This window comes from Bufo gargarizans, chromosome 2 (genome assembly GCF_014858855.1).
Source record: "Bufo gargarizans isolate SCDJY-AF-19 chromosome 2, ASM1485885v1, whole genome shotgun sequence".
NCBI classification, from domain to species: Eukaryota; Metazoa; Chordata; class Amphibia; order Anura; family Bufonidae; genus Bufo; species Bufo gargarizans.
The window spans coordinates 305,564,349-305,636,437 of record NC_058081.1 but is presented as its reverse complement, the minus strand read 5'-3'; the positions used below and the strand labels follow the sequence as shown (position 1 = coordinate 305,636,437).

Sequence of the window (72,089 nt, the reverse complement as noted above, 5' to 3'; positions counted from 1 at the left end):
AAGTTGGGGAATGTGTTTTGGGGTGTCATTTTACATATACCCATGCTGGGTGAGAAAAATATCTTGGTCAAATGCCAACTTTGTATAAAAAAATGGGAAAAGTTGTCTTTTGCCAAGATATTTCTCTCACCCAGCATGGGTATATGTAAAATGACCCCCCAAAACACATTGCCCAACTTCTCCTGAGTACGGCGATACCAGATGTGTGACACTTTTTTGATGCCAAGGTGGGCAAAGGGGCACATATTCCAAAGTGCACCTTTCGGATTTTGCAGGGCATTTTTTACACATTTTGATTGCAAAGTTCTTCTCACACATTTGGGCCCCTAAATTGCCAGGGCAGTATAACTACGCCACAAGTGACCCCATTTTGGAAAGAAGACACCCCAAGGTATTCCGTGAGGGGCATGGCGAGTTCCTAGAATTTTTTATTTTTTGTCGCAAGTTAGTGGAATATGAGACTTTGTAAGGAAAAAAGAAAAAAAAAGAAAAATCATCATTTTCCGCTAACTTGTGACAAAAAAAAAAAAATTCTAGGAACTCGCCGTGCCCCTCACGGAATACCTTGGGGTGTCTTCTTTCCAAAATGGGGTCACTTGTGGGGCAGTTATACTGCCCTGGCAATTTAGGGGCCCAAATGTGTAAGAAGTACCTTGCAATCAAAATGTGTAAAAAATGGCCTGCGAAATCCGAAAGGTGCACTTTGGAATATGTGCCCCTTTGCCCACCTTGGCTGCAAAAAAGTGTCACACATCTGGTATCGCCGTACTCAGGAGAAGTTGGGCAATGTGTTTTGGGGGGTCATTTTACATATACCCATGCTGGGTGAGAGAAATATCTTGGCAAAAGACAACTTTTCCCATTTTTTTATACAAAGTTGGCATTTGACCAAGATATTTTTCTCACCCAGCATGGGTATATGTAAAATGACACCCCAAAACACATTCCCCAACTTCTCCTGAGTACGGCGATACCACATGTGTGACACTTTTTTGCAGCCTAGATGCGCAAAGGGGCCCAAATTCCTTTTAGGAGGGCATTTTTAGACATTTGGATCCCAGACTTCTTCTCACACTTTCGGGCCCCTAAAAAGCCAGGGCAGTATAAATACCCCACATGTGACCCCATTTTGGAAAGAAGACACCCCAAGGTATTCAATGAGGGGCATGGCGAGTTCCTAGAATTTTTTTTTTTTTTGCATAAGTTAGCGGATATTGATTTTTTTTTTGTTTTTTTCTCACAAAGTCTCACTTTCCGCTAACTTAGGACAAAAATTTCAATCTTTCATGGACTCAATATGCCCCTCACGGAATACCTTGGGGTGTCTTCTTTCCGAAATGGGGTCACATGTGGGGTATTTATACTGCCCTGGCTTTTTAGGGGCCCTAAAGCGTGAGAAGAAGTCTGGAATATAAATGTCTAAAAATGTTTACGCATTTGGATTCCGTGAGGGGTATGGTGAGTTCATGTGAGATTTTATTTTTTGACACAAGTTAGTGGAATATGAGACTTAGTAAGAAAAAACAAAAACAAACAAAAAATATCCGCTAACTTGTGCCAAAAAAAATGTCTAAATGGAGCCTTACCAGGGGGGGGGGGGGGGGGGGGGGGGGTGATCAATGACAGGGGGGTGATCACCCATATAGACTCCCTGATCACCCCCCTGTCACTGATCACCCCCCCTGTAAGGCTCCATTCAGACATCCGCATGATTTTTTACGGATCCATGGATACATGTATCGGATCCACAGAACGCATGCGGACGTCTGAATGGAGCCTTACAGGGGGGTTATCAATGACAGGGGGTGATCAGGGTAATCAGGGTGATCACCCCCCTGTCACTGATCACCCCCCCTGTAAGGCTCCATTCAGACATCCGCATGATTTTTTACGGATCCATGGATACATGTATCGGATCCACAGAACGCATGCGGACGTCTGAATGGAGCCTTACAGGGGGGTTATCAATGACAGGGGGTGATCAGGGTAATCAGGGTGATCACCCCCCTGTCACTGATCACCCCCCCTGTAAGGCTCCATTCAGACATCCGCATGATTTTTTACGGATCCATGGATACATGTATCGGATCCACAGAACGCATGCGGACGTCTGAATGGAGCCTTACAGGGGGGTTATCAATGACAGGGGGTGATCAGGGTAATCAGGGTGATCACCCCCCTGTCACTGATCACCCCCCCTGTAAGGCTCCATTCAGACATCCGCATGATTTTTTACGGATCCATGGATACATGTATCGGATCCACAGAACGCATGCGGACGTCTGAATGGAGCCTTACAGGGGGGTTATCAATGACAGGGGGTGATCAGGGTAATCAGGGTGATCACCCCCCTGTCACTGATCACCCCCCCTGTAAGGCTCCATTCAGACATCCGCATGATTTTTTACGGATCCATGGATACATGTATCGGATCCACAGAACGCATGCGGACGTCTGAATGGAGCCTTACAGGGGGGTTATCAATGACAGGGGGTGATCAGGGTAATCAGGGTGATCACTCCCCTGTCACTGATCACCCCCCATGTAAGGCTCCATTCAGACATCCGCATGATTTTTTACGGATCCATGGATACATGTATCGGATCCACAGAACGCATGCGGACGTCTGAATGGAGCCTTACAGGGGGGTTATCAATGACAGGGGGTGATCAGGGTAATCAGGGTGATCACCCCCCTGTCACTGATCACCCCCCCTGTAAGGCTCCATTCAGACATCCGCATGATTTTTTACGGATCCATGGATACATGTATCGGATCCACAGAACGCATGACGGACGTCTGAATGGAGCCTTACAGGGGGGTTATCAATGACAGGGGGTGATCAGGGTGATCACCCCCCTGTCACTGATCACCCCCCCTGTAAGGCTCCATTCAGACATCCGCATGATTTTTTACGGATCCATGGATACATGGATCGGATCCACAAAACGCATGCGGACGTCTGAATGGAGCCTTACAGGGGGGTTATCAATGACAGGGGGGTGATCAGGGAGTGTATATGGGTGATCACCCGCCTGTCATTGATCACCCCCTGTAAGGCTCTATTCAGACGTCCGCATGCGTTTTGCGGATCCGATCCATGTATCCATGGATCCGTAAAAATCATGCGGACGTCTGAATGGAGCCTTACAGGGGAGTGATCAATGACAGGGGGTGATCAGGGAGTGTATATGGGTGATCACCCGCCTGTCATTGATCACCCCCCTGTAAGGCTCCATTCAGACGTCCGTATGCTTTTTGCGGATCCGATCCATGTATCCGTGGATCCGTAAAAATCATACGGACGTCTGAACGGAGCCTGACAGGGGGGTGATCAATGACAGGGCGGTGATCAATGACAGGGGGGTGATCAGGGAGTTTATATGGGGTGATCATGGGTGATCAGGGGTTTATAAGGGGTTAATAAGTGACGGGGGGGGGTGTAGTGTAGTGTAGTGTGGTGTTTGGTGCGACTGTACTGACCTACCTGAGTCCTCTGGTGGTCGATCCTAACAAAAGGGACCACCAGAGGACCAGGTAGGAGGTATATTAGACGCTGTTATGAAAACAGCGTCTAATATACCTGTTAGGGGTTAAAAAATTCGGATCTCCAGCCTGCCAGCGAACGATCGCCGCTGGCAGGCTGGAGATCCACTCGCTTACCTTCCGTTCCTGTGAGCGCGCGCGCCTGTGTGCGCGCGTTCACAGGAAATCTCGCGTCTCGCGAGATGACGCATATATGCGTGACTGTGCGCCAGCCTGCCACCTCCGGAACGCACATGTGCGTTAGGCGGTCCGGAGGTGGTTAAAGGAATACTACATCTAAAGAATTAACTGATAAAAGTGCAGTAAGCATAAGATAAACCTGTGTCAGTAAGCAGAATTCTCTACAAACTCTTGAAACAAACATTCCTGGAATAATTTTACATAGATTTATGGCAGATCAGATCTCTCACATTTTTGGCTACTAAATCACTGAGCGGTGTGGCTTAACAATCACAATGGCTGTGGCTTATTGCAGAGCAGTAGGGGAGGCTCCTGCTACAGCCAGTTGTCTTAGAACCAGACATAGGACAGGAAAGAAAAAAGAGGGGGTTAATCACCTGACTCTCTGGGAGAGGATCAGGATACTTAACTCGCAGGGCGCCAAAAGGTATGGATACAACAAGAAGAGGTTTTTAAAAATATAAAATATAGAATAAATCTAAAATGAATATATGAGGTTGCAATTTACGGCGACCACCAAAATATATGCAATATAAAAGAAGGCTTGGTGGTCGCCGTAAATTGCAACCTCATATATTCATTTTAGATTTATTCTATATTTTATATTTTTAAAAACCTCTTCTTGTTGTATCCATACCTTTTGGCGCCCTGCGAGTTAAGTATCCTGATCCTCTCCCAGAGAGTCAGGTGATTAACCCCCTCTTTTTTCTTTCCTGTCCCTGATCTATTGTTCGACCGATGGGAGACCAACGGTCGACCAGGGGAGCAGTGGCTGACTTAGGTCGGACCTATCTCAAGAATGACTTACCCAGCTTGTTCAAAAGAGCTTGGAAGGAAGTACAGAGATTACCAATTTTCCATGAGTTCCCGCTACCCAATGGAACCTTAACAGACCTGCGACAAAGTAATATGAATCTACCATCAACTATGGATGAAAACAAGTCTAGAAATGGAACCACTGGAGAACCACTGGAGAACCCCCCGGTAACATTTCTGAACTGATCAAGAACTTTGTTCGCAATGAAATTGATTGGTTCTTTTTGTCCATATACAAAACCATGGGGTTGGTTCCTCGTGGACTGAGACTATCTTTAAAACCAACTTTTACGAACGATATATCTTTTACCACAGAATGGTTAAAAATCAGTGACTCATGTTCTCTCTTTCTGCTTGATCTTCTAATTCAAAAACGCATGCCTCCTTATGGGATAAAAACCTTTTTCCTCCCTAAACTACACATTATTGTGGATTAGTAGGGGAGGCTCCTGCTACAGCCAGTTGTCTTAGAACCAGACATAGGACAGTGAGGATGACGAGGGGGGAAATGGCTGTGGCTTATTGCAGAGCAGTAGGGGAGGCTCCTGCTACAGCCAGTTGTCTTAGAACCAGACATAGGACAGTGAGGATGACGAGGGGGGAAATGGCTGTGGCTTATTGCAGAGCAGTAGGGGAGGCTCCTGCTACAGCCAGTTGTCTTAGAACCAGACATAGGACAGTGAGGATGACGAGGGGGGAAATGGCTGTGGCTTATTGCAGAGCAGTAGGGGAGGCTCCTGCTACAGCCAGTTGTCTTAGAACCAGACATAGGACAGTGAGGATGACGAGGGGGGAAATGGCTGTGGCTTATTGCAGAGCAGTAGGGGAGGCTCCTGCTACAGCCAGTTGTCTTAGAACCAGACATAGGACAGTGAGGATGAAGAGGGGGGAAATGGCTGCTCACCTGGAACATATATGTAGGGAAATACTGCACAAAGAAAAGAAGAATATTAATGGTTTTCAATTAGAACAATTTTTCATCTTTGAGTAATGTTATAAATAATGCTTTACTCATCATGTACAATAACATGTATTGATTATTCGTGTACAGTAACATAACAATAAGAAACACATTGTTTCACAGAGTGTATACTGTATAGTGTCAAATCAGACTGAAATGAACCATGGGGGACATTTATCAAGACAGGCTTTTTTTTCACGCCAAAAGTCGCAAATTTCACTACAAATACAGCGTTCGATGATACTTGCGATTTTCCAATGCCAGAATTCTGTCGTAAAAAGACATAGTAAAAGCCCCCATGTTTCTATATTACTTTAGGGCTAGGTCTACACGACGACATTTGTTGCGCGACATTTTGTTGCACTAATGTCGCGCGACAATTTTTATAATGGCAGTCTATGGTGTCGCACTGCAACATACTGCGACTGCGACGCAACAGTCGCAGAAAATCCATACAAGATGGATTTTTGTGCGACTGTTGAGTCGCAGTCGCAGCATGTCGCATGTTGCAGTGCGACACCATAGACTGCCATTATACAAATTGTCGCGCGACAAATGTCGACGTGTAGACCTAGCCTTAGAGGACAAGCCAATCATTGCAGAAGCAAAACTAAAGGAATTTGACTTTCCAATGAAGAAGAAGGAAACTACTGTTTTCTATTCCATAGCCATTTATTCTCAGAAATATTTGATTAGGAATTTGGCCTTATGGATTGCAGCACAGTTTTTTACTGAGGCCTCACCAATCAGATGTCTGAACCTCACCACCTGTGGTCAGAGTCCATGACGAGATTGAAATATTGCTCAGTTTCCTTATCATTTGACTCCTGAACTCAGTATAACAATTAGATAAGCACAAAAGAAGTAAATGATGTTGCAACCAGAGATTATGAGCAACTGAAGATAGGCCTCTATGGGGAATGGGAAGGAGCACTATGGGGGCATCTACTTGGGGCTCTATATAGGGAATTTTATACTGGCACATTATGGGGAAGGAGAGAGGAGCACTATGTGGGCATTTACTGGGGGCATTATATAGGGGTATTTTATACTTGCACACATTATGGGGACACTATAGGGACATTAGTTCAACTGGGGGCACTAAGAGGGGGACTTTTTTGTACTGGCACACAGAACAAGAGCATTTTTTGTACTGGTACACATTATAAGAGACATTCTTTGTACTGGTGCTCATTTTAAGTGGCCAGTTTGCCGCTCACAGTTATATTGCTCCCCAAAGTCCCACCAATAGTAATTAGGGAGGAAAAGGACCTTTGGTGACGTCACTGCGCTCATCACATGGTCCATCACATGTGATGGACCATGTGATGGGCGCAGTGACGTCACCAAAGGTCCTTTTCCTCCCATGTCATCAAAGAAGAAGAAAGACGACGAGCCGAGCAGTGCAAACAAGTGGATGAGGTGAGTTTAATTTAATATTTTTTTTTTAACCCCTCCATCCCTAATTTACTTAGAGGTATTAAGAATGCTATTATTTTCCCTTATAACCATGTTATAAGGGAAAATAATAATAATCGGGTCCCCATCCCGATCATCACCTAGAAACCATGCTTGCGGATGCTTGCGATTTTCACTCAGCTCCATTCACTTCTATGGGGCCTGCGTTGCGTGAAAAACGCACAATATAGAGCATGCTGCGACTTTCACGCAACGCACAAGTGATGCGTGAAAATCACTGCTCATGTGCACAGCCCCATAGAAATGAATTCGGTCCGGATTCAATGCGGGTGCAATACGTTCACTTCACGCATTGCACCCGCGTGGAAAACTCGCCTGTGTGAAAGGGGCCTAAGGGAAAAAATGTTAATGAGAAATAAAAATAAGCAGGCTCTCAAGATGTATGTCAAAATGATTTTTTACTATTTGGGAGAATATTGAGAAGATAGCATCCCAGAAGAAGCCAACAGTTAAAAGTGTGGGCTAGCAACTGCCACTTCTGTCTGTATGCTATTTACTACCGCATGCATCCGTTCAGAACTGATCCGTTTGTATTATCTTTAACATAGCCAAAACGGCTATTGTGTCAGTAAAAACGGATCCGTCCCTATTGACTTACATTGTGTGTCAGGACGGATCCGTTTGGCTCAGTTTCGTCAGACAGACACCAAAACGCCGCAAGCAGCATTTTGGTGTCGGCCTCCAAAGCGGAATGGAGGCGTAACGGAGCCAAACTGATGCATTCTGACCAGATCCTTATCCATTCAAAATGCATTTAGGGCAAAACTGATCCATTTTTGGACCGCTTGTGAGATCCCTGAACGGATCTCACAAATGGAAACCAAAACGCCAGTGTGAAAGTAGCCTTACTCTTTTACATTCCTGTTCATTCTTGGCTTGGAGTCGGTCCTATCAGTGATTGACAGGCTTTCCTCTATGACTGTGTACAAACAGGTAGCTGTCAGTCACTGAAAGGACAGTTTCCTTGACTTCAAAGCGCAGAAGGAGCAGGAATTTAAATGACAAAATACAAGATTTACTGAATCTTTTCCCATAAAACTATATATCAATCTGCTCAGCTCCTCCTGCTCTATAACATGCTGCCTTCAGCTAAACCAACATGCTCAACGTGACAGGTTCCCTTTAACCTCTTCAGGACACATGACGTACCGGTACGTCATGATGCCCTGGTACTTAAGGACACATGACGTACCGGTACGTCATGTGTTGTTTCGATCACTGCCGCCCGGCTGGCAGTGATCGGAACAAGGTGCCTGCACAAATCATTGAGCAGGCACCTAGGCTAAATGCGCGGGGGGGTCCCGTGACCCCCCCATGTCGGCGATCGCAACAAACCGCAGGTCAATTCAGACCTGCGGTTTGATGCGCTTTTTGCCGTTTCTGATCCCTGCGGTCCCTGACCGCGGGGATCAGAAACTTTACAATGCCCAGAATATATATGTTATTCCTCCCCCTGCACCCCTGAATGATATTATGTGGGCGGGTGGTGCAGGGGGAGGGTTGCGGGCGGTGCGGGCGGTGCGGGAGGCGGGCGGTGCGGCAGGCGGGATCGCGATCCCCCGCCCGCCTCCCATTGCGTAATCGTTGGTGTAGAGTGGGTATACCAGGGTGCCAGCACATTGCTGGCACCCTGGTATAAACGGCTGACATCGTTGATGCGATGTCAGCCGTTTAACCCTTTCCATACAGCGGTCCGTACGGACCGCTGTATGGAAAAGGTTAACAGCGGAGGGAGCTCCCTCCCTCTCCGATCGGGGGGCTGCTGTGCCTTTGCAGCCCCCCGATGGGAGAGGGAGAGAGCCCCCAGACAGCCCCCCGACACCCCAGTCCTTACCCTTCCCCGTCTGCGAAGTTGTGGCAGACGGGGAAGGTTCCCATGGCAACAGGACGCCTGCTCAGGCGTCCTGCTGTCCATGGTGCTGAACAGATCTGTGCTGAAAGCATAGATCTGTTCAGTGTAAGTAAAATACAGTGCAGTACCCTATATAGAGTACAGTACTGTATTATATAGACATCAGACCCACTGGATCTTCAAGAACCAAGTGGGTCTGGGTAAAAAAAAAAGTTAAAAAAAGTGAAAAAAAAGTAAAAATCAAAAAACACATTTATCACTGATTAAAAATGAAAAAAATTAAATTCCCTACACATGTTTGGTATCGCCGCGTCCGTAACGACCTGATCTATAAAACGGTAATGTTACTTTACCCGAACGGTGAACGCCATAAAAATAAAAAATTAAAAACTATGATAAAATAGAAATTTTGCCCACCTTACTTCCCAAAAAAAGGTAATAAAAGTGATCAAAAAAGTCGCATGTACGCCAAAATTGTAACAATCAAACCGTCATCTCATCCCGCAAAAAATGAGACCCTACTTAAGATAATCGCCCAAAAACTGAAAAAACTATGGCTCTTAGACTATGAAAACACTAAAACATCATTTTTTTTGTTTCAAAAATGAAATCATTGTGTAAAACTTACATAAATAAAAAAAAGTATACATATTGGGTATTGCCTGCGTCCGTATGGACCGGCTCTATAAAAATATCACATGACCTAACCCCTCAGGTGACCACCGTAAAAAAATAAAAATAAAAACGGTGTAAAAAAAGCAATTTTTGGTCATCTTACATCACAAAAAGTGCAATAGCAAGCGATCAAAAAATCATATGCACCCCAAAATAGTGCCAATCAAACCGTCATCTCATCCCGCAAAAAATGAGACCCTACTCAAGATAATCGCCCAAAAACTGAAACAACTATGGCTCTTAGACTATGTAGACACTAAAACTTTTTTTGTTTTAAAAATGAAATCATTGTGTAAAACTTACATAAATAAAAAAAATTGTATACATATTAGGTATCGCCGCGTCCGTGACAACCTGCTCTATAAAATTACCACATGATCTACCCTGTCAGATAAATGTTGTAAATAACAAAAAAAAAACTGTGCCAAAAAGGTATTTCTTGTTACCTTGCCGCACAAAAAGTGTAATATAGAGCAACCAAAAATCATATGTACCCTAAACTAGTACCAACAAAACTGCCACCCTATCCCGTAGTTTCTAAAATGGGGTCACTTTTTTTGAGTTTCTACTCTAGGGGTGCATCAGGGGGGCTTCAAATGGGACATGGTGTCAAAAAACCAGTCCAGCAAAATCTGCCTTCCAAAAACCGTATGGCATTCCTTTCCTTCTGCGCCCCGCCGTGTGCCCGTACAGTGGTTTACGACCACATATGGGGTGTTTCTGTAAACTACAGAATTAGGGCCATGAATAATGAGTTTTGTTTGGCTGTTAACCCTTTCTTTGTAACTGGAAAAAAAATATTAAAATGGAAAATCTGCCAAAAAAGTGAAATTTGGAAATTGTATCTCTATTTTCCATTAAATCTTGTGCAACACCTAAAGGGTTAAAAATGTATGTAAAATCAGTTTTGAATACCTTGAGGGGTGTAGTTTCTTAGATGGGGTCACTTTTATGGAGTTTCTACTCTAGGGGTGCATCAGGGGGCTTCAAATGGGACATGGTGTCAAAAAACCAGTCCAGCAAAATCTGACTTCCAAAAACCAAACGGCGCACCTTTCACTCTACGTCCCCCTGTGTGGCCGTACAGTAGTTTACGGCCACATATGGGGTGTTTATGTAAACGGCAGAGTCAGGGCAATAAAGATACAGTCTTGTTTGACTGTTAACCCTTGCTTTGTTAGTGGAAAAAATGGGTTAAAATGGAAAATAAGGCAAAAAAATGAAATTTTCAAATTTCATCCCCATTTGCCAATAACTCTTGTGCAACACCTAAAGGGTTAACGACGTATGTAAAATCAGTTTTGAATACCTTGAGGGGTGTAGTTTCTTAGATGGGGTCACTTTTATGGAGTTTCTACTCTAGGGGTGCATCAGGGGGCTTCAAATGGGACATGGTGTAAATAAACCAGTCCATAAAAATCAGCCTTTCAAAAACCAAACGGCGCACCTTTCACTGTACGCCCCGCAGTGTGGCCGTACAGTAGTTTACGGCCACATATTGGGTGTTTCTGTAAACGGCAGAGTCAGGGCAATAAAGATACAGTCTTGTTTGGCTGTTAACCCTTGCTTTGTTAGTGGAAAAAATGGGTGAAAATGGAAAAATAAACAAAAAAATGAAATTCTCAAATTTCATCCCCATTTGCCAATAACTCTTGTGCAACACCTAAAGGGTTAACGACGTATGTAAAATCAGTTTTGAATACCTTGAGGGGTGTAGTTTCTTAGATGGGGTCATTTTTGGGAGTTTTCTATTATCTAAGCCTCACAATATGACTTCAAACCTGAACTGGTCCATAAAAAGTGGGATTTTGAAGATTTCTGAAAATTTTCAAAATTTGCTTCTAAACTTCTAAGCCTTGTAACATCCCCAAAAAATAAAATATCATTCCCAAAATGCTACAAACATGAAGTAGACATATGGGGAATGTCAAATCATCACAATTTTTGGGGGTATTACTATGTATTACAGAAGTAGAGAAACTGAAACTTTGAAATTTGCTAATTTTTGAGATTTTTTGGTAAATTAGGTATTATTTTGTGCAAAAAAAATAATTTTTTTGACTTCATTTTACCAGTGTCATGAAGTACAATATGTGACGAAAAAACAATCTCAGAACGGCCTGGATAAGTCAAAGCGTTTTAAAGTTATCAGCACTTAAAGTGACACTGGTCAGATTTGCAAAAAATGGCCTGGTCCTAAGGTGTAAAAAGGCTGTGTCCCTAAGGGGTTAATAAAAGTTTTTCAATACATTATACAGTATCTAGCCCAAAATGGGTGAAAGTGAAAAATACCTTGTCCTGCAAAATGCAAGGCAGGGTGTCATGTTTAGGGGTCTGGAAAACCCCTGAACATATCACAAGCATACACAGAACAGACAACAAGATCCAAAGAAAGCCAAAGCAAATGTTTTATTAAACCAGGCCAGGAAGGAACCACAGCTAAGAGGACAGCAGGTTTCATAGCAGAGCAAGCTGTACTGATCAGACGGATAAGTAACCGGTTTTACTTTGGGCTAAACCCTAAGGCTTCTTTCACACGGGCGAGTATTCCGCGTGGGTGCAATGCGTGAGGTGAACGCATTGCACCCGCACTGAATCCTGACCCATTCATGCATATGGGGCTGTGCACATGAGCGGTGATTTTCACGCATCACTTGTGCGTTGCGTGAAAATCGCAGCATGCTCCTCTTTGTGCGTTTTTCACGTAACGCAGGCCCCATAGAAATATATAGGGGGGCGTGAAAATCGCAAGCATCCGCAAGCGAGTGCGAATGCGGTGTGATTTTCACGCACACGGTTGCTAGGTGACGATCGGGATGGGGACCCGATCATTATTATTTTCCCCTTATAATATGGTTATAAGGGAAAATAATAGCATTCTGAATACAGAATGCATAGTAAAATAGGGCTGGAGGGGTTAAAAAAATAATAATAATAATCTAACTCATGTGATGGACCATGTGATGAACGCAGTGACGTCATCAAAGGTCCTATTGCTCACAGATGAAGACAGAAGAGAAGCCGGGCTGCGCGAACAAGTGGATTAAGGTGAGTTAAGATATTTTAATTTTTTTAACCCCTTCAGCTCTTATAACCATGTTATAAGGGGAAATAATACAATCTACACTACAACTAACCCAAACCTGAACTTCTGTGAAGAAGTTCGGGTCTGGGTACCACAGTCGGTTTTTTATCACGCGCGTGCAAAACACATTGCACCAGCGCGATTAAAAACTGAACATCAAAACTGACTGCAACTGCGTTCCTACTCGCGCGGGTTTGCCACAATGCACCGGGACGCATCTGGACCTAATCCGGACACGCCCGTGTGAAAGAGGCCTAAGGGTGTTATTCCAATGCTCCCTGGTTTTCACCCTTTAACCGCTATACAGGGATCTAGTCCTTGCCACAAGGGGGTGCCCAGACCTCTACCTCCTTGGATGATCCCTGTAAACTTGGCAGCTGACCTGCAAGGAAAGAGAACACTGTTCAGACACAAGACTAGGATACAGGATCACAAAGTCACATAGTCAGGAACCCATGCAAATCAGGATACATGGAACATGACGAATATAGACAGATAAGAACATAATCAGAGAAATAGACGCATGTCTGGAACCCATGCGGAACAGAGAGCATAACAATCTCACACAGACATAGAAACATACCTGGAACCCATGCAGAACTTGAAGCATGGTGTTCACAGACAGGACATGAAGACATTACAACATAGAAACATGGTTACATAGCCTGGAACCCACATGGATTAGGGTACAGGGAGCATGTTGTTTACTGACAAACAGGCAAACATGCCTGGAACCCATATGGAACTGAATGCATGGCTTTCACAGACAGACCTACAAACATGCCTGGAACCAATGCTGAACAAGGAGCCTGGTGTTCACAGACAGACATACAAACATGCCTGGAACCCACAAGGAACACAGAGCATGACGTTCACAGACATACATAAAAAATAGCCTGGAACCTATGTAGAACAGGCAGCATGGTGTTCACAGACAAACTAGGAAAGAAGACACTAATGAATAATCAGACTGACCACACAAGTCAGGGTAGAGTAACAAAGACACTGGTCAGGAGAGCAAGCACCCTGCACTCAAAATTCCTGAAGACAGACTGAACTCCCAGAAATGTTGCATACAGGTCTAAATAGCAGGATGATTAAGACACCTGACCACCTGATACTCAAACAAGCTCATGGAAGCATCAACCCTAAATAGACATAGGGAGCACATTATTCACAGAGCACAGTTCACACACTGTAGAAGGCTGCAGCTAGCATGCACCACCCAAGCAACCAGCATGTATAGGAGCGTCAACCAGAACCAGTACGCAAGAGCGCATGCAGCCAGCCTACATGACAACAAGTGTCACAGCGAGTCGCACTGCGATACAAAGACAATGAGCAGAATATCCACAGGACTCAGTTCACAGATTAATAAGGCTGCCGCCAGCACGCACCACTCAAGCAACCAGTATACAGGGTAACGTCAACTGCAGCCAGTACGCAAGAGCGCATGCACCCAGCGAGTGTCACAGTGAACTGCACTGTGACACAGGGATTTAAAAAAAAATAACTGCATCATGAAAGCCCAAACTGGATGTTCTGGTAAAGAAATATGGTGAAAAGCTAATTCATGCAATATGCCCTTTAGAAGACATGAGAGCACTGCATATCCAGAGGCTTCAAGGTTTTTCACCATAAAAACTGTGAATCTGTGGAAAAGTCTACCTCAGGACGTGGTCACAGCAGGTGGTTGATGTTTTTGTAAAAGGCTTAGATGAATTCTTAGAGCTAAGTAAAATGAATGCTTATGTAAATGTGTAGAATTCTTACTTGATGCAGTCTGATCCCCACATGGAAAGACAAGGGAAATTTCTCACCATTGGGGCAGATTATTTTGCCTTCTTCTGGATTAATAAGTAAAAACAAAGGGGAAGATCTATAAAAACTGGTGTAAAGGAAAACTGGCTTAGTTGCCCGTAGCAACCAATCAGATTTCACTTTCCTTTTCCTAAGGAGCTCTGAAAAATGAGAGGTGGAATCTGATTGGTTGTTATGGGCAACTGAGACACTTTTCCTTTACACCAGTTTTGATAAATCTCTCCCACAGTTCTAAAATTTACTCCCACTTCCCTGTATCCATATCCTCATCCTTTCCATGGTTAAACTTGATGGACTTTTTTTGCAAATCACTACATGTAGGTGTTCAAGAATGAAAATAAAATCTAATTGCCTTTTTGATAACACAAGGAGGTTAGGCCACAGGTACAGTTGGGATTACATTCAGCTCTACATGTGCAGGTATTTTTTGTCACACTGTAACACCACTGTGTATTATAGTCATTGTACAAATACACAGCACACAGTATTTTGTTTTAGGCAACCCATATGAAGCCACAAGATTTTTATAGGAAACAATTGTCATGGTTCTCATTTATTTGTTTAGTTACAGTATATCTTTCAATTACATTAAAACATTGGATATAAAAAGTAAGGCCTTTTAATTAGACTGCATACATTTCAGTAGTTTATACATAACCATTTATATCAGAAATATAATGTATATAAAGCATTGCATGCAAGCACCAAAAGAAGTAATTCATTTATTTAAAAAAAAAAACTGATAATGGGTTAGTAATGTCATAATAAGCCAATAAACACAATCTAAAAAAAATATATACACAACTGAACTTCAAGAACATAAAAATATTATGGATTCAAGTTTTCTAGGTTGTTCTACTTAAAGGTTATGAACACCTTCAGGGGCATTTTTTATAATTGCATTCTACTCATTTGGGTCTAAAACTTTTTTATTGGTCTTTATTTTAAAATTTCAACAGCTTTTGTCCTACAGCGTTGAGTATCTTACTTTTAGTTTCATACTAAGTCATCATGCTGCTGTTCTGACGGCTGGACGTATAGCCTTATCTCTGAACTCCTGACAGCTCATAAACACTCAATATAGATACATTCTTATCAAACTGATAAGAATATGATTTAAATGAGTGCTTATGAACTGTCAGGAGTTCAAAGATACGTCCAGCCATCAGAACGGCTCAGTGTGAAACTGAAAGTAAGAAACTGAAACTTTTTTCATTGAAAAAATAGTTTTTTAGCCCATTATGAGTAAAATGCAATCATAAAAAATGCACCTGAAGGTGTTTATAGTCTTTAAAAAATGTATTACTTATTACAATAAAGAAATCATAGGGGCAAGAAATGTTATAAAATAAAACAAACTGCGCTACATGAATCGATGTCTAGAAATTATTGCATCTGCACAGATAGAGTGTATAGTGACTGTCTACTGAAAAGATATTGCATTACATTAGACTGTATATATCCACTTTATTGTATATTACATTAAACAGCTATGGGGAGAAAAAGAAGTGATTGTGCCTAGAGCAATTGCTGCACATTGAGGTGAACCAGTGCCTTGTATTAATTGATGTAATCCAGGACTCCTTATTTCTTCCCTATTTGACAATACAAGGTCATGGAAAAACCAAGGCCAAAGAGCTGTAAAAACAGAAAAATATACAAATTGTACAAAAATATAAATGTCAAATTTGTTATTAAAATGACAACTTAATACAAATTGGGTTCTTAAAACTGGTAATATAATTCTGCCTATTTCATGAGGGTTGTATATATATCATCATACAGCTGGTGAGGTGTATTATAATACAGCACATTGATGTCATCGAACTGTTATGGAATGGCTCAATCATAGTAAGGGTGGGTTCACATCACCGTTATGTATTCCGTTATGGCTTTCCGTTATAACATGGTTATAACGAAAATAATGGAATCCATAAGACGGAAATCAAAACGGAAACCTTTACAGGCATTCCGTTTTGATCCGTCATAATTGAAGTATATGGACAAGCATAACGGGAACTGTCGACAGGACTTTGTTTTCTGTCCAGCATAACAGAAACCAGACGGATCCGTTATGCTTGCCCATATACAGTACTTCTATTATGATGGATCAAAACGTAATACCTTTAGAGGTTTCCATTTTGATTTCCGTCTTATGGATTCTGTTATTTTCCGTTATAACCATGTTATAACAGAAAGAAGTAACGGAATACATAACAGTGATGTGAACAAGCCCTATTATAAAAAATGTGCAATACAATGCAGATGCGAAACAATGTCCAATAAAACAGAACTATAATGTGTGGTATAGTGTACGAGGGGATGCTGAGAAGTTCCTGGTTTTGCCCCCTTTCAGTTGGAATTGAAAAATGAATTTGGTACCATATGAAAGTTTGATACCGTATCATGTTATGTAACTGGGCAGATGTTTACGATTATTAAAACTTTTTAATTTCAAAAGACAAACAGAAACGTATGGCATCCCACCATTACCCATGCAAACAATAGAACTAAGAATTAGGGATTATTCTGGATTAAAGTGGTACTATACCTACTATACATAAAAAATGGAAGCTCTTTGCGCACATTTTTGATCAAACGTGTGTCGGGCCCATCTACCGGCATCAAGGTGGCTTCTGCAAATGGGTACCTAACACTAACAGAACTGCCTCTCCTGGGCTTGACCTAAGCCTACAATGTTCAGGGCGGTGTAGGAACCTGTTATATTTATACTCTGCTCAGAAGCCCTGGGCAGATGGATGGGAAGTGCTCAATCTAAATGAGGGAGCTACCCTCCAAACATAAGAAAGAAAATTTAGCCTAGCACATCCATAGTCACAGGTGTACATCCATAAAGCTAGCATGCAGACATGTCTGCATGCTAGCTTTATGGATGTGCACCTGTGACTATGGATGTGCTATTCCAGTGTTCCTCAACTCCAGTCCCCAGGGCCCACCTGCCGGTCATGTTTTCAGGATTTCCTTAGTATTAGGCAGCTGAGATAATTAGTGCCCATCTATCAGGATTTACCACAGGTATTCATTCTAAATCTAAGTCAAGTTTGCCTTGCAAATGATAGGAAATAAACGGACATTGACACGCGGACGCAGATGACAATCTTGTGTGCCTCCGTGTTTTTTCCTGGACCCATTGACTTGAATGGGTCTGCGAACCTTTGTCCGTTAAAAAAATAGGACAGGTTATATTTTTTTGACGGACTGGAAAAACAGATCACGGACGCTGATGACAAACGGTGCATTATCCGAGTTTTCAACGGACCCATAGAAAGTCAATGGGTCCGCAGAAAATCACGGAAAACGGAACAACAGACACAACAACGGTCGTGTGCATGAGGCTCGAGTCTGTGTTGGTTTACTTTAAGCTACATTTATCATGTATGCTACATTTTTGTCTAGAAAAGCTACTTCAGTTTTCCTACTCCACTCTCCTGCTGGAGTGAGATTGTGACTTTTTTTGGCGAATTTTCTTAAAAAGTCAATGTGATAAATCTGGAGTGAAAATTATTAACATGGTTAACCACGCTCACTTTCCCACCTAGATTTTAAAACTAGAGTGAGTTGTGTAAAAATATCAATATTTTTGCGCAAGTGAGCATAAAAAGTTACAAAAGCCCTGTTTTGTGACTTTTTGAAGCCAGACTTCTGGAATGGCCAATAACTTTACTTATGTTAACTTTATGTTAACTATATATATATCTATATATATATATATATATATATATATATATATATATAGTGATGTATGTAATTCTAATCCTGCCTTTCATAATAAGCAGATAACTGCAGAAAAGTGGTATGTACTGACCAAAACGTGGTCCTAGTGGCCAGTGCAAAAACTGCAATATTTTATGTTTTTTTTTTTTAAATTTTTTTTAGATTTTGACATGAAAGATTAAAAATAATCACCAAATTTTTTTTTAAAATATGTTTAAAGGGCTTCTGTCACCCCCAAAACTCATTTTTCATTTTTGGGCATATTAAAATCCTTATTGGACGACTATTCCCTATATAGGGCTCTTACCTTGTTCTGTGGCTTGGTTTCACAAAAAATCGATCTTTTAAAATATGAAAATGACTTCACTACCAGCAAGTAGGGAGTCTACTTGCTGGTAGCCGCCGCATCCTCCTTTAAAAAAAAAAAACCCTCCTCCTGTTGATTGACAGGGCCAGCGAACGCTCTCCTCCTCCGGCTGGCCCTGTCTGCAATTCAAATCCCGCGCCTGCACCTCATTCGGCGCAGGCGCTCTGAGAGAAGGACGCTCGCTTTCTCAGTACTCCCTCAGTGCGCCTGCGCCGATGACGTCACCTCTGGATTTAATATGCCCAAAAATGAAAAATTAGTTTTGGGGGGTGACAGAAGTCCTTTAACATAAGAACATGATTTAAACAATAGGTGATTTTCTGATTACACATTCCCTTTAAATTTATGGTTAGGGTTGGGATTCATTTTAGGGTTTGGTTTGGGGTGTGAATTGGTCAGGAGAAGTCATAGTGGTCTGGGCTGGATATTTAATTTAAAAGAAAGGTAGGAATGGTAACACACACTTGTCAACGTATTCATACATTTTAAACAGGAATAACAGAAGAAAAGCACAATATACAGAATTGTTTTCTTTTGTTTTTTATGTTTTGGTTCCATGTCTGTTTGATCGCTATCACTAGGTCATGTTTTGTTGCCTAATTTCAAAAATACTGTTAGCTCTCCTAAAACGCATCAAATGAAAAACTGAAAGCAAACATAACAAGCCAAGCTCTGCTCCATCAATACACTCAAACCTGTTTAACACTTTGCACAGAAGACAAATTACCCAATTTGTGACATTTAGACAACTGTATATCCTTAAACATTACCTCCACTGCGGCCAGCCCAAACGCAATTCCAATTATGATTATAAGATTTTTTTGGTAGTAGTCAACCAATACTGAAGAACATGTCTGTTTGAAAAATCAAAAATCCATACAAGGTTAATAATGATAGCAATGTATACACTTTTTCTTACCATGTGTGATAATTTGCCATACAGTTCAGCAAAGTATTAATATATTAATAACCTCTTAAACCTCTTTTTTTTTGTATCTTTGTTAGAATGTCACTTATATGCCTGTTATTAACCAACTTTTTAATAATAATAATTATTATTACTACTACCATTAACCCCTTAAGGACCTTGCCATTTTTCACCTTAACCTCTTTAGGACACATGACGTAACGGTACGGCATGTTGTCCCGGTACTTAAGGACACATGACGTACCGGTACGTCATGTGTATTTCCGATCACCGCTGCCCAGCGGGCGGTGATCGGAACAAGGTGCCTGCTCAAACCGTTCTTATTTTATATTTTTTTACGGTGTTCAGCTGAGGGGTGACAAGGCGATACCTAATATGTCTACTTTTTTTGTTTATTTAAGTTTTACACAATAACATCATAAAAAAAAAAATAATAATCATGTTTTAGTGTTTTAGACTCCATATTCTGAGAGCCATAGATAGTTTATTTGTATTTTTTGGGCTATTGTCTTAGGTAGCATCTCATTTTTTGCGGGATGAGATGCCGATTTGATTGGTATGATTTTGGGATGCGTATGACTTTTTGATTGCTTGCTATTACACTTTTTGTGATGGAAGGTGACAGAAAATTGCTTTTATTAGCACAGTTTTTATTAATGTTGTTTACGGTATTGACCAGACGGGATCATGTGATATCTTTATAGAGCAGGTTGTTACGCACGCGGTGATACCTAATATGTCTGTTTATTTATTTTCTTTCCTAATTTTATTTGTCTCTTTTTATGGGAAAGGGTTTTTTTTTTTTTTTTTTGAAACTTAAAAAAAAAATTATTGTTAAAAACACTTTTTTCACTTTTATTATTATTATTTTTTTGTCCCATTATGGGAATTCAACATTACAGGGTCAGATTCTTGTTTCAATGCAGCACAATACATCTGTATTGTACTGCATTGACTATTAGTGTATAACACAGTGTAACACACTGATAGTTTGCCTATGAGACCCAGCCTGGGGGCTGGTCCTCATAGGCCTCCGTACATGCCAGCCCCAAGGCCTTGGAATGGCTTGGGGCTGCCATGGCAACCATTGGGTCCCCGGGGACCTGATGGCTAAGGAGAGGGAGCGCAAACCTACCATATGCCGTGGTAAGCACTGACCGCCCCATATGAGGGGTGAATCTACCGGCATTGGCGTTATCACCGATGCTAGTGGATGCAGCAGGGATCCGGCTGTTAGTAACAGCCGGATTCCTGCTGCTGATCGCGGCACCGCACATGGGGGAACAGAAGGGCCGCAAGACGAGAATGCTCATCCTGGGCCCAAAGTACCGGCCATCTAGGACGAGCATTCTCGCCCTGGGTCGTTAAGGCGTTAAAAGGAATTCTCTGGGAGTATAATATATATGAAATATGTTGAACCACTGTAAAACATACTAACCAAGGGGCTAGAGTACTTCTGAAGTAAAGGGGAACATGCCCTGCTCTACTGTGGCGTGCCCAGTGTTTAGGAGGGGTACTGTGTTGGACAGCTCTGCCCTTATTTTAACATGTGTTCCAGGTCCCTGTTAGGATTTCACACATTTTTTCACATGGAATATAAATGAAATAGAAAAGATGCTCTAGCATATCGTAATTTACATGCAAATTGTGTTGTAGATTTCACCCTATGCATTGCAGTGAAATCAGCACTGAAAACCCATTAAGAGTTGTCCAAGACTAGAAAAACATGGCTGCTTTCTTCCAAAAACAGTGCCACACCTCTCCACTCATTTCAGTTGAGCTGAGCTGCAATACCAGACACAACCCAAGGACATGTGTGGAGCTGTATTTTGAATAAAGCAGTCATGTTTTTCTAATCCTGGACAACTGCTTTAATTTGCATGCTGCAGATATAAAATCAACGCAGCATGTCAACTTACAAGTGATTTTTTATTTCCTGCAGCATGGAAATAGGATGTGTAAAAATGTTATCCACTTTGCTATTACCGTAATACTGTAATACTTTCTGCAAGCAAATCCAGCAAATCCTGGATCAGCAGGGAATAAAGTCACCAATAAGATAAAGCATCCACAGTCTGCCCTTCTATATCTAAGGCAATTTCTTTTTTTTACCTGTGGGGGGCTGTCCCCAAAGAGGAAGAAGCACCCACCTGCCACAAGATTGATAGGGCCGGACATTTAGCCTAGCCCTGGCAATTTCCTGGCTGCCCCGCTGCTCCGATTAGCAGAGCAAGGGCACAGACTGCTTCAGCTTCTACAATGTTTTCCGAACCAGGGTTCTCTAGAACCCTGGGGTTTTACTGAACTTGATTGGGAAAGGGGGGCAGGGGGAGTTCCCTATAACAAAACAGCAAACAGCAGAGATAGCAATCTGTTTTTATCTGGGCGAATGGTGAATATAGTGCTAGTCAAGAATGCTCTACTGCCTATACCAAGCTTTTTTTTAAAGGGGGAACAGAACATTATTGTATTAATACCAGCCAGTGAGATATTTTCATCAAATCCTTTTTTACTTTGTTATAAAAATGTTATCCTGTTTTCTGTACATGATTATGGGGCAGCCATCTTGACTAATCTGCTACTCTGCTCCATTAGCAGCGATTCAGAGATATGCTTTACAGCAGTCACATAAACACTGGAAACTAGTGCCAGATGTATTCACCTCCAGTAGGGATGAGCGAACCCGGTGAATTTCGGGTTCGCCGGGTTCGGACGAACTTCAGGTCAAAGTTCGGGTTCGGGACCTAAACTTGACCCGAACACCGAACTCAAACCCGGACCCCATTAAAGTCAATGGGGACCTGAACTTCACTTTATTATTTTCTATTATAACATGGTTATAATGGAAAATAATAGCATTTTTAATATAGAATACTAAATAAAATGGCCATTGAGGGGTCAAAAATAATAATAAAAAACTCACCTCATCCACTTGATCACTCAGCCGGTATCCTTTTCTTTCTTCAGGACCTGCAATGACGTCACCGCCCTCACCACGTGGTGAGCGTGGTGACGTCATCGCAGGTCCTGAAGAATGAAGAGGAGACCGGCTGCGCGATCAAGTGAATAAGGTGAGTTTTTGTTATTATTTTTAACCCCTCAATGGCAATTTTGTTTAGCATTTTATATTAAGAATGCTATTATTTTCTGTTATAACCATGCTATAATGGAAAATAATAAAATCACCCGAACACCAAACCCGAACTTTGGTGAAAAAGTCTGGGTTCGGGTCCGGGTACCCGAACTCGCAAAGTTCTTTGCAGTTCAGGTTCACTCAACCCTAATCTCAAGTATTTCACTTCTATGGTAGACTCTTGTGTGCATGATCTGTGACCTGAACATTGGTCACTATACAGGGAGGGGGAGGAGGAGAGCTGTGACCATCACCTAATGTCAGTGGTGAATCTTGTGTTTTATGCTTCCAGATTTATAATAGAGATGTTGCCTTTCATTGTAATCTGCCTGTGATGATAATAAGATGACTGTTGAAAAGTGATCAGAACAGAAAGTGGCAGTCTATTGTAAATCTTAATGGCCTTTGTAAAAATTGCATTTATATAAATAGCAACATAGGTAAAAAAAAAAAGTGCATATTATATCATAAAATTATTACATTTGGATGTAGATGTACATTTAGATGTAATAGTGAATAATGTAATAAAATAAGGTATAAGGGGTAGGGTAGGATATGGAAGGGAGTCCAAGCGAACTATGTTGTAGAAGTGGCGGTAAACACTGGTGAATGAATCTGATAGGTTAGATCCAAGTGATATCTGTAATTCCACATGGGCTGCTGGAGAAGGAAGAAGAAGGCAAGAAGTGTGGCATCTAATTGCGCATGGAAATGGTAGCGCGGATGGCGTCTCCACACACTAGCGTGAGTAATGTCATCACACGTGGCTCATGTGAAGTCTACACTTATGTGTCTAAACTCCATCGACCGTAGGGAACTTGTGACATCAGGGAAGTTCACACTGTCTGTGTCTATGCAGCCCAGTACCAACTGATCAACAGCACGGTACCGGTCCGTGGCCCGTTAATTGGTGACCTGTGATTTACAGGATTGTACTCCTTCTCTATACACAGATACACTCATTTATCTAGGATTCCCTAGACTCCTGTGCATCTAGGTCATGGGGCATGTTGCATGCCAAGCAATATCAGACATAGACTTGAAACAAATGTACTTACTTCCTTATAGATTGCAGAAGCACATGTGTTTGTTGGAGGGCATTTACATGAATTTGGAATAGTATTTCCCCAGTCGGTAAAGCCATTAACAATACCACAGCACTTGCTCTACGAAATATAAAAGATGGAAACAATTGCACTCAATATCATATCATAACTGTAAATTAGTAAAACAATCTGGACGCTTGCTCCCAAAAACCGTTATGGCACCATAACTGTCTACAGGTTGGTTGTGGCATTTACGCTTAGCCCTTTTCACTTGTAGCCAAACTGCAATGTCAGACTCAACCCATGGACACTTGTGGCACTGTTTCTTTCTGAAAAAGAACAATGGCCCAGATTCACAATTGACCCTGCACCTTCATTTTGTCTAAAGGTTTGTTCCATTTTGGTGCAGTTCAGCACAAAGGTTGCATCTAGTGTTTCATGCAACGCTTGACAATTGGACGTGCCTTTTCTTCGTAGGGCATGTTGTAACGGAGCGTTGCCTTAAAGTGACTTTTTGCACCAAAAGGCACCACAATTTCTGTCTTTTTCACTAAATTTGTCCTACAAACTGAGCCACTATGATAATTCTGTGGCATTTAAATATTTCAACCCTGTCTAACTAATAGTAAATCTGGGAGAATGTTTTTTTTCTAATCCTGGACAATCCTTTTAACAACAGGCAATCGTCTTGCAGCCACTTAGTAAAATGGCACTACATTCTGTCGATACCAATGGCACCCAGTGGATCCCATTGACCCAGCTTGACATTCATTGGCACTCTGTACTATTTTTCCCATCATATATAACAGTATATGATGAAGGCACAAAGTGGACCCTTCGATGTGAACATAACTTTATAAAACACAGTAATAAAAAAATCATTTATGGGAATGTTATAGAAGGTATACCACTATTTATAATGAGGCTTTCTGCAAGAAAAGAAATGTATAAATAGCCTAATATGTTCCTCGTGGTGTAATGGGTTCATTGTATAGGTAAATTATGAAATATATATATTTAACAATGTTTTGAACTTTTGACTTTCAGGCTCTATATCTCACCATCCACTACAGCTTTGAACATAGGACTTCCATCATTTTATAAACAATCATCTTGGCATATGGTGAAATTGGAGAATATATGGTTCAATGACAATGAAGTAAAGGTTCTGGATTGGCCCCCGCAGTCCCCAGACCTCAACCCAGTCAAACACTTGTGGGTATAGTTGAAGAAAAAGCTGTATTTGTATCCAAGTAAGTAGACCAGTAGGCACCAACATTGGGAATGTGTATACGAGACCTGGGAACAGATTTCTGTCTAAACATGTTTGAATCTGATCGAAGGCATACCCAGAAGGATTCAGGCATTTTTGAAAGCCAAAGGTGGATTTACAAAATACTGACAAAATAATAGAAATACAATTTTATAATTGTAGGAGCAAAACAATGCAGTTACATGAGAAGAATCTGCATAACTAATCATATGCAAAATAGTTGAAAGTCCAATTTATGTATGTGATAGTCAAGACGATTGTCTATAAAATGATGGTAGTCTCACATTCAAACTCCAGTGTTAATAAATTAGGATACTATGACAAGTGATATTTTATAGAAAAATGTTTCCTAGATAATGTGAAGGTGAATGGCAATGTGTTTGGTGACCAGTTTCTTTAAAGGGTTTCTACCATCAGAATTACTGTTATGTAGCTGACTGACATTAGCGATGCGCTAATGTCAGCACTACATAACAGTATGTTTGTTACATTTCTCCCTGCAGCCGTTCTGATAAAACAAGCACTTTTATTATATGCTAATGAGCCTCTAGGTGCAATGTGAGCGTAGAATCAGCACCTGGAGGCTCCGTCTACTCACCCTTTATCCTGCCCCGCTCCTCTGTTCTGCCCGCCCCGCTCCTCTTGATTGATGTCACGGTTCGCAGCATCGCTGACGAAATCCAGCACCTGCGCCGTTCACTTCTGTATACGGCACAGGCACAGTGAGTGAAGGCCGCTCTCCTGATGCCGGCTTCCTCACTGTGAGGTAGTTGGCGCAGGCGCAGTGAGGAATCTGGCACCAGGAGCGAATCATTCACTCACTGCGCCTGCGCCGAATACAGAAGTGAACGGCGCAGGCGCGGGATTTCGTCAGCGATGCTGCGAACCGTGAGATCAATCAAGAGGAGGCGGGTGGGCAGAATGGAGGACCTGGGCGGGATAAAGGGTGAGTAGACGGAACCTCTAGGTGCTGAATCTACGCCCACATAGCACCTAGAGGCTCATTAGCATATAATAAAAGTGCTTGTTTTATCAGAACGGCTGCAGGGAGAAATGTAACAAACATACTGTTATGTAGTGCTGACATTAGCGCATCGCTAATGTCAGTCAGCTACATAACAGTAATTCTGGCGGTAGAAACCTTTTAATTCCTCTTATAACACATCTGAACATGCACAATAAATCTTTCTCTGCATATTATTATTGCATTAATAAATCTACCTATTACCAGAATGGTTCATATTTTTACTTACATATTGTAGCTACCTAATTTGAAAGAAAATACTTTTTCATTAAGTCGTACATTTCTTAGACCTAGCTGTTTGATACAGAAGAAGTATAAACAGAACCTCCGTCACAGCAGCGGCCAGTGGCTGCCCCTGTTCTGCTCACCTGCTTCAGCCCAACTTGCCTCCTGCTCCCCTGTTCTTCCTGGTGTGCCGGGTTGCCAAGGTAGCTCTGCCCCTGGTAACCTTGGAGTTTTTTAGTCACCTGTGGGAAGGTGCCCGAGCAATAGGTTCCTAGTCCGCTAGTATCCTGCTGTATTCATTTGTCTGCCCGGGTACCAACTTCTGCCCATGTCCTGGATATTGACCCTTCACTGCCTGACCTGACCTGTGCTCGATCTCCATACAAATCCTTCACTGCCCGCCCTAATCTTGTTTTCTGTGGAGACCACGGACAGCACATGTACATGAATCAAAAAAGTCACCTCTCTGTCACTGCTTTATACTGCCTTCCCTTCAACTACAGATTGTCTTCTATCCTGTTTTCTTTTGGTTTCTGGGTATTAAAAAAACACTAAGTGCAAACTGGTGGGGGAAATAATGTCATTGGCTCTTACTGGGAGTCTACACTTAGAGATAGTCCGCATATGGTGATTGATGCTGTGATTGTGCATTGTGAATATTTTACACATCTTTACAAGTATTACACATTTTTACATTACATTATTATACATAAAAGACAGCAAGTGTGTGTGTGGGCCTACCTCTTGTCCCGACTAAATGTGATGTTTGGCCCCATAATGAGACAGGCTAACCTTGATACATACTCAGCTCATACATGAAAGCTGACACGAACAGTTAGTATAGCCACCATTATATTACATGTATAACATCAGACTACTGTGCCTTTACAATGAACACAAATACAATACATAAAGGCAGTTCAGTATCAAAGTTCATGTGTATACAAGGAAAGGCTCCTCTGGCTTACCTCTTCTTGGATTTTTTCTAATGCTTGTTTTAAGTCTTCAGATTGCTGATTTAATGGTATAAGTTCGTGCAAAGTTTGGTTAATTTTCGCTTCCAACTTGCAAAGTAAAACAAAGAAAATATTGTGTGAAAATAATGTTGCTTTAAATCGGAAATGGCAGCCACCAGTCAATATACGTATTTAACCTACCTGTGGTTTATATACTACCCCCAAAATTCCTGCTGTTATTTGAAGTGCCAGGATCAAAAATAATCCAATGAAGAACTACATGTAGAAACAAAGTAAAGAGCTGGTAAATGAAAGTGCTGAAAACATCAATATTACATATATGTTGCTAAAATATTCTGAAAAGCTGTACATAAATTGCAATCATTCTCACTAACCCCAATGTCAAGATTAATTGTAGACAGGTCATAGGGTCTACTTCAAAGTTAGGCAGTAAATATATCAGCATGTATGTGGGGTTTCCATTCTAATGTACCAAGAAAAAAATAATCTAACAGCGGCACCTCATGAATGTGCAGACCAAGAGTACAACCACACAGCATGGTCGTGGGGCATTTGGGGATCAGCAGTGCTGCGGTCAAGTACAGAGTGGCCAAAATCTAACCTCTTATTTAACTAATGAAGATCACACTATATAGCTGGCCTCTTCTTAATGGGACACCCCATGATCATGCCGTGTGGTTGTACGCATAGGGTACAGCCACACGGTCAGTTATCCAGATACAATTTTGGAAGAGAAATATAAAGGACAGGCACAACTTCTCCTTTTTCAATCCATTCCTGGTTTTGGCTTCCAAAACAAATTCCAAATCAACTATAGCCACACGCAGGACAATCTTCAGCCAGGGGCATAGCTATAGGGGAAACAAGGTAAGCGGCTGCATTGGGGCTTGAACTCAGAAGGGGCCCACCCAGGAGGAGAACTAAAAGATTTTATTGTCAGGGCCCCCTCAACAGTATTATGAAATTACATTGTATACAGTAACACTGTAGGAAATGGACAGAGTGGCTGTCGGGCTTTGTCTGAAAGACCGATTTTGACTTGCCACAGGAGTAGGAGTTGCACAGGAGGAGGGGGTTGTGAAGAAGTTGCTTGGGGGGGCTGTCAGGGACATTCTCATGGCAGGTACCAGGAGATCGGAGAGACTGGCAACTCATGGGTTAAATTGACAAGTTCACTGTGGATCTTATTGTGTCTGTTTCAGGTGTTGCTTGTTGGTAAACTAACTTTCCCATAAGTAGCTGCTTCTCACTCTTGGAGGTGCAGTTTATAGATTTTCTTCCTGCCTTCTAAATAGCTAGACCGTTGTAATCTGTGGTGCTTCTGAAGTTGCCAGTTTTCTACTTTCAGCTAAGTCTTGTCTTTTCTTATTGTTTTGTGTTTGTTATATTCCCTGTTTGTATCTGGGCCTGAGACAAAGACTTCCATTCGTCCATCTGGGGAGGAATGGGTTGTCTCTGGTCCTAACCTCATTCTAGGGCCTTATAGGGATATAAGTGCCTAGGTATACAGCATATGAATATTCCTACCTTCAAGGTCTATTCATATTGATAGGTAGTTAGGGCCCGGATTAGGGTTGTTTAGGAGGTGACCTGTTTCTTCCCTAGTTTCCAGGCCCAGTTACTGTTCCCTTCCCTCCTGTGTTTAGTGTGGACTTTTTTCCCCACACTGATCGTGAAAGGGGCCCATTCAAAAATTTGCTGTTGGGCCCAGTCATTTCCAGTTACACCACAATCTTCAGCTGTTTCCTGCAGGGCATCACTAAGCCCTTGCTTTTGGCTTCCAAGACTACATCAGGAAACCTGACTGTGTGGCCGTGCCCTAACCTAGAAGAAGATGGGAAGAGGCTGATCAGAACTCCACCTAAATTATGAGCATACTTCCAGTGTATTAAAGGGTTACTGGCACAATATGTTCTGTGCCGTTTGTCCATGTAACTCTTCAGACTTACACTGACAGGTTTAGATTAGATACCTTTATTTTGCAGAAACACTTATATTCATACTACGTACATCAATTTATATGTGCATTGTGGACTTTGGAAGTGCCCTTTTGTTATTATTCTCTGGGAGTTTTTCTTGGAATGTGATTTCAGCTGGAAATGTTCAAGGTGAACCTAGTAAAAACATTGCTTTCATGTCTAGTCTATAAACATTTTAAGAACAGTACTTTATAGCATATTTTATGTCTTATTACTCTGTGATATGACGTTTTCCAGATTTATTTATGTGTATTTTAATTTATTGAAGTGAGTGTTGGAACAATATTACATGAGTCATACTCGTACATTTGAATATTTTTAATACCCATGCATTTATACTTTTCTGAAGAGCTCTCTATATGCGTTGCTTGGAAAAACTAGTCTATTGAAAGTACAGGACAACTCTTAAAGGGTCGTATGGTTTTAAAATTTACTGTGTATTAAACCCTTAAGATGCTTGCACATGTGGCTTAAATGCTGAGGATTTTTCACAGCAGAATTGCATGCAGAAAATCTGCAGCATTTACAGTAGCAACAAAGTGGATGAGATTTTCACAAATCTTGCAGTGGAAATTTACTAAGAAAAATACATAACTTGAGGTGCAGATTTGAAATCCACAGCATGTCCATTTATGTTACAGATTTCTGCTGTGGATTTCACCCTTTGTAGAGGGTTAAGTCTGCAGCAAATCTGCAGCATTTCTGCTCCAAGGTCTTCAGCAGAATTGGCACTGCGGATTTCAGCCAGATATGTGTGGCAATACCATTAATGTTGAAAAGCTGGATAGGTAAAAATATACAGTTTGAGATTTAAGACAAATTTAGTTTGTCAAATGTGTCATGTGATACTGGACAGCCAATGAGAAAAGGTTTTGTCATTTGGGAAAAAACAACTAAAGTCCTGTTCACACCATGGTCCTGATCTGCAGTACATTTTTCGGAACCTTATTTTATCTACAGAAAGTTATAGAACATTCCAATAGGTTTCTATGGGTTGAACATATGCCAAAAGCAAAGCCCTTTAAACCAGGTAGAGGCATTATATCCTGGCACCGCAGAGTGGATCTGTCCACACTATAGATTCTGTACTACTCTGTTCCTTTGTTTTTCCAGAAAAAATACATTTTACAGTTGACAGTCCCATTTTTTTCTAATGGAAAATAGCCTCAGCTGGTATCAGTAAACTTATATTTTCTAAGTAAAATATTATATTTATACACCTAAAAAAAAATACTGAAACCTGGCTTTTTTTTTACGATTTAAATGATTTTTTCCCCAGGACTTAGATATTGATGACCCTATCCTCAGGATAGGTTATTAAATAGGTAGGGGTCTGTCACCTGGCACCCTCACCGATCAGCACCAGCAGTAGAAACCATACAGTGCACGGAAGGGTCCACACTGGCATACTGCAGTTCAGCTCCCATATACTTGTATGGGGCGCAGAGCTGCAGTACCCTGGCATGAGCACTACACAATATTCTATGCTGTCTGCCTCCAGCTCCATATACTCTATAGTTTCCGCTGCTGCCAGATGCCTGAAACAGCTGATCAGTGGGGGTGCTGGGTGTTGGACCCAAAACAATCTAATATTGTCTAAGTCCTCAAAAGAAATATAAGTAAGTGAAAAAAACTGTTCCTACAGTTCATATACCTAAAGAGCAGTAATAATAAGTGGCTTCTTTATTTGTATGTAATTATTATGGAAGTAGCATGATGGTGTGTTTTGGTAACACTCATACATGTGTGTATATATATATATATATATATATAGATAGCAAAAGGATGAGGCAGCACTCCAACTTCAGGTGAAAACCGTGGATCCTTTATTCCCTTGTGCACGGATCCACGGTTTTCACCTGAAGTTGGAGTGCTGCCTCATCCTTTTGCTATCTATACTTATCTATAGCCGTTTGAGCCTGCGGCTTTGAGGATATTTTGCACCCACATCATTTTTTGGTCTTGTGCTGCTGGTTTTGCTTTTTTGTTTTTTTATATATATATATATATATATATATATATATATATATATAGCCAGGGATTAAAGGGGTTTTATGACAGTTTTTTAACTGAGGACCTATCCTCTGGAGTGACAGTGCCTTCTCAAACAGCTGATCGTCGGGGTCCCAGATGATGGACCCTCAATGATCTGATACTGATGACCTATCCAGAGGATACAGTAGGTCATCAGTAAAAAACTGTTGGAAAACCCTTATAAATATGTAAATTGCTAGGCACAAATACATACCAGAAGAAGAAGGCAACGACTTTCCCTTATAGCACCACAGCATCCAAAAAATCCAAGCACCATAATTATGGATCCTACTGCTATCATAACATCAATTGCTGAGAGCAGACCACTTCCTTGAATATTAAATTTCTACAGAAAAAAATTTGGAAAATTAACTGAATAAATGCAAACTTCAAATGAATACAGTAGTAACACAGAGGCTAAAAAGGGTTGTCATCAGCAGATCCTTTCCATATGCCCAGTTATGAACGTCATAGAAGAGGTATCCACATTTAATAGCCAGAGTAGAGAGCCATTGTAAATAGCATGGAAAGGGCAGCATATAATACTGCATTTTTCCCGCAACAACGTTGGGCTCCTGCTTCCCCCCAGCATTGTTCACTGGCAAAGGAGGCAGCAGCTGGACTCCGACTCCAAGCAGTTATCAGCAGGTAGAATGATTTGCTGCAAGTTCAATAATTTACTAGTAGATTCAAAGAGCCACTAATTTGATGAGAAATGATAATCTAAGGCTAGTTTCACATAGCGGCAGCCTTCATGTCGTAGTTTTATTCCGGACGCCTCTCGGCATGTTTGCCGTACTGCCACCGGAACTCCGGCCCGACCCCCATTGTAGTCAACGGGGCAGGAGTGGACCTCCAGCGGCTCACGTGCACTAACGGCAGCATGGATCTGGCAGGCTGTTCACCCACTGGAACACTCTGCCGGAGAAGGCTGCCGCTGGTGTGAAACTAGCCTTATCCGTCATCGTCATTTGGTTCAGATTCCAATTAGTGGTATGTATATAGGCTGTGGTAGAAATGTCTGTCAATACAAAGGGGGAATTTATCAAGCCCTGCATGCCAGATTTCAGGATTGAAATAGGACCTTTGCAACTTTTTGGGGTCACTTGCACAAAAATGTTGCGACTTTTGGGGCACTGCACCATCCAGAGTTGGAGTGAAAATTTTGACAGAATTTCAGAGTAGATCACTTTTGTGTGAAATTTATGAAGATTGACTTTTTAATTAGTCACAGAAGAGTCGTAACTCCACACCAGGCAGACGTACTTTCACTGAATTATTGGCGACTTCATTGCACTTGTACCAAAAATATTACAGTGTGCTTTTTTCATATATTTGGTGCAAGTGTGCACAGCAACTCCAATCTAAAAACTAACCTCAAATACACGACAATGATAAATTCCTTCCAAAGTGTATTATATACTGTGTTGTAAGCTCCATTATATAATGGCGTGATTACAGTATATTACATATTTCAACATATATTGCAACAGTCTTACTTACTTGCTGAGCATCTGAACTGACACGAAGCCATATGGAGACTCCCAAAATAACACAACCACATACCTATGAAACAGAACATACGTAATTCTTGTGTTAAATCAATAACATTGTGGTTACATTAGTAAAGCTGAACATCAAAATACCACAACTGACAAATGGGAATGAAAAATTGCCAAATATATCATACATTATCACTGTATTTAGAGCTTGAGGGTTGTCTGCCTTAGAGTGCCATGATTCTGTGCACATTACACAGACCCTGTACATATGCTCTGGTAGAACATATACTATATGGCCAAAATTATATGGATAACCCTCCTAATTAAATATAATCAACATGTTCACCCAACAGTCTAATGTGTATGGAGAGCTCCCATCGATCCCTAACAGATAATGTCGGGGAAGGGGGGGGGGGGGAATCGGGTAAAATAATTTAAATGTTCATTATATCCTTTTGTTCTCCCAGTAGATAAGTTGCCATCAGAGGTGTCTTATAACGGCTTTCTTCTCTCTTTCTCCATTGAAAACACATACACACTTGGCAGAACCGAACATGTACTATATGAGTATAAGGGAGTTGCAAGGGAGTCGGGAGAGATATCTCAGGGCCGTATAATCATTTGGCTGATAGCAATTGACTGTGTATGGCCTGCTTTAATATGGGGCTTATTGAAGTCTTAAGTGTCTTTACGTATTGTCTTGTCCTGTTTTAAATGTGTAAAATGGCTGTTATTGCTATGTAGAAACAAAGAAACAGTTCAACTAGAAAGTGGTAGGCTACAAAAATGGCAGAGCAGGGCCACTAAGTTCTGAAAAGTGTGGCATGTAACGATCACCTATACTTTGTTATTTGACTCACCAAAGAGTTTGCAGCCTCCAGAAGTGACTTCAGCACAAGAATTATGCTTTAAGAGCTTCATGACATGGTTTTCCATGCTCCAGCAGCCTCACACAAGCCTATACTCTTTACTAGAATGGTGTACAGCCCTAAGCCACTGGGATCTGGAGAGTGGAAGCTTGATCTCTGGAGAGATGCCTATCTGGAAGTCTGATGGATAAATCTGGATTTGGCAGGCTCTACCTATCAGAATGCATAGTGCTAAAGATTTTATGGAGGAGACATAATGGTTTGTGACTCTTTTCAGGGTTTGGGCTTGGCCTCTTATTTCCAGAGAAAGATAAAGCTAATGCTGCAGCATACCAAGACATTCACACAGTTAAGACTTAAAGTTTTGTGGAAAAAATTTAAGGAAGGTCCTTTTCCGTTCCAGCATGATTAAGCCCCAGTGCAGAAGGCAAGGTCCATAAAAACATGGTGTGATGAGTTTAGTGTGGAGGAACTTGAGTATCTGCATAGAGGCCTGACCTCCACCCCATCAAACACACAATGTAATGCCAGCTGTGAGCCAGACCTTCTGATGCAAAATCAATGCCTTGCCTTACAGTTGCCTTTTTGGCTAAATTGGCAGAAATTCCCCCAAACTCTAAAAGACTGGAGACTGTTGTGGTCTTAGAAAAAGGCCTAAGTCACATAGTGACATCACACACATAGAGAAATATGGTGGGTTCTTTAAGGAATAATATACAGTAGGCACCATAGTCCTATATGTAGACGCGATATGCATATTTTGCAGTGTTTACCTGTGTTTATATGTTGCATGGATACCTCAGCTCATAAAAAAACCTTATTCATAAAAGTAAACTGATCTTTGTGCATTTTATCATGTCACTGATATCACCTGTATTGTAAACGTGTCTGAAATATCTTGCCTGCAGTATATTGCATGTCCACGCCTATTCTCAACTGATACTCACCTCATACTAATCTACCCTACCCTTAGTCCTAAGCCATACAAAATTTGTTTTCCATTTTTAGTCTAAAGTATAGGCTAGTGATGGCTAACCTTGGCACTCCAGCTGTGGTGAAACTACGACTCCCAGCATGCTCCATTTATTTCTATAGAGTTCTGGGAGCAGCCAAGCAAGGGGGGCATTTTGGGAGTTGTAGTTTTACCACAGCTGGAGTGCCAAGGTTAGCCATTACTGGTATAGGCGTTCAGAAGGAATGGATGAGTAAAGAATGTAAAGGATGGAGGTTACAGTCAAATCACTAAGGAAACAATCAGTATGGACACTGAACATATACTGAAAAGGGTGTGTTTGGGGTACAAGGTTCCCCCTAGCAAAATATGAATTTTTATTTGTGTGAAGGGGGAGCTTTTGTAAAAACCTGGGTTTCACTTTTGAAATGCTGTCAAATAAAAAACACATGGCAATAAACATGCCAACAATGAGATCACGGCAGGAATCTTACAAGTTATTGATTTATTTGTTTTATAATTCATAATAAAACCAAAGTGTTTGCCAAGTCGTATGCATCTGTCTTTTACAATGGAAAGTATAGAAAGCTTGTTTTCAGTGGAATTGGCTTAGATCACCAGCTTGTCGTTAGTATTTATTGCAAATTATGAGAAATAAGAACAGGCATTTCCTTGAAATAGTATGTCAAAGCTGACCACATCATCCACACCGCTCATCTTACAATATGCACATGTTCATTTTGACAACATAAGTCATCTAAGGGTATGGCTACATGGTCAGGTTTCCTGATGCAGATTTGGAAGCCAAAACCAGGAGTAAATTTAAAAAAGAGGTGGAGATGTATCTGTCCTTTATACTTTCACTCCTTTTATGATCCACTCCTGATTTTGGCCTCTAAAACGACAAGGAGAAACCTGACCATGTGGTTGTACCCTAAAATGATTTGTTGCAATGAATAAGGCTGTGGTTGAAAAATTCAATAACCAATTACCGTCATGGTTAAGGGTTCATGCACATAATTCTATTTGGCATCTATGTTGAATGCACAGTAGATAATATGAGCCTCTGCTGTCCGTGGGTGATATTTATAAAGAGCCATGCCTCTTTATTTCGGTGCCTCTTGGGAGGTCTGTGTGCCAGAAACTGAAGTTTACACCAGCTAGGAGCTGGTAAAGATAATTATCAGGTGTAATTTACCAGTTTTCCTGCACAAATTGAGTAAGGTAAACTCTGTCCCCTGCCACCCACACCCTGCCCATCTTTTTAGAAAAGTGGTGAGCATGTGGTAAATCAACATTTTTTTTAATTTATGTTAGAAAAATTTGTAGCAGGCTTAAGCATCATATTCTGGTGGAATAGAGGTAAACACACTGGCACCACAAAGAGTCCCACCATCCACAATACTGGTTCATACTGACTTGCAATCCATGTGTCTGTACCTCATGTTATGAAATCGAAATATTATACCTACAGTGACCTTTTAAAAGGATTTGGAGGAAAGTTATGTCCATTATACATTTATTCCATACAGAATATTTAAAGATTTGTGACTAAACTAACATGAATACCCTCTGCCTTAAGAAGACAATGACATGCATAATTATTAGGGGTACAGATAGGGCAATCTGTCACAAAGACCGGGATCATCGAACGGTGTGTTGTCTTCCTGGCGCTCGAGTTCGACACATCGCGGATTGGGTTGACAGATTACTGGGAGGGGCTGGAGGAGATCCAGCGGTCATGGTCCATATCGGAACCAATGGCAGGCTGTCACGGCTGAGCTCCTCCTCCCAGAGCTCATCCGTCTCTTGTTATAATACTGAGAAGACGGACTGCACATGGCAACGCTGTGAGATGAGAGCTGCTAAATAGGAAAGTAGCATGCATTTGTGGGAGTTATTAGCAGGTAAAACTGAAAATGATCAAATTTTAAAGCACAAAAGCACTAATACAGCAGGGTGTACTATACCATTAGGGAATAAAAAATTAAACGGCAGTTACACTTTAACAAGTGGCTCAATAACTGGTGTAGGAAGGAGGGGTTTGGGTTCCTGGAGAACTGGCCCGACTTCTCTCTTGGCTACAGGCCCTATCGTAGGGATGGGCTGCACCTCAATGGGCAAGGTAATGGGACTGGGGGAGAAATGGAAGTAGGGACCAAAACAGTTCAGAAGGAAAGGTGTAGGGTAAAAAATATACATAAACCTCTTAAATGTATGTATACTAATGCCAGAAGCCTGACTAATAAAACTGGGGAACTGGAATTACTGATGTGTAAGGAGGACTATGACATAGTGGGAATAACTGAGACATGGCTGGATGATAACTATGACTGGGCGGTTAATGTACAGGGTTACAGTCTGTTTAGAAAGGATCGCCAAATCCGGAGGGGGGGGGGGGGTCCTGTCTAAAGCCCACAGTCCGAGAAGATATAAATGAGGGACATAAACATGTGGAGTAACTGTGGGTAGAAATACATGGAGGCAAAAACAATAATAAATTACTAATAGGAGTTTATTATAAACCACCTAATATACCAGAGTCCACAGAAAATCTGCTACTAAACGAGAAAGACAAGGCGGCAAATCATAATGAGGTGGTTATTATGGGGGACTTCAACTACCCAGATATAGACTGGGAAACTGAAACCTGTACATCTTATAAAGGAAACAGGTTCTTGGCAATAACCAAAGACAATTACCTTTCCCAATTGGTTCAGGATCCGACTAGAGGGACGGCCATACTGGACTTACAGTAGTATTAACCAATAGACCTGACAGAACAACAGATGTGCAGGTTGGGGGACACCTGGGAAATAGTGACCATAACTTTCCAATTATGATTCAATAGAGTGTTTCTTCAGGGAGGAACAAAAATACCAAACTTCAATAAAGCGAAATTTTGCCAACTAAGATAGGCCATAGGCCTAACTAACTGGGATAAAGTCCTCAAAATTAAAAATACAGCCACAAAAAGGGATATTTTTAAAAGCATCCTAAAATCTCATTGTGAGAGGTACATACCATATGGGAATAAAATATTAAGGAACAATTAGAAACCAATGTGGATAAATAGAACTGTAAAGAAAGCAATAAATGACAAAAAGAAAGCATTTAAATTACTAAAACAGGAGGTTATCTAGGAAGCACTGAAAAACTATAAGGAAAAAGATATAATGTGTAAAAAACTAATAAAAGCTGCCATACTAGAGACCGAGAGATTAATTTCCAACGAGAGCAAAACTAACCCTAAAATGTTCTTCAATTATATAAATGGTAAAAAGTATAAATCTGAAGGTGTCGGTCCTCTACAGAGTGATGAGGGGGGAGTTGCAGAGAGCGATGAGGAGAAAGCAAAGCTATTAAATATTTTTTTCTTCACTGTATTCACTGAGGAAAATAAACTATCAGATAAAATGCAGAATGTAAAAGTAAATTCCCCATAAAAGTGTCCTGTCTGACCCAGGAAGAAGTACAGCGGCGTCTTAAAAAGATTAAAATAGACAAATCGCTAGGACCAGATGGCATACACTCCCATATCCTAAGAGAAGTAAGTAATGTCATAGCCAGACCCTTATTTCTGATATTTAAGGACTTTATACTGACAGGGAGTGTTCTACAGGATTGGCGCATAGCGAATGTGGTGCCAATTAGAGATGAGCAAATCGAAGCTGACGAAGTTGAATTCGTTCCGAATTTTAGGAAAAATTTGATTCTGAACAAATGCGAATTTCCTCGCGCTTCTTGGTAACAAATCACCATTTTTCCTAATATGGCGGCTAGCCAGGTACAATGGCGGCTAAAATGGCGGCTACACGTGTGAGGACGTGGGGCAAGGAACTCTGGGAAGGCGGGATGACCCAGAATACCATGCATGCAGCCAATCAGCAGCCACATGGAGTACTGTGTACAGTTCTGGGCTCCTGTGAACAAGGCAGACATAGCAGACCTGGAGAGGGTCCAGAGGAGGGCAACTAAAGTAATAACTGGAATGGGGCAACTACAGTACCCTGAAAGATTATCAAAATTAGGGTTATTCACTTTAGAAAAAAGACGACTGAGGGGAGATCTAATTACTATGTATAAATATATCAGGGGACAGTACTGAGATCTCTCCCATCATCTATTCATTCCAAAGACTGTGACTGTGACGAGGGGACATCCTCTGCGTCTGGAGGAAAGAAGGTTTGTACACAAACATAGAAGAGGATTCTTTACGGTAAGAGCAGTGAGACTATGGGACTCTCTGCCTGAGGAGGTGGTGATGGTGAGTACAATAAAGGAATTCAAGAGGGGCCTGGATGTATTTCTGGAGCGTAATAATAATATTACAGGCTATAACTACTTGAGAGGGGTCGTTGGTCCAGGGAGTTATTCTGATTGCCTGATTGGAGTCAGGAAGGAAATGTTTTCCCCTTAAGTGGGGAAAATTGGCTTCTACCTCACAGGGGTATTGTTTGCCTTCCTCTGGATCAACTTGCAGGATAACAGGCCGAACTGGATGGACAAATGTCTTTTTTCGGCCTTATATACTATGTTACTATATTTGTAAGTTTTGCTTCCTCTCATGATATCACTCATATTCTCTGCAACTTCCTTAATCTCCACAATATGAAGCATAAACGAATAAGAGTTAATAATTAGTTTAACCAGTATCATTTATATGAACCACTGTGTCTGAATGCAAGTTCCAATACACAGCCAGCTCACATGTATCCATCGAGGGATACAATACGTGTAGGGCAGTACTTGCATACTGAAAAAGAAGACAAACTGCTGCATACTTATATATTAAAACTATATGCTTTATTGCAAACTCCATTAAAATCTATTGTAAAACAAAAAGTCACACCTACGCGTTTCAGGTCATGACTGTCTGAATGTTGCCACAAGAGCACAGCGAAATAAAACTTGTGCACTTTTCTTTGTTCCATGGACAATGATGTTGACTGACAGTCCAACTATCTTTGTTTGACCAGCAAAATATGATTAAATCAATGCTGCAGAACTTGTATATATCAAATCAGAAGCATAACTTAAAGCTCTTGGGCTGCAAGCAGATTCTGTAACAGGGCCCCCAGTTTTCACACATCATTTTTAGTAGTGTTGAGCACGAATATTCGAATTGCGAATTTTTTTCTCGAATATTGCACATGTAACTTCGAGATTTCACGAATATTTAGAATATAGTTCTATATATTTGCAAAATCGAATATTCTGGGTTTTTTTGCATTTTTTTGTAATTGTTATATTTTTTTCTTTCCCACTTCCCTAAAGTTGTTCTTACCTGTCCTTAGGATTCCTGGCTGCTCCAGTCAGTGCCCGTTGCCGCTTCTGCCGACTTCCGTGCTCATGGAGCGTCCCCATGACCATGGGAACGTCTCCATATACTAGAATGTACTGTCGGATTTGAGAATTACGTTGAAATCGCAATTCGATTAATTCAAGTTATAATAATCGAATTGCGATTTCAACTTGGACCTGGTTTACTATGGTTGGCTTGGTAGAATTAGCGAATATGACGAATGTATTCGTCATATTCCACAAAACGAAGATAACAAAGTATTCTCCATCTTCGTTTTAGCTACCTATTCATCAACTTCGCTAATTCTAGAAGTCATATAGGAAAGTTTACTATAGAGACAGCTAAGTTTAATTCGCTATGCAATTTTATTACTTTGCTTTTTTTTTTTATAAATAGAATCATTATAATAATTTAGTATTTAACTATTCAGTTTTTTAAAAAAGCAAAGTAATATAATCGCATAGCAAATTAAACGTAGCTGTCTCTATAGTCAACTTTCCTATTTGATTGCTAGAATTAGCGAAGTTGATGAATAGGTAGCTAAAAACGAAGATGGAGAATACTTTGTTATCTTCGTTTTGAGGAATATGACGAATACATTCGTCATCTTCCCTAATTCTAGATATCAAACTAATAGGAAAGTACTAGCCTTAAGTTAAAAATTGCAATACGCGATTATTTAAATCGCATATTTTTCGTGATAAATGAAATAATTACGAATATTCGATTTTGACGAATATAATACGAATATTCAATCGAATAGCCGCGAAATCGAATATGGAACCTCCCGCTCATCACTCATTTTTGGTGCTGACCATCTCATACGGAGCAGAGACCTTTTAGGCCTCCTTAGATAATAAAGCCCAGGTATGACCAAAACCTCTACACCCCATATAGTTTAAGTAGTTTGCACTGTTGAAACACTGCTGTTTGTTAGCAGAATATATACTCTATTATGTCAGTAACTACCAAAAAGCAACATTCTCACAGCATACATTCTGATTGCATAAACTTACCAAATTTTATGAATTGCGTTTTCATACAAAATATAATAAGTAATTGTATGTCCTGCTTCTCTTTTCTGTCCTCATGCCCCTAGCTGCCAGCTTCATGTATATACATTTTTATTGATACATATGTAGTGCCCTGGAGCAGGGGTACTTTGAAGTCTTGACATTTGTGGACATTTGCCCCTGTTTCTCCTATGCAAAGTTAAAAATGTCTTAGTTTATTTCACTTTAAAGGGTTAACTTGCATTTACTTATACTGTTTAATACTGTGTAACCACATTTTATATGTTTGCTGTGATATATATCCTGTTCATTTTCACTGCCTTTGCAAGGCTCTGTGGAAAGGATTAATGAACACTGAGAGACTTTTGAGACTTTGAATGAGAAGCTGGTAATTGAGCATGTTTTGGAGGAAAAAAACTCTGACTTTTTACCACCAAAACCAGACAGATTGACCTTTTGAATGTCTGCTATGTTGTTATGTCTGGAAACTTGTTTGTGTCTGGATAAACTGCTGTGTCATTGCCATTGAGTATCTTTGAAGCTCTTATGCAAGTCTATGAGAGACGGGAGTTGAAACATTGCAACTGTTTGTGCTGAGATTCTTTACTCCACCCCTCCCACTAGAAGGTTCTAGTTTAGCCATAAACTGTATATAAGGAGAGCAGTCAGAGCCCCTAGTGTGCTGCAGTTAGGGAACAGTGCTTGGAGGGGAAGACTCTGCCAGTCTGCATGACTGACCAGGAGAAGACACTGAGATGGGGATGCTGAGCCACAGACCATGGGTCACCAGCCCGGTGACCAAGGAGCCACCCAGACTACTGAGCTACAGACCATTGGCCTCCAGACTTTTACCAGGGTACCAGCCTTTTGAGACATAGGGACAGCTAATTTAGGCTTTTTCTCAGCATCAAACCCTTCTTCTTCTGCTAGGGACGAGACTGGAGAAGCCAGCCCTATGCCTCGCCTGTATTGTTTTGCACCTGAATTTGTCCAGTAAAGGATCAAACTGGTTTACTGCACACCTCTGGACTTATTTCCCATTGGGGTGCATCACGCCTTACCATCCCTTCTGGAGAGCAGCAACGCGTGGTGACACCTTGACGGTGTCCGAGGGACCCAGCGTAGCTTTGGGGCCACCCCAAACCTGGCCAATGTACATAAGTGGATGCCAATAATTTTTTCCATGTAATGATATTTCTTGATTTAAAGAAATTATGCAATGACAGTAAAGGGAGTAGGAGATTTTTTCAATGTGATGGAAACCTGAGAGATATGGTAGGAATGGATATATACTGTAGGTGACAATGCAAACTGTCATACAGCTACTATAAGTCTCAGAAATAAATGGAAAATCAGGAGCACAAACTGCTAAAATTACAGTTAGTGCATGGTAAAGTTATATATTTTTTTATATTGGACTGGTGCACAATCTAATGGGGAAGTAACTGGAATGTCCCCCAAAAATGACACACAGCCTACTGTAGTCAATGGGATGTACATGTAGTTCACAGGCACAAGCTCTGCGGTTCAACATAGGAAAAAATATGAATTCTCAGCTTCTCATAAAGTCATTTGAAGAGTTATATTACTAAACAAATAAAGTGTTGCAAAGCCTTCCACTCCTTGTAAGAGCAAAGTGCACTGTTCATTCTGATTTTCTAATAATATTCAGTTTGTAACTTTTTGTACTTTGTATTGTGTTCGTTAATAATTGGCAATTAAAAGGGCTGGGCTACTAATATCCCACCCAGTCTAAATTTTAGGGCCCTGGGAGTTCTGTGTATGGTCCTTCCTATAAGTTCTTCAAATCATAAAGATTCTGGGTGTCACCATTCAGGGTCTTGTACATAGTAATATAGGGGGTCATTTACGACTCATTCATCATTTTCTATGCTTGGTTTAGTTCCAGAAAATGTTCTAAATGTAAGACAGCTCGGAAGCTGTCTTACATTTAGAAGCAGCGGTGGAGCCGCCAAAGTTATGTATAGGGCTTATTAAGACCGGCGTCTAAAACGCCAGTCTTAATCAATGTGCCCCGTAGTTTCTAAGGCTATAAAAAGACATATGCCCATCCAGTTCAGTCTGTTTTTTTTAAATATAGAAACCGGTTTAATGAAGGATATTTACTAATAGTAGGTCATGAGTGTCCAATGTCATTGTAAGAAGCAGTCATGTAAAATAACATGCCACATTGTTATAAGGCAATGAAGTGATGAGCCTTAAATTAAAAAAACTATTTAATATAAGGACACCAGTCTGATGTCATTGTTAGGGCTAGACCCGACTGTCCATACTTGTTACGTGGTTTTCAACAAGAATCATAAGGCTACGTCCACACCTGTGGTTATATTTCTGATATTCTGTTCCAGCATAGTAAGAGAATACTGGGATTGCTGTAACCAGCATATTACAGACACTGCCGGCGCCTAACAGATTCTATTCTCTATAATGGGGTTCACCGGGTTTCTGGTATGAATACTGGGTTTCTGCTGGAAAAATACTGCTGTGGAATTATAAATGCAGATGTGAATGTAGCCTAAAGTATTATCACAAGAGTAAGTGCCCTGATTCATTGTCCAGAGGTACAGTGCAGACAACTCGGACTGAGATGAAGGTATTGCCCTGCCAAAACACATGCCAACCTTATCTTCTTATATAGAAATGAACTGATATATGTGTGTGTAATGAACAGGGTGTAAGCTCTATACATATCTCTGTTCAGTTTTGTCCACGGATATGTATTAATCTTTATCCCCTTTCCTCAACTGAATTTCTTCAAACTGTTCTCAGCAGAAACAGGTACTGTGTCAAGGTCAAGTTTATTGCCATATAATATAATACAGACCGCCGTTAAGTATGCAGTAAACTTGGAGAACTTGGTTATAAAGCTAGGTATCCAGCATAATAAAAAAAAGTGCAATGTATAAATTATGAGACAGGTAATATAGAGATACTATAATGGCAGTAAGAAGATATACTGAAACAATACTCTACAATCAGAGGTAAACTTACAGATAAGGGGCCTAACTACCATCAGTAACTCCCTGTCACCTGAGAACTTGTGGGTACCAATCACGAGAATGGGGGCCCATGTTCCTGCTTGTATAGAGCAGAAGACTCAACAACTCTATGGGGCTACTGGAGATAGCTGAGAGCTTGTACTCTGCTATCTCCTGCAGTCCCACAGAGCTAAGTGGAGCACCAGACGTGCATCCATGTCTTTTGCTCCATTCAAATAGGGGAACATGGCCCCCATTCCCACGAAAACCACACTAATTAGACACATCCCCTAGCCTGTGGATAGGAGATAAGCTTCTGTAACGGGACAATCCCTTTAACTCCCCAGACCCTTGCTTGTTAAGATGTACGGATAGGAATCCAATTACAGATTCACCAGATAAAATAAATGATGTAGAAAACCTGTGTGGAACCATTTCTGTCCTGTGTAGTGTGCCTACTACAGCAAGATCCCTTTACATGTGGCACAGCAAATATCAACGGTATAATTCTAAATAGAACATTTACACTACAAAAAATATTCTATTGTAGAAATAGAATGGGGATAGAATAATGAAATACAGATGTAACAGAACTGACTTTTGAATGTTTCCATTCTGCACAGATAACGGAGGTGTTGCATGTAATCATACTTGTTGATCAACACAGATCTGTTACTCTGTAAATTGTGTACATATTTGTATAAAGAAAGAATCATAAGTCTGCTAAATAATAACTTACCCAGAATAAAAAGTTAAATACGAACATAGAGTACTTCAAACATTTGTTCACTCCGGCCATTTTCAGTGGCTGTGATGAAGCTGAGCCTTACAGTGGATTAGGGTATATGACTCCGCTGCTCTATAAAAAGGTAGTTATGCAAATATAGCACTGAGTTAAATATTAACCATGATATTTAAAGCATGCCACTCTGTACCGTCTCCGTCTGCCTCAGCATACTCACTAATAAAGTATTACAGGCTAAGTTTACATTCGTTCACTGTTTAGAAGACATTTTATCTTATTAATGTGAAGGCACAAGCACTTTAAATCAATCAGGTTTCACAAGAGTTAAAGTGACTCTCGAGGCTAAACATTAACTAAGGCTCATTTCCTTGATGGCCATTGTTTGTATTTTATACTCATTTTGTCCTTTCTGTCATAGAAATCCCTTCTTCCGGTCCTACCATCCTTGTGAGCCTGTACTAGACTTGTGTTTATACATAGCCAATCAATGGATTTAGAGCTGCAGAGGGAAAGAGAGAGCACAGACTGAACCAATAGTCACATTGTGGATGCGCAGTTTCAGACTGAGGTTCCTTAGGCCCACCAGAGGAAAGTCTTCTTAAGGGCCAAACCCTATATCATCAATAAAGTCTAATAGGTTTTGAATCCAAGAAACAGACCCTAGTGGGAAGAGATTGACTCCAGAGGCAACCAAATGTTTTTTTTTTCTCCTGGACCTTTGGCACCCACTATTGTATTAGAGCTTAGGCCCACCGGAGGATACTCTGGTGCTCTGGTGGGCCAGTCCGACCATAGGTGTGTCTCAGTCTACTGTACCTGCCCTAACAATTAAACTCTTCCTTTAGGTAGTAGTTATATATTAACTTCAAGGCCATGACTGGATAGTCACTTTTACAAGTTTTATAAGAAACTCAAAAAACATAAGATAGACGTAAATGGAGGAGTCATCTAAATGTATTAATATTGACACAATGGGGAAAATAATTTTTAATATTTATGTATATATCATATATATTTATACACACAGTATGTATTCATATATATTATTTGTTAAGAGTGAAATCCCATCTCAGTGTCTATTCTGGTTCTGTGATTTCCTTCTTTGTGAAATTTCCTATTTTCCAAGACTATTATGTTACACCTTATAACCCTTACAACTATTTATAACTATTCCAGCACACCTTAAAATGACTCCTAAGAACTCTGTGTCTGCATGGTTTTGAAGCAAACGGATGTTTTTCATTACCATTGGTTACTCATGCTACGGTATGACCATTAGCTTTGGGTGTGGTTGGATCAATAAAACAAAATGACTAAATATTACTCACTTCCACACCCTTTCTGACTATTAAAACCAGATACTGATGCATTTTCTTTTTTATTATCAGTTTTTATTTTCTGATTGACAATTTTTGTTTATTTTCTGTAGCTTATTATGGGGACAGCCATCCTTCATGAGCTGGTAGTTGTAGACCAAGTGAGTGTTCAGATGATAGCTATTTTATGCGTATGACTACCAACGAAGCTAAAATTCTGGTACACAGTGTCCATGATCCTATGCCATTGCTGATGGTCATAAAGATATGGTAATACGGTTTGTACATCAGTTTTTGGCTTTAAAAAAATCACAAGTCATGTCGATTGAGGCATGTTTTTCAACATTTGGTCAAAATTTGCAACATTTGGTGAGCCTTGCCACTTTTCACTATTGCCTATTAGCAAACATAACACAAAAGTCATATCTCCATGCCAGGCAACCCCCTGGTGTACTTTTAGACATGTAGGTGGAAACCAAATTGCATTTGTGCCAAATATATTATTAAGGTGCGCCATTTTATAAATTTGGCACAGACACACAAAGAAAAGACAGACTTAAAATGAGATAAAAACAACCACAAATTATAAATGCCCCCTTTGTACATTAGAATCTATGAACGATTTTTTGTGTTGTTCAAACAAATAAATGTCAGCTGAAAACAATAGTTTAATGTATGTCTCATGACCCTAAAGGATCAGCATCAGCAGTTTTACCCTAAAGGATCAGCAATGTTATATTGTATTTCATGGCCAGTGTCTGCAGCTATTCTCTCTCTACCTATTAATGTAAACATGCATGCTCTGCCAGTCTGAGTCTGACTTATTGTATGTGTGTGGTTGACCAAACAATCTTCAAAACTGATGTACACAGCTAAGAAAGACCAATCTAGTTTCATGTGAAACTGTACATATTATATATCCAGCTCAGTATATCCAACATAATTAACACTAAAAAGTCTTATTTAAAGGGCTTCTGTCACCCCACTAAAGTGATTATTTTTTTTTGGGCTAGTGAAATTAGTTATATTGCGATATATGACAATATAATTGTGTTACTTACTTTGATCCAGCAGTTTCTGCAAAAATCGAAGTTTTATAATATGTAAATTCGGTCTCTACCAGCAAGTAGGGCGGCTACTTGCTGGTAGCTGCTGCAGAAATCCGCCCCCTCGTCGTGTTGATTGACAGGGCCAGCCGGGATCTCCTCCTCCGGCCAGGCCTGTCGGCATTTCGAAAATCGCGCGCCTGTGTTGATTCGGCGCAGGCGCTCTGAGATGAGGAGGCTCGTCTCCTCAGAACTCCCTCAGAACTCCCTCAGTGCGCCTGCGCCGATGACATCACCGAAATAGAAGACGTCATCGGCGCAGGCGCACTGAGGGAGTGCTGAGGAGACGAGCCTCCTCATCTCAGAGCGCCTGCGCCGAATCAACACAGGCGCGCGATTTTTGAAATGCCGACAGGGCTGGCCGGAGGAGGAGATCCCGGCTGGCCCTGTCAATCAACACGACGAGGGGGCGGATTTCTGCAGCAGCTAGCAGCAAGTAGCCGCCCTACTTGCTGGTAGAGACCGAATTTACATATATTAAAACTTAGTTTTTTGCAGAAACTGCTGGATCAAAGTAAGTAACACAATTATATTGTCATATATCGCAATATAAAAAATTTCACTAGCCCAAAAAAAAAAAATCACTTTAGTGGGGTGACAGAAGCCCTTTAACCTCATAGCGTGCCCATGATAAGCTTTATTTTCTAACACAATGAGAATTTTAGGACAGAATTGGTACTTACTACTTGTGTGCCAGTTACGTAGCATTACCTCTAAAATAAACCTCTAATATATCCTCTTATGAAAAATATCATAAATATCTGTTGAGTAATATTCCTTTTAAACAGGATTAGGATAAAACAGAGGTCTAATAGGGTACTTTGTTGCAGATGCAGTAGAAAAAATAGTATTTTGGCTGATGTTCTCCAGCAATGCGATCCCCATATGCTGTGCAATGACCAGAAAGCACTTATTGTGTACCCAATAAAAGTACAGAAAATTCTGGGTTATTTTTATAACTGAAGAGAGCAGTAACCTGTTACTAATTGAAGCTTTGTATTTCTTGTTATGTTGGAGGTGCATAAACCAAGCACTTTTAGGAAGTCGTTGATATATAACCACAAACAAGTTTTTCATTTTACAGGTTTTCAACTCTGCAGACCGATTAAGTTATTGGTGACTGGAAAGCCAGATGTTGGATACTGTGTTTCAAATCCAGGCTTAAATAATACCAATAGGAATGTGTGAAGCAGTGAATTCAATAAATGTTCACTGTAAAGAGATAAAAATCAGGTTTCTGGTGCTAAACTAATTAAATTTAAAGAGAACTATACTCTGTAAATTACCAGGTTTAATTTTCCCTTAATTGGGCAATCTAACATATGGGCATCATTCTTAGAAAGATTGAATACAATGTAAGGGGGAAAACATCTGATTTGCAAGCACATAAAATGGTTTCTATAGAGTATTCTAGTAGCAGCAGAGCCACCATCAGAGAGGCATAACAAGTATACCAGCAATAGTCTTCCAAAACTAGTATTGGCACTCAAGCAGTTGTATTGTTTTGTCCAATAACTAGGTTTATGCTCAAAAATAACCTTCATATTTTCCTATATTACCTTGTTTGTATGACTATACGGCCCTTTATACACAACTACACCTTTTATGGTGAGTAGTAATAGAGTAAAAGCATTCCTTTTTGACTTGTCTCACGTGTATATTCTATATGTGGTACCACAAATAGCAAAAAGACTATACAAACAGGCCACGCATCCAATAGTAATTAAAATATAACATTTATGTGAGGGCATATACAAGTCCCACATAAGGTACTTTAATGTTGTGGCGCTGAATAAAGATTTATTTATATTTTAATTACTATTGAATGCGCGGCCTGTTTGTATAGTCTTTCTGATATTTGTGGTACTACATGGACTATTGACCGGTACTCCAGGTCATTTTAGTTTGCCCCCTTACTTTTGTATTTACTATATTCTATATGTAAATATCAGTATCTAGAAACCAACAGGATCAATATTAAAGGGATTGTCCCACAAAAAATATTCTATATTTTTCAAACCAGCACCCAGATTTTAGGCTAGTTTGTTATCAGTTTCACAGCTCTCTGGCAGGCTGTTCCGGAAGAGAATGCCAGGAATCAGCCAGACATTTGGGGGATTGGCTTTCCCTAATAGATCTAGCTGGATTCTACATTGGCTTGAATTTTGTAGGCCCAAGAAAGTCAAGACTGTTAGTGTAGGTCCCGTCTGTTAGAAGCTACCTGGTCGCTGGTAGATGGGCCCGATATATTCTTGATCAAAAATATGCACAAAGAGTTTCTAATTTGTATATAGTAAGTATGGCAGTAATTCAGTTTATATTTATTCATGTTTTCAATGTTTGCATGTGTCTTTGTGCATGCAGCAGTGTGCTGATACTTGTAGTCCTTGTTTGCTTTTGCATTGCAGCCATGGTAGCGTGCACCGGAAATCCCTTTATACATAGTTTGGAGGTGCTGGTCTAACTCTCTTTTGCATTAAAAGTTTATTAAACCAAAACTGGACTCAGAACAGCTTAGTTTGAACAAGTACAAAAAACTTTTATTGAACTTACAATGATAAAAATTGTTACATATCCACACATATAAATGAGCAGCACAATGCCACACAGGATAACGTTATATCGGTCTGTTGTAAAACAAATGACAAAGATAATCCCAAACCGTGCAGAGTATATTCTTACACGGCTAACAGTCAATACAATGTAAAGTGCATAGTGCAAATTGTAAACACTGACTACGGGAAATACAAAAATCAATACAGACCAAGTCCTCCTGGATCCCTACACGTGTTTCGCGTTTTGCTTCCTCAGGGGATACTGATGGTGTGTGTTGCCTGTTCATATATAGTCTGCATGTTGATTAGAACATAGATCACCTGAATTCCTCGTGTATGCCGAAAACCGAAAACCGGAAGTCCGGACACTCAATGTAGCCCTGCATAGTCATTCCACCTTGGACCAAACTTATCCCCACAAGAATCCAGGTAAAACTAACCATTTACGTGCCCAGTATGGAGAGGGTGGAAAGAGGTAGCAGACGAAGGTGTGGAGAAGGCCGCTCCACATACCGGAACCGGAAGTATGGCATGCGGTCCACGGTTTTTAATACGGTTTTTTTCTGCTTTGATAGGACTATATATTTATTCTTGCTGGTCATTATTCCGTGAGGCTGCTTACTATATATCTACATGGGTATGGTTGACATGAACATCTGGGGAGGCGTTGACTACGCGGATCATTGAGAGATGGTCCAATGGGAAATATCAACATGAGTACTCTTTATGTGGAGCATAACGACTTGGACATTCACGTAAATTAAACAAATCGGCTAATGATTCCAGGATACTTAATGAGAGGTCCTGATGGATCTCATTGTAATAATAGTGTTCACATTTGTGCTACATATTATAAATGGAAGTGATCCCAATTTTATATGTATGTTATAATATATTTATAAAAATAAATACTTTTTTCTTTTTCACCATTCTTTTTCTGCACATTGCTTCACTAAGCACTTTATCACTTTTTAGTTCTGCATGTGTCACCACTCATCCATTATTATTTCTTTCTTTTCTTTCTTCACTTTCTCACTTTATTCATCACATATTACTATTCTGGCCATTGTTAGAGCTTCCCAAGTGGTTAATGTCTGGAATTTATATCCAGTTTATATATTTTTGATATCTTTGTAATATGTTTTATATTCCCCCATTTTTCCTAAGGGCGCCCCCTGGAGGTATATATAGAACCCTGGCTTGTATGTATATAGAGTTCCAAGATTAAATCTAACTAATTGGTCATGTAATCGATCTTTCAGTGTTCCAGGAAGTGTGTGCCCCGCTTGCGTTCCACGGTGGAACGCATTGCAAGCTGGAGATTTGCATGCGAGTGACATCATTTGAGGCGGAGTTATGGGAGGAGGCTACTTTGGCTTAATGTGGCCGATGCGTTCCACCGTGGACCGCATGCCATACTTCCGGCCTTCTCCACACCTTCGTCTGCTACCTCTTTCCACCCTCTCCATACTGGGCACGTAAATGGTTAGTTTTACCTGGATTCTTGTGGGGATAAGTTTGGTCCAAGGTGGAATGACTATGCAGGGCTACATTGAGTGTCCGGACACTGACTGAGCCGGAAGTGGGTGTGCGTTCCAGCGTGGAACGCACCGCACTTCCGGTTTTCGGCATACACGAGGAATTCAGGTGATCTATGTTCTAATCAACATGCAGACTATATATGAACAGGCAACACACACCATCAGTATCCCCTGAGGAAGCAAAACGCGAAACACGTGTAGGGATCCAGGAGGACTTGGTCTGTATTGATTTTTGTATTTCCCGTAGTCAGTGTTTACAATTTGCACTATGCACTTTACATTGTATTGACTGTTAGCCGTGTAAGAATATACTCTGCACGGTTTGGGATTATCTTTTGTCATTTGTTTTACAACAGACCGATATAACGTTATCCTGTGTGGCATTGTGCTGCTCATTTATATGTGTGGATATGTAACAATTTTTATCATTGTAAGTTCAATAAAAGTTTTTTGTACTTGTTCAAACTAAGCTGTTCTGAGTCCAGTTTTGGTTTAAAATACGTAATTGCTCGAGAACAGCGTATGTACCGGGCGTTTTTTCGCTCTGCGTATATTTGGAATTGCATTAAAAGTTTAGTAAAGCCACTGAGCTATTCATTACAATGTGTCTCTGTAGCACCACCTGCTGTTTGTTGTTTTACTTCCCAGACAACCTCAGTAACACATACTCAGTTCCATATTTCTACCAGATGGATCTTCTTTTAGAACTTGTGACAGTTAAAGCGAAACAACTGGTGCAGAAAGGACACTCTCCTGAGAAAGGACCCACCCCTTGATCTGCCTTGATCTGCCAGCCTAAAGAACATCTAGCAGAGCAATTGGAGCAATGGAAGGGGGTAGCTCTGGATCAATGGGAGGCAGAAGTGTAGCAAGGCTTTCTAGCACCCGGGGCAAGGATTCAGTATGAGCCCCTCCCCCCACACTTGACACCCAACTCTTTTAGATCAGAAAGGGTGGCGATATCAGCCGCGTGGCAAATTCTTTTATACTAAGCCACACCTCTAACTCTGCTCAATGTATAACTATACTCAACCAATTCAACCCAGTGGGTTATGGGTGAATAACTTCAAATGTTATTTTTAATAATATCCTTACAAATATTTTTACGCCAGTTTTAGGAGTAAAAACTACTTACCCTTTTGCAACTATTTGGAAGTGGTAAGTGCACAATGGGGGCTAGAATTACTGGTGTAAAAGAGGAGTAAAAGCTACTCCAGTTAGGGACCTGAATAGTTTTTACTCCAGGCACACAGACTGCCAGTGGTGCACCTAATTCTCCTTCAGTGCAAAGGGGGAACAAAGATTGGTGTAAAAAGTTAGTCTTTGCAAATGACCCCCAATATGTACACCCTATAAAATCTATTATAGGGTACACAGCGGTACCAATACTCCCTGCAATAAATGAAAGAACCAACTGATCGTACATCGGCATCGGCATGTCGACATCGGCATGTCGGCGTGATGTCGACTGGAACCAGAAAATAACCACATAAACAGGGGATAGTGACTATCACTGAGAAATCCTCAGCATGTGGTGCTGCGCATGCCCTGTAAGATCAAGCCATCCCGATTGTATAACAGGGTAATCTAGGGCACTGCTTTCCTCTTAGTGCTACCACAGTACTTATGCCCACACCGTGCCCCCTCACAGTACTTATGCCCACACTGTGCCCCCACACAGTACTAATGCCCACATTGTGCCCCTTCACAATACTAATGCCCACATTGTGCCACCTCACAGTACTAATGCCCTCATTGTGCCCCCTCACTGTAGCAATATCCACATTGCTACTCACAGTAGTTATTCCTACAATGTGCCCCCTCAAAGTAGAAATGCCAATATTGTGCCCCCTCCCAGTAGGAATGCCCACTTTGTGCCCCACCCATGTTGTGTCCCCCTCACAGTAGAAATGCCCACATTGTGACTCACAGTAGAAATGCCCACATTGTGCCTCCCTCACAGTAAAAATGCCCATATTGTGCCCCCTCACAGTAGAAATGCCCACATTGTGCCCCCTTAAAGTAGAAATGCCCACATTGTGCCCCCTCCCAGTAGGAATGCCCACTTTGTGCCCCCTCACTGTAGTCAGCCCACAATGTGCCCCCTCACTGTAGTCAGCCCACACTGTGCCCCCTCACTGTAGTTAGCCCATATTGCGCCCCCTCACAGTTGTTATGCCCACATTTTGTAAAAAAAAAAAATCGAACACAAATACTCACCTGATTCTCTGATGATCGTGCACATTCAGCTTTCCCCAGCAGCACAACGTGGTCACACACATCACTCTGCTGGGCTGTGTAGGAGGAAGCTGATGCCCGAACCTGCACCGTTCCGCCCACACAGCCGAGCATCGTGATGTGCGGCTGCTGGGAAGTGGCACAGCTCAGCGGAACAGTGAAGCAGGGAGCAGAAGATTCCCTGCCTCACCATGTAAATCAATTGCCCGGTCGCACCCTCGACCCTCTGCACCTGGGGCATGTGCCCCTCTTACCCTGTCCCCTTCCCACATCCCTGATGGGAGGTACAGGGCTCTTTCTAGCTGTGTACATGAGATTTCCATGTACTATATGATGTCTGATTTTCATTTTTTACATTAGTCATGGTATACCCCTTATTAAAATATTGAAATGTTCTCTATACACATCCCAATGAAAGGTGTATTATGCACCATTTAGGTAAAAGAATATATAAATCTCATGTTGGGTCACAGCCTAGATTCACATATATCATAACATCGGACCACAATGATTCTACATAGTCCTAATATATAGTATATACAGAGGCAGGTTAGCACTGGGCCACATGGCAACAGGTGAATTCCCCAGTGGGCCCCTGAGCAGAGGTTGATCCCCAGTCCTCCACCCCTTACATAAGTGGCACATGCCACAGTAGACTGACTGCAGTGCATACAAATAGACAGTTACAGAATGTGAACCAGCCTATTCATCCATATACAAATCTGGGTAGATTATTCAAGAGACTACCCAGGTTATTATTATAGATGCATCGGTGGGCAGAGAAGACTTTTAGTCATAGAGGCAGGCCAGCCAGTTACCTCTTCCCGAGGGACATGCCTTCCCAAGGTCTCTGCAGGGACCCCATGATCAAGCATATTGAACATCTTGCTGGTGCCTGCCACGGGCTGTGCAGCATATACTGCAGCTACATGCAGGGGTGGGATTCTAATTTTTAACAACAGGTTGCATACACCATATGCATGGTACACATACATAAATACACCATGTATACACTACACATACATACCAAAAAACTTTTAAAAAGCCTAAGGAGCTAAACTATCAGTGTTGCACAAAGTTGTTTTTACAGCCCTGGCCCACACATCTAACTCCTCCCAATGGCTATCTGTACATATCCCAACCCTGCTTAGTCTCCATTGTGCCCCCCACACAGTAGTTATGCCAGATCTGGGATGGTTGGGAGGTACGCATACATAAACAGACTATATAGACACTACACTCACATAATCACATATACAATATACACCATACAGTATATAAATGACACCTAGGCTACATTTACAGTAGAGTTACCTACACCATATGCATTTTATACCCATTTGTACCTAGCACTAAATACATATTTGCATACCTATTATATTCTGTGCTATCCAGAATACAGCACCACATACCTCTTACATCAAATGACTTCTCCTCTGATGCAGACCTTCTTTTTCTTCATCTTCTCCTTTGAGACCAGACCGCCATGATGAAATTTCACGCAATAGTAACATAGTAACATAGTACATAAGGCCGAAAAAAGACATTTGTCCATCCAGTTCGGCCTGTCATCCTGAAAGTTGATCCAGAGGAAGGCAAAAAAAAAACTGTGAGGTAGAAGCCAATTTTCCTCACTTTAGGGGAATAAAAATTCCTTCCCGACTCCAATCAGGCAATCAGAATAAATCCTTGGATCAACAATCCCTCTCTAGTAGCTATAGCCTGTAATATTATTACGCTCCAGAAATACATCCAGGCCCCTCTTGAATTCCTTTATTGTACTCACCATCACCACCTCCTCAGGCAGAGAGTTCCATAGTCTCACTGCTCTTACCGTAAAGAATCCTCTTCTATGTTTGTGTACAAACCTTCTTTCCTCCAGACCAGGCATGGCCAACCTGAGGCTCTCCAGCTGTTGCAAAACTACAATTCCCATCATGCCCTGCTGTAGGCTGATAGCTGTTGGCAGTCTGGGCATGCTGGGAGTTGTAGTTTTGCAACATCTGGAGAGCCTCAGGTTGGCCATCCCTGCTCCAGACGCAGAGGATGTCCCCTCGTCACAGTCCTGGGGATAAATAGATGACGGGATAGATCTCTGTACTGACCCCTGATATATTTATACATATTAATTAGATCTCCTCTCAGTCGTCTTTTTTCTAAAGTGAATAACCCTAATTTTGATAATCTTTCAGGGTACTGTAGTTGCCCCATTCCAGTTATTACTTTAGTTGCCCTCCTCTGGACCCTCTCCAGCTCTGCTATGTCTGCCTTGTTTACAGGACCCCAGAACTGTACACAGTACTCCATGTGTGGTCTGACTAGCGATTTGTAAAGTGGTAGGACTATGTTCTCATCACGGGCATCTATGCCACTTTTGATGCAACCCATTATCTTATTTGCCTTGGCAGCAGCTGCCTGGCACTGGTTTTTGCAGCATAGTTTGCTGTTTATTAAAATTCCTAGATCTTTTTCCATGTCAGTGTTACCGAGTGTTTTACCATTTAATAAGTACAGGTGACTTGCATTATTCCTTCCCATGTGCATAACCTTACATTTATCAGTGTTAAACCTCATCTGCCACTTACCTGCCCAAGCCTGCAATCTATCCAGATCCATCTGTAGTAGTATACTGTCCTCTTCAGTGTTAATTACTTTACACAGTTTAGTGTCATCTGCAAAAATTGATATTTTACTGTACAAGCCTTCTACAAGATCATTAATAAATATATTGAAGAGAATAGGGCCCAATACTGACCCCTGAGGTACCCTACTAGTGACAGTGACCCAATCTGAGTGTGTACCGTTAATAACCACCCTCTGTTTTCTATTATTGAGCCAGTTACTTACCAACTTACAAACGTTTTCTCCCAGTCCGAGCATTCTCATTTCAATAGAGTAATATGGCATTAAATGAAAACCATAAGTCATGGGACAAGACTGTCTAAAATCTTAGATTTCACTATGAAATCAAATAATATATTGATGTCCTTGCATAAGTGCAGTAGTGGATCCTGGGTAATGAAAGACAAAAGGAGAACATTCAATGACACAACTGCAAACTACAATAAACAGTAATATACCGTTTTTTTTCGCTTTACAATATGCAGTTTTTCCCACCATAAATGAGGGGAAAATGTCAGTGTGTCTTGTTAAGCAAATGCTAATAAGCTCTTTCATTATTGTAATAAAGTAATGAGCGACACTTTATTACTACACTTTACTTCATTACTTCATTACTTTATTACTACATTTGCCTTTTAAGAGAGGGTGGGGTGATTCCCTCTATATGAGCTTGCAGCACCATACCTTAACTACTTGCTAGTGAGCCACCACAACCTACCACTATCTTTCATTATTGAAGTACTCATTAGTATACAGGAGGTATAGGAGGGGCAAGTGTATTGCTGCTAGCACTTGCTGTACTCACCGCACCTTGATTTTCTTCCGGGCCCTGCACTGCACTGTCCTGACTGCATAAAGCGCCAAGACAGAGTGCATTTAGGCGTGCACTATGACTTGATGCTATGCATTTTCAGGTCACAGGGCAATTTAGGGCCCAGAAGAAGCCCAAGGAGCTGTGAGTGCAGGAAGAGCATGTGTTCCGAAGCAGGAGAGGTAAGTTCATGTATTTATTTTATGTCTGATCTGAGGTCTGATGAAGATTGGGGGTCTGATTGGGGGGTCTAAAAGTTTGGGAGTCTTTAATACAGATTCAGAGTTTGTACTAAAGGTCTAATTAAGATTGTGGGATCTGATTTGAGGTCTGATAAAGATTGTGGGGTCTGATCTAAGGTCTAATAAATATTGGGAGTCTGATTGGGGGGGGTCTGATACAGACAGGGGGTCTGATCGGAGGTCTGATAAAAAATGTTTTTTAAATTTTCCTCCTCTAAAACCTGGGTGCATTCTTATAATTAGGTGCATCTTATAAGTCGAAAATATGGTAGTCAAAGTCCTGTGATTTGAAGGTCTTGAGGCCTGTAGAACACAAGAGTAGGGAACTCTTTACACGTTTACAAAACCAGACCTTTCTTTGCTTAAGCAGGATACTGGATCTCCTTAAAGAAACCAGCCCTGTATAGAGACTTAAGCCTCATTCACACATCCGTGTCAAATCCGTGAGCAGGTGGTCAGTGATGTATCCGTGAAGCTGTCACCTGCTGGTAAGTGGAGATAATCTGGTGAAATCTGAGGTTTCTAGATATTTCCTGCATTCTGGGGAGGAGATCAATCACTTCTTTATTTGTGTGTAAGTCACTCAATCATGGATCTGAAGCTACTCAACTTATTCAGAAGAAATTCTTCAAACACCTTCTCACCTTCCTGGATCCTCCTTTTCAATCCATAGATTGATATGAGCTTGTTGACTTCATGTTCTTTGTGCCATAGAAACTTGAGGTAGCTCCTATTGTCTTGCTTGACAATGAAAGAATGGAACAGTTGCTGGATGTCTGCCTTCTACAAAGTATTGACTGAAGTAGATTAGTTCTCCCACGAGGCTATTGTTTAAATTGAGCCCAGTTTTTCCTTTTCTGGTTACCTCTGTATGGTACATTTTAAAAATAAGAATCTAGCAACTGCTTGCTGAAGATTATTTCAGAATTATGATCTTGAAGAGTGGAAGAGTAAAGGTGCTACCCAACTGTTGGTATTCACTTGGTCAAACTCCTATTCCATAACCTTGAGAAATGTTTAATCATCTTTTGCAGGTGCCATCTTGTTGTCTTTGCTTGTCAAATTGAACACTGTTGATCCAAGGCTATCACCCTGGGACAGGGACAAGTGGGTTTAGCCCAAGAACAGTGGTTAACTGGGGCCTGAGTGTCTGCCTTGGCCAGCTGGAGCTCTAAGAGTAGGTCAGTGAAGTCTTGGAATTTCTCATAGTCCTTGCTGGATACAGTATTTTTGGAAAACATTGAAAACATTTGAATAGAGTATTCTCTATGACATCAGAACTACAGTAGCTCTAATCTAGTCTCTCCCAAGCAACAATAAGGCCTGCTGCTGTACAATAATACGTCTCTTAATACATTGTGTGTACTGTGGGCTGAGCCATCTGACCAGCATATCTAGTTATTCAGTAACTGAAATGCTATGTCACTAATTGCTGTTCTGTAGCCATATTTCTGGCCAGTTCTCAGTCTGGTCCTCAAACCAGGTGAGGCCAGTCTTATTTAGATTGTGGACAACTCGGTCCCTTGCAAACATAGACTTGTCTGTTTTCTCTGACTTTTGGCAGGGAACTGCTGGATGATTAGGTTGATCATATTGTTTGTGGTGTTATCGCTAAAAGACTTAGAAAGATATGGGGCTGAATATCTTTTAAATAACTATAGGACCAGACTAGGGCAAGGTTAATTATACACTTTATTTACAGATGCCTAAGCAGGCAAAGAAACCTATCTTGGCCCAAGTCAAATTAATATATCACTTTTATTCGATATACATTAAAACCTGAATAGGTGCATAGAACGCAATGGTACCGACCATTGAAACAGAAAAGTATATAGGATATTAAAAACACAGCCACCAACCCACTGCTGTTGACATTGGCTTAATGACATAGGAGAAAAAACGAAGAAAAGGGAAGAAAAACGAGGGGAGGGGGGACATACACTATCCCTGCCCCTGAATGTGAGAAGGAAAATTGATTACCCTACCACGTCTGTACTTAATGGCTACAGTAACATCTAATTGCCTTGCTTTCACAACTGCTGCATGTGTACTGGTGTACGATTTGTGTCATCAGAACACCCAGGCAAATATAGATACTACCTATCTCCTGCCTATTAGTCAAGACGTGGATAACACTATTGATTCTCCTATAAATGCCAGCTACTGTCAGTGATAAGGCTGCAATCCATCCGGACTACTCATGAAAACACACAGTAGGAAGGTGACCGCACATTAAAACCTAACACTGCCCCCCGACATGTTTCGCCAGTAACACTGGCTTCCTCAGGGGTAATGGGCAGCAATGGATGACATCAAAAACCGGAGCCTGAAATAGTGAAAATTCTGATTGGCAGGTGTTAACTACCTATCCATCATAGGGCGGGGGGGTAAAGTCCACAGCCAATCCGCATCAGACACAGAGATCACCGTGTCATAGGGAGTCCGCCGTCACCACAGGGAGGCCGCGTCATTATTGGTGCGCAGACCCTGCGGCGCATACAGCGTATCATGGGGAGGCCGCCGTCGCCACCTAGTTACGTCATTGTTAGTGCGCAGTCACTACGGCGCATGCGCAGACGAGCCGGCGACCGCAATATGCCGCACGCTCGACTGCGCATGAGTTGCGCAGCACCGGGCTGCGCACCAACTCCGAACCCTCCAATTCACAAGAGAGGGCTAGAGGGTACACCAGCAACAAGGGGTAAATTATTGGCATAAGATAGATGGCAAAAACCAATCGCCTGACAAGAATCCCAGGCTGTACCTAATAAAATGCCTGCATAGTGTTGGCAACAAAACGGGTCACACTATTAACAAAAATATACTACATAACTGTAATTAGGCATATGATGATTACAGACAGTTTATTAATTACAGACAGTCTATTAATGAGCCAGTTATCTTATTGAATACAACTGGCAATGGTGTATTATAGTATGCAAACTTATAAAGCCTACTTGAACCTGCTAATACCCCAACAATTGCTCACCTACATATTCCTTATGTCAATTGTAGAGTACCATGACTGTACTATCCACCCCAATGATGTCAGACCTATTGCTGATATTAGATGATTATTTGAAAATAGATATTATAGCTATTATTTAAAATATTGAATCCATAAAAATATATAAATCCAATATTGATGTCATAAATACTGGTCTGTCTCAACGTCTGAATCAGACCTCAATGTGAGCTTACATTCCTACCCACTACAAGTGGGTGGATTTACATGTGAAATATCCACAAATTAATAAGAACTTTCCTCTCATATTTATAAGAAGGCAGTAAATGCAAAGCCTTCATTAAGCCCCTTTGGGCTACGACTGTCAAGGCGATATATCCACCTGGTTTCTTCTTGTAGAAGAAGCACGTCCAGGTCTCCTTTCCTTGCACCCAAGGATTTTTTACAGATCCCCCAGAATTTGAGTGTCCTATAATTACCACCATGATGGGTTCTCACATGTCTGGAGATTGAGGTATCTGCCGAGGTATTAATGCTGCTAATGTGTTGACAGATCCTTCTCCTAAACTGTTGGGATGTTTTGCCAACGTAAATCTTGCAGCAAGGGCATTCAATGGCATAGACAATACCTGTGGTCTTACAGTTGATGTATTGTCTGATCTGATATTCTCTTTTATCCACAGGATTGACAAAGGTGCGGCACCTCCTGACAAGCGGACAGAAGTCTCCACACGGGTAAGTACCTACTAGATTTGATTTCAGCCAGGTGGTCTTAGGTGGAACCGGACGAAAGAAGCTATGCACTAAATCGTCTTTTATATTTCTGCCACGCCGATAGGTGACACTTGGATGCTGAGTAATCACTGCCTTCAGGTCGTTGTCTGCCCACAGGACATGCCAGTGCTTCCTAAGGATGCCACATACTCTTTTATTTTGGGCATCATAGGTGCCAATGCACCTGACTATCTGTTTACTGGAGTCCTTAGGTGGAGTACTCAGGAGCTCTGTCCTACTGGTATTGCTTGCCCTGGCATATGCATGATGTAACACCTTTTTGGGATAGCCCCTAGCACGAAACCGATCATATAGGATCTTACTTTCTTTTTGAAAGGATGCTTCATCCGAACAGTTCCTGCGGGCCCTGATGTATTGGCCGACAGGTATGCCCTTTCTAAGGGGCCTAGGGTGGAAACTGCTCCATGCTAATAGACTATTCGTCGCTGTGGGCTTGCGATGAACTTCTGAGCGGATGTGGCCATCAGGATCCAGGACCAATTTCAGATCCAAAAAATTAATAGTGCTTTTGTGTATTTCTGACGTAAATGCCATACCTATGGCATTAGAATTAAGTGCTGCAACAAAACAGTGAAATTTCTCAATAGTGCCTTCCCAAAGTACCAGTACATCATCGATGTACCTACCCCAAAATAACATGTGTTGGGTGAAATCAGATAAGTCAGATGTGAAAACTATAGTGTCCTCCCACCACCCTAAAAATAAATTAGCATAATTTGGTGCACATTTACTTCCCATCGCGGTCCCAACAGATTGTAAATAATAGTGTCCGTTAAACAGAAAGTAATTGTGTGTGAGTAAGAATCGAAGGAGAGTTAGAAGAAACTCATTATGTGCACAAAACTGAATACTCTTAGTTGAAAGATAAGTGGATACTGCCTTAATCCCCAGATCGTGCCTAATATTTGAGTAAAGGGCCTCGACATCGAGGCTGGCCAATTTTGTTTCTGGGGTGACCTGAATGTCCTGGAGCCTGGTGACCACATCCTTAGTGTCCCTAATATATGAGGGCAGGCTGGGCACAAAAGGAGCAATAAATCCATCCACATATTGGCTGATGTTCTCTGTTAGACTGTTATTACCGGACACTATTGGTCTGCCCGGCACTGGTCGCCTCTGTTTGTGCACCTTTGGAGTAGCATATATGGTGGCAGTCGTTGGATGTGTTTTCAAGAGGTATTGATATTCCTCTTTTGAGATCAGTTTGTTCACCTTTGCTGTGGTTAGAATGACCTTCAATTCTCCTAAAAACCTCTCAGTGGGATTGCAATGCAACTTTTGATATGTATCATTCTGCTCAACTAGATCTTCCACCATCTTTTTATAGTACTGTTTGTCCATTAGGACAATGTTCCCCCCCTTATCTGAGGGTTTGATTACCAATTCTTCATTCTGGCTAAGTTCTTCTAAGGCCCGTTGTTCATCCACCACAAGATTAGCATATGTGGTGGGTATTTTGGTACTCAAAGTTTTTAAATCCCTTGTTACTAATTGTACAAAGGTATCTATGTTACCATACTGACTGAACGGGGGGGGGGGGGGGGGGGGTGTACTTAGATTGAGGTTTTAATGTTGAGAGGGCTGTGTTTTTAATATCCTATATACTTTTCTGTTTCAATGGTCGGTACCATTGCGTTCTATGCACCTATTCAGGTTTTAATGTATATCGAATAAAAGTGATATATTAATTTGACTTGGGCCAAGATAGGTTTCTTTGCCTGCTTAGGCATCTGTAAATAAAGTGAATATCTTTTAACACAAGAGCTGTTAAAAAGGTCATAGGTCTAGCCCAGGGATGGCCAATCTGAGGCTCTCCAGCTGTTGCAAAACTACAACTCCCAGAATCCCCAGACTGCCAACAGCTATCAGCCTACAGCAGGGCATGGTGGGAGTTGTAGTTTTACAACATCTGGAGAGCCGCAGGTTGGCCATCCCTGGTCTAGCCAAACATGGACTAGTGAGGATGCAACAGGTTTGGTGATCTGCTGGCATGTTGTATTGAGCTTGCTGAAGTGCAGGGCCTAGGTATACTGTGGTGTGTGAAGAAATGTCAGGATGTCAGATGGGTACTACATTGTATTTACCTTGGATGTAGGATGCTGCAGAAGAATATGTTCACTGTTGCTCTTTAGAAATGTCTGCACTGTCAGGAACATTTTCTGCAATCAGAGGTTCCTCTTTTTGGCTTAGCACACAGCCTTGTTTGCAGTTAAAAGGGCTGTCCGCTTTTTACTATTAATGACCTCTCCTCAGGATAGGTCATCAATATCAGATCGGCGGGGGGCTGACTCCTGGCAACACCGCCTATCAGCTGTTTGAAGAGAAAGCAGCGCTGCCATTTCTACTCTGTTTACCTGCTCGCTGCAGCAATTGCAGTGGTGAGCGGGTGTAATTACAGGTATGCCTTCCCAATTCACTTCTATTGGACAACTCCATCCGATGCACTTGTTTTTAAAGGAACAGTTTTTGCGTGGTCGTAGGATCTGCTCATCTGACGATCTGTTTGAATTGCAGGCGGAAGATTTGAGAAGTAGATTTGAACAGAGGGGTTATGGAAAGCGTTGTATTGAAAGAGCTTACAAAAGAGCGAAGACAGCAAAGAGAAGAGATCTTCTTCATATGAAAATGGGGAAACACAGAAGACAAGATACACAACCAATAAGATTTATCACCGGCTTCAATAACAAGTGGAAAGAGGTAAATTGTGCATTATCTAAATATTGGGACATTTTATTGCAGGATCCCAAATTGCATGATGTTATCCCCTCACATCCTTCAATAACATTTCGGAGAGCAAAAAACCTACGAGACAATTTGGTTGGGAGCTATTATGCCCCAAAGGTGCCGAGCCCCTTTGAAACTAGAGGGACCCATTGGGGGAGTAAGGCATGTGAAAAATGCGTTGCCTGTACCAACATGGAGAAAGCAACTCCTTTTCATAATTCCAACAATAAGGTTTTTAAGATCACACATACCATCATTTGCGCGACAGTTGGAGTCATTTATTGGGCAATCTGTCCGTGTGGCCTCATATATGTGGGGATGACCTCACGTCAACTAAGAAGAAGAATAAGAGAACACGTCTTATGGATTAATGCAGCAGGAGAGGAGGAGGATGTCACACAATTAAAAACCCTAGCAAGGCACTTTAAAGAAAAGCATGACTCAAATGGGTCATTCCTGAAGGTCAGGGGATTGATCGAGTCATCATCTCAGCCAGAGGTGGTAATTGGAAAAAATGTTGGCTCAGCGGCGACGAAATTGATTTTTCTCCTCGATACCAACTCACCTCTTGGCTTAAATGAGGGCATAAGTTATGCCCCATTTTTATAGTGTGAGCCCTGATTTCCCTTTTTTTCATCCTTTTTTTCATCTGTGTGGTGCCTCTGTCTGTGTTCCTGGTTCACGTACGTGCTCTCCTGCGGCCGGTTTGTCTTCGCAGGCATTATAATTATGTTGTTTTTAACTGTTGTTTTTATGTTATATCCATAAATATATTTTTTAACAGTGTATACACATATTTACATATCACCTCTGCCTAATTATATAAATTATATATAGATTTCAGATCTTCGAGTAATTTTGGATTTGATGGGGGACACAGAGACAGGGACGAAGATGGTCTTCATGGAATACTGACTGGGATGGGGGTCATTTGGTTTTGAATAATACAATTGAAGACGGAATTCTGACCCTTTCCCTATTGACAAAATATGTTTGTCATATTGCATACAACTAAATTCGCCGTTGACATTGTATTACAAATGTTAGTAATAGTAATAATGAAGATGTCGAAGGTCATCTAGTGATAATAATTGGTTTTTAACACCGGTCTTCACACTCAATTTTTTTATTTATTCACTGCATGTCACTTGGTCACAGAGCACTCGTCACTTTAGCACTGTTTCTCACTATTATTTTTTCATTTTTCTTTTCTTTTATTATCTTCTATTTATTGCACTGATTGCACTTTATCAATAGAATTATGTTTATGAATTATTGTTCATTGTATCAATGTATCAATTATTGTACATTTATCATGTATTTTAGGATGATATTGTATGTATATTTTATCATAATAATTGGTCACTGGATGAAGATTTATTTATGTATTGTAGGATGATGTTATAGGGTTAGCTCATTATAATAACTATTTATCACAATCTTGGATCTTGATATCTAATGACTATTGTGTAGCATGTGTTCTAGTCAGTGTGGTTTTAGTCATTTATATATTCAGTACACAATCTGATTCACTGTTATTTAATATTATTTATCTATCATGTTGCAGATATAAAACTGCTTTTATATGGATGAATTGTTTGCTGCTTTATGTATTCAGACTCAATAACATTGCCACTGTGTTCCCCCGTCTTCCTGTATTTAGACTAGCCATTTTCTTATCTTAACATAAAAACCTGATTGCACCCGTGTATTATGCAGGCTGAGATAAGGATTTCTTTATACTGGGTACGCTATGTTGCGCTAGGATCGCGACGAGGGTGCGGTCACATGACTACTATCATGTGACCCCTTACGTGGGTACTCTGGCGAGACTTGCGCGTCATTCATGACGTCACGGTTGACACACTCTCGCGAGACTACGCCTAGGCTAAGGTGAATACAGCGGCATATACCCATTGGTTCCTGCACAGGTGTCTCCCCTTGCTTTAATTAATGCTTGAGGTATATATGATGGTGGGGTGATGTGGTCAGACAGACCCCTTGAGAAAGCGGTAGCGAAACGTGCGTCGGAGTGTGCTCCCTGCTGTCCAGAGATCGGATCCCTTTGTCTGTTTATCAAGGTATTTTTTCATTATAATACTTTTTCCCTAATTTATTTATTTACTTAGTCCACTGTTTGGACTCATTGACTAGTGTCATAGTGGAATTTAATATTAGGATTTTTGGGTGAAAGTTTTAATTGACCTTGCGATATTACAGCTACTAGTGCCCCTTCATTTACTATTGAAGTGAGCATTCTAGAAACATAGAAACATAGAATGTGTCGGCAGATAAGAACCATTTGGCCCATCTAGTCTGCCCAATATATCTGAATCCTATGAATAGTCCCTGGCCCTATCTTATATGAAGGATAGCCTTATGCCTATCCCATGCATGCTTAAACTCCTTCACTGTATTTGCAGCTACCACTTCTGCAGGAAGGCTATTCCATGCATCCACTACACTCTCAGTAAAGTAATACTTCCTTATATTACTTTTAACCCTTTGCCCCTCTAATTTAAAACTGTGTCCTCTTGTGGTAGTTTTTCTTCTTTTAAATATGCTCTCCTCCTTTACCGAGTTGATTCCCTTTATGTATTTAAAAGTTTCTATCATATCCCCTCGGTCTCTTCTTTCTTCCAAGCTATACATATTAAGGTCTTTTAACCTTTCCTGGTAAGTTTTATCCTGCAATCCATGTACTAGTTTAGTAGCTGTTCTCTGAACTCTCTCTAGAGTATCTATATCCTTCTGGAGATATGGCCTCCAGTACTGAGCACAATACTCCAAGTGAGGTCTCACCAGTGATCTGTACAGCGGCATAAGCACTTCACTCTTTCTACTGCTTATACCTCTCCCTATACATCCAAGCATTCTGCTTGCATTTCGTGCTGCTTTATTACATTGTCTTCCCACCTTTAAGTCTTCTGAAATAATTACTCCTAAATACCTTTCCTCAGATATTGAGGTCAGGACTGTGTCAAATATTCTATATTCTGCCCTTGGGTTTTTACGCCCCAGGTGCATTATCTTGCACTTATCCACATTAAATTTCAGTTGCCAGAGTTCTGACCATTCTTCTAGTTTTCCTAAATCCTTTTCCATTTGGTGTTTCCCTCCAGGAACATCAACCCTGTTACATATCTTTGTGTCATCAGCAAAAAGACAAACCTTACCATCGAGGCCTTTTGCAATATCACTTATGAAGATATTAAACAAAATTGGTCCCAGTACAGATCCCTGTGGAATCCCACTGGTAACATGACCTTGTTTTGAATGTTCTCCATTGACTACAACCCTCTGTTGTCTGTCACTCAGCCACTGCCTAATCCACTCAACAATATGGGAGTCCATGCTCAATGACTGCAGTTTATTGATAAGTCTTCTATGTGGGACAGTGTCAAATAAGTCTTCTATGTCGGACAGTGTCAAAAGCCTTACTAAAATCTAGATATGCGATGTCTACTGCACCTCCACCGTCTATTATTTAGTCACCCAGTCAAAAAAATCTATAAGATTTGTTTGACATGATCTCCCTGAAGTAAACCCTATAAGATCTATAAGATTTGTTTGACATGATCTCCCTGAAGTAAACCCATGCTGTTTTTCATCTTGCAATCCATGGGATTTTAGATGTTCCACAATCCTATCCTTTAATAGGGTTTCCATTAATTTGCCTACTATTGATGTCAGACTCACTGGTCTATAGTTGCTCGATTCCTCCCTACTACCTTTCTTGTGAATGGGCACGACATTTGCCAATTTCCAATCTTCCGGGACGACTCCTGTTACTAATGATTGGTTAAATAAATCTGTTAACGGTTTTGCCAGCTCACCACTAAGCTCTTTTAATAATTTTGGGTGTATCTCATCAGGCCCCTGTGACTTATTTGTCTTCACTTTAGACAGCAAACTTAGAACATCTTCCTCTGTAAAGACACATGCATCAAACGATTTAATAGTCATCCTTTCTAGTGGAGGTCCTTCTCCTTCTTTTTCTTTTCTAGATTCTGGTGACCATTCTAGATGGTGGTGATCTGTTTCTCTTGGTACAGCAGGGGAGCTTCTTGTCGCAGCGCCTACTTGCATTGCTGCTCAATTTTCAATTAATGTTTTAATTGTTTGTAATTGATTACTGTCTAATAAGGCTATTATATGTACTGTGTGTCCCCTTTGTGGGTTTTTGGTATCATTATTGTAGTCACACAATGTTTCCATCTTTTAGATGGTTAAATAGGTTGTATTTGTTTTTGAGGGACAAGTTGTACTTTCCAACGCAACCCTTTAATATTGCATATGATGTAGTGGGAAGCAGGAAAAAAATTGGGTGGAATTGAAAAAAAAAAAGCAATTGCGCCACAGTTTATAGTTTTTTCTTTTTATTTAGGACGTTAGCTGTGTGATAAAACTGGTCAGTTACTTTCATTCTATAGGTCTGTATGAATCCCGCCATACCTTATATGTATAGTGTTTCTTGTGTTACGATACTGCTAAAATAATAAAAACCTTGGAGAAAAACAGTTTTATTTTTTCGTTGCCATATTCTGACCCCTATAAATTTTTTGTAGTTATGTGTATGGAGCTGTGTGAGGGTTAATTTTTTTTGCAAGGCAATCTGTACTTCATTGATACCATTCTGAGATGTGTATGACTTTTTGATCAAATTTTATTTACATTTTTTGTGGGAAATGAAGTAACCAAAAACGGAGAATCAGCAATTTTGAATTTTTTTCCCGTTTGGCTGTTTGCTGTATGAGGAAAATATTTTGGTATGGACATTCTCGCACGTGGCTATACTCATGATGTGAATTTTCTTATATTTTTTTTATTTTGGGGAAAGGGGGTTATTTGAACTTTTATATTTTTTTATTTGTATTATTATTTTTTGAACTTTTTTTTGCATTTGAAGTTTATGAGAAATGTACTATTATCCTTTGGAGCTCTGCTACTGACAGGGGCTCCGTAGGAAACACTATGCAGCAGCCTCCTGTTATTCTCTATGACAGGGGCTGCTGCATACAAGCTCCGGCTCCTCGGAGCGCGCGCTTTTAGGTTTCCATGCGCTCAGATGTCATGGTCAAGTTTGACAATGGCATCTGAAGTGTTAGATGTCCACGATCGGCATTATCTCTGGTCGCAGACATGAGCTGTAAGTGTCTGCTGTATGAAACTGCAGGCACCCCACGGCTATGGAGCCCGCTCCGCTCAGAAGCAAGCTCCATCTTTAAAAACCCAGCTAGACCTGCTGTTAAGACGGAAGAAAGAAATGTTTTGCTAACTGGTTGTAACCAGATCCTCTACATCCATTCCACTAATTCCACTAATTGATGCTGTCTCTTTCACTCAACCTGGAAGCTTCTTCTAAAACCTTTTGCATTGCCATGGCTGTAGCATACTAACAGTGTTTATGCAGCTTTGTCTGTTCTTTTCTATTCTGCTTTGGCTGCTTGCAGACTCGGCTGTGTGTCTTTTTGTTGTGCTGCGTCGGCTCCCATTTCAGCCTTTTCATATGCAAAGGTGGCCTGTATCTTAGTAGCCTTTGAGCCTGCACACGCTCTTATAATCTGCTCCCTGAGTGTGGCTTATTTTAAAGATTGTGACTTGGATGATCCTTTCATCTATCTGTTGGAAAAGAGAGCCGACATTTTCTGCAATCGTGCAACTCTTGATGCTGTTTTAGCCTTCGTTTTATGTACTAAGATGTCACATTTAGAATTAAGATTTTAGAAGCTTTGAAATGATTCCACTTGCTTCCTGACTAATTACTTCATCGCAAAGCACATATCTCACCGCCCCGCATCATTGAACCCCTCATATGCCGCGTTCACTGCTGATCTGAGATGACCATTGAGGGCTGTCAGGAGTTAATCTTTTAAAAAATGTTTTTAAATACTCACCTTATCCATTTGAGGGTGAAGGGCCCGCTGCAGCCATCTTGCTTGAAGATCCAGCGCAAAATCTGGAGCAGTGTGTGATCACCTCATTACGCTTGGCAGCTTGGTGACGTCATACGTCACCACGCACAAGATTTTGCGGAGGACTCTTCCTGCGCAAATAGATGAGGGGAGTATGATTTTTTTTTGTTTTACTGCCTTTTTAGGGAAAATTCATTCATTACCATAAAGCACAAGTAAATTCTTCTTCACAGCGAATCAAATTTTCCCTGAAATTTGGATCGAAGCCTACTTCGTGAATCTCGCATCATTTGTTAATGTTTCATTAGAGGCACAGACATCATTTAGTACAATAGCTTTCTAACAAAGCTAGATCCAGCCCTGTACCACACATGGGTCCAGAGATCTCCACATTCACTACTCCATTTGCTCTGCTAGATTATCTTCAACCTGGCAGCTCAGGGGGTGTCCTTCCTCAGGGGTGTGTTCTTTTTCAGGTGGCAGGTCTTTTCTTCTGCAGCTCTCTCCCAGTAACTGCACCAGCTTCTAACAGAACATATGGCTGGGGGCAATAGAAGATTTCAATTTAAGGTTTAAATGTTTGACCAGCCCAGTGAGACGGACAAAAAATAAGGAAAAGAACAAACAGCAGGTGGCGCTATACAAATACATTTTATTGAATAACTCAGCGTCTATGCAAAATTTTTAATTACATGCAATTACAAAAAGGTTCATATCCAGGAGCTGGTTTGAAAAATGTAGAATGTTTTGTGAAACAACCCCTTTAATAGGGTTGTTATGTCTGAGGTCCTCTCTCTGCGTTTAGGTGTAGGAATAAAAAAAAAGAATTAGCATTTTTACACATTTTACACTGAATGTATAAATGTGACATGCATGTAATATTTAGTAGGTGAATACACAAGGACGGTAAATGAAGTAACACTAAACATACTGCAGGGAGGAACACATCTGCTATTCATACCTAATTGTACAAACATCTGCATTGTAAGTCTATGAATGTTCAGTTTTGATCCTTCCTATTATATTATTAGATGGTGCGCAGACAGGCACCTGCAAGCAATTATAAGAAAGTAAAAGAGCTGGAAAACGTATTATATTAATTCTATCTGCATGGCCAGTTATGTACAACATATTCTAAAGAACTCTTTGTGAACATTAGTATTTAATCATTAACTCCATGGAGAATAATACTTCTGAATAGCTCGCACTTTAACAAAGAGCTACAGAAATGTCTCTAGCGCTACAATAAAAGTATAAAGGACAATGAATACATCCTGTTTTGTTATAAAAAAAGGTTTTTATTTTTTTGACTTCAGCAGGTTAGCAGCATACCTATAATATGTATGCACTATTCTATATTCCTCTACATGTTTCATTTGTGAAAAAATAAAAAAAGAGGAAGCATAGTGTTTGGTTTCTAATTGGAATATATAAAGGCGCACAAAAAACTCTGTCTCCATAACACACACATAGCAAAATAAATACTGTTGAAATGCAAAAACCATCTCAGATTCAGTTTTAAATATGTGGTCCAAAAGCAACAATTCCTGATCTACTAGAGTTTCTTTTCCTTGTGGAAGAATTTTGAATCATAGGTATTTGTTTTAATAATTGTACTTCAGTTTGACAGCTTGTCATAGACAATTGGATATAGATATCCTTTCCCTCCAGCAGGGAGATTGAGGAAGCACAGATTTTCACCATTCACTGTCAGACTCCATAGATGTCTTACAAGACCTTTTGCCACATGCATTTACATATTATATTCACATACTGATATGCATTAGTCATAACATTACAACCACTGGAATTTGAAGGGAATAACATTGATTATCTGATCACAATCACACTTGTTAAAGGAGTTATCCCACAAAAGATAACTGAATCTGAATACTTTTGAAACGGCATATAATGAAAAAATTTTGTATAGCCAGAGTTATTTAATAAAATGTATCTACAGGTCCTTCTTAAAAAATTAGCATATTGTGATAAAGTTCATTATTTTCTGTAATGTACTGATAAACATTAGACTTTCATATATTTTAGATTCATTACACACAACTGAAGTAGTTCAAGCCTTTTATTGTTTTAATATTGATGATTTTGGCATACAGCTCATGAAAACCCAAAATTCATATCTAAAAAAATTAGCATATCATGAAAAGGTTCTCTAAACGAGCTCTTAACCTAATCATCTGAATCAACTAATTAACTCTAAACACCTGCAAAAGATTCCTGAGGCTTTTAAAAACTCCCAGCCTGGTTCGTTACTCAAAACCGCAATCATGGGTAAGACTGCCGACCTGACTGCTGTCCAGAAGGCCATCATTGACACCCTCAAGCAAGAGGGTAAGACACAGAAAGAAATTTCTGAACGAATAGGCTGTTCCCAGAGTGCTGTACCAAGGCACCTCAGTGGGAAGTCTGTGGGAAGGAAAAAGTGTGGCAGAAAACGCTGCACAACGAGAAGAGGTGACCGGACCCTGAGAAAGATTGTGGAGGAGGACCGATTCCAGACCTTGGGGGACCTGCGGAAGCAGTGGACTGAGTCTGGAGTAGAAACATCCAGAGCCACCGTGTACAGGTGTGTGCAGGAAATGGGCTACAGGTGCCGCATTCCCCAGAAACAGCGGCAGAAGCGCCTGACCTGAGCTACAGAGAAGCAGCACTGGACTGTTGCTCAGGGCCGTCTTTAATATTGATTGGACCCTGGGCAAAAATGTACTTGGGCCCCCTGG

The 72,089-nt window shown here is 40.9% G+C and overlaps 1 protein-coding gene across 1 annotated transcript; it reads right to left on the bottom strand.

Annotated features, from left to right (window-relative positions):
- Positions 1-14,910: 14,910 nt before the first annotated feature.
- On the bottom strand, positions 14,911-44,628 carry TSPAN8 (tetraspanin 8). Its single transcript, XM_044277147.1, has 8 exons — positions 44,516-44,628; positions 32,640-32,702; positions 31,351-31,482; positions 27,304-27,378; positions 27,115-27,210; positions 23,637-23,744; positions 19,288-19,371; positions 14,911-16,053 (listed from the first exon to the last, which is right to left on the bottom strand). The coding sequence occupies exons 1-8, from the start codon at positions 44,573-44,575 to the stop codon at positions 16,000-16,002; spliced, it is 672 nt and encodes a 223-aa protein (XP_044133082.1). The 5' UTR covers positions 44,576-44,628; the 3' UTR covers positions 14,911-15,999.
- Between the last annotated feature and the right edge of the window lie 27,461 nt (positions 44,629-72,089).

Excerpts from the sequence above, each read along its gene's own strand:
- TSPAN8 (XM_044277147.1), bottom strand. The coding sequence starts at position 44,575 with ATGGCCGGAGTGAACAAATGTTTGAAGTACTCTATGTTCGTATTTAAC. Across the intron at positions 27,379-31,350 it reads GTCGTTGCCTTCTTCTTCTG|TTCTTCATTGGATTATTTTT; the intron begins GTATGTATTTGT and ends TTCTACATGTAG. Across the intron at positions 16,054-19,287 it reads TTGGGCTGGCCGCAGTGGAG|CTCTTTGGCCTTGGTTTTTC; the intron begins GTAATGTTTAAG and ends CTGTTTTTACAG.